Below are 71,694 nucleotides of genomic sequence, written 5' to 3'. Positions count from 1 at the left end.
GAAGGTCTTCTAGGAAGAAGCGGCTTTCGGCTGAAGCTGCTTGTGTGAGATGGCCGAAGGTTCCTCTTCATGAAGCTTCGGTATTACAAACCGACTTAAGGATAGAATGACCTTTTAGTCCATAAAGGTCTGGGTCAATGTTGTAAACTTCTATGAGGGGCATAATTGTAATTCCTCACAGGCTGTGTCCTGTGCCTATAAATAGTGAACAGTATTCCTTTACTGTTCACGGATTCTGGCAATTGTAATCGCATCTTTCGGGAACCAATCTTTGTCAAGGCAGAGGTATAATGGTACTCAATAATTCAATATATTAAATAAAAATAATTTAATTCATTTATGATTCATTTATCTTTTCATACCCTTTATTTTATGTTATCTTACATCATATATTAGAATTCAATTACGAAGACTTAACCTTCGTAATTATATTCTCATCAACCTTCGCCCATGGTTCATTATTCTCAAGGGAATATTGTTTCATGGGCGAAGGGCGTTAACATCTAACATTTTATGTTGCCTTGTTCTTGATCCATAGCATTTGAGAACAAGTCCCCAACATTGGCGCCCACCTCCGGTGAACTCACTTCCACTCTTTTTGAGCTGATGGCTTCGTTCAACGATCAAGCTGGAGCTTCTTCGGACCCGAAGCTGGTGCTCCCGATTACAGGTGGTTCGTGCTCAGAACCAGCCAATAAAAAGCAGAAGAAAGAGGCACAGAGAAGAGTACAACATGTTGGAGTGCAAGGGCCTTTTATCAAGTCAAGGTGGTCCCACATCCCAATCACTTTCTCCCAGGAGGACCTTCAGCTCAAGGATTTTCCTCAAAACGATGCTATGGTTATTTCTTGCGTTATCAAAGGGTTTCTGGTCCACAACGTCTTGGTTGATACAGGTAGTGCAGCTGATATCATATTTGCTAAGGCCTTCAGACAAATGCAAGAGCCAGAAGATAAGATTCATGATGCTACACATCCTCTCTGTGGCTTCGGAGGAAGACAGATTGTAGCGCTGGGCAAGATCACCATGTCAGTGACCTTCGGGTTCATCAACAACACTAGAACTGAGCAAGTTATATTTGACATTGTTGACATGGAATACCCTTACAATGCAATTATTGGTCGTGGTACCCTCAATGCTTTCGAAGCAATTCTTCATCCTGCTTATCTTTGCATGAAGATACCTTCGGATCAAGGACCCATCGCTATTCATGGAAGTCAGGAAGCTGCCAGAAGGGCCGAAGGAAACTGGACTGACTCAAAAGCAATCCATAACATAGATGGAGCTGAAGCTTGTGAACAGTACAAATTCAGAAGGGAGAAAGCAGCTTCAGCAGATCAGTCGAAGCCCATGCTCTTATGTGAGGACATAGCAGAGCAGAAGGTGCTGTTGGGCTCTCAATTATCCGAAGAATAGGAGAAAACCTTGATAAGGTTTTTGTTCAACAACAAAGATGTTTTTGCATGGTCAGCCAATGATCTCTGCGGAGTAAATAGGGATGTTATTGAACACTCGCTCAATGTTGACCCATCCTTCAGACCCAGAAAGCAGAGGCTTCGGAAAATGTCTGATGATAAGGCCGAAGGTGCTCGTAATAAAGTCAAAAGACTCCTCAGTGCAGGAGTTATCAGAGAAGTAAAGTACCCAGAATGGCTAGCTAACACTGTTATGGTAAAAAAGGCCAATGGCAAGTGGCGAATGTGTATCGACTTTACGGATCTCAACAAGGCCTGTCCGAAGGACGAATTCCCATTGCCAAGGATAGACTCTTTAGTTGATGCAGCAGCTTCTTCAGAGCTCATGAGTCTGCTAGACTGTTACTCAGGCTACCACCAAATCTGGATGAAGAAGGAAGATGAGCCGAAGACTAGCTTCATAACCCCAAGTGGCACATATTGCTATCTTCGGATGCCTGAGGGGCTAAAAAACGCTGGAGGAAGTTTCAGCAGAATGACTGCGAAGGTTCTCCACTCTCAGATAGGCAGAAATGTGCTAACTTATGTTGATGACATCATTGTAAAAAGCACGAAACAGGAAAATCATATTGCTGATTTGCAGGAGACCTTCGCCAGTTTCAGACAAGCTGGCTTAAAATTGAACCCAGAAAAATGTGTCTTCGGAGTGAAGAAGGGAAAATTTCTTGGATGCTTGGTATCAACAAAGGGAATTGAAGCTAATCCAAGTAAAATTGAAGCTATACTTCGAATGGAGCCACCAACTACAAAAAAGGGGGCCCAAAGATTAACAGGGAGGTTGGCATCTCTTAATAGATTTATATCCAGATCAGCAGAAAGAAATTTACCATTCTTCGAAGTGCTGAAATCAGCCGAAGTCTTTCAATGGGGACCAAGCCAACAAAAAGCCTTCGAGGAACTGAAGCAATATTTGATAGATTTAACAACATTAACTCCACCAACGCCAGGGGCTCCTTTGTTATTATATGTGGCAGCTTCGCACTCAGCGGTAAGTGCAGCACTTGTTCAGGAGAAGCTTGATGGCCAAGTCAAGAAGCAGATCCCAGTGTATTTTGTATCTGAAGTTCTTAGTATATCAAAGAAAAACTACACAGAATTAGAGAAGGTATTATATGATGTTTTGATGGCATCCAGGAAGCTTCGGCACTACTTTCAAGCATACAATATTGTTGTTCCTTCTTCGCAGTCGTTGAAGGATATTATGAGAAATAGAGAAGCTACTGGGCGGATTGGAAAATGGGCTGCAGAGCTCAATGAATTTTGCATTGATTATGTGCATAGATCTTCGATCCAGTCCCAGGCGTTAGCAGACTCCATCGCTGACTGGACGCCAGGGGCTCAGGATGAAGACACAAATAAAGATGCCGAAGTATGGACAGTGTTTTGCGATGGGTCTTGGGGAACCTTCGGGGCAGGAGCAGCTGCTGTGTTGGTTTCGCCATCCAAAGTTAAAACTTGTTATGCGGCAAAACTCGATTTCAGTTGTACAAACAATATTACCGAGTACGAAGCCCTGCTTTTGGGTCTTCGGAAGCTAAAAGCAATGGGAATCAGAAGGGCCATTCTTAAAACTGATTCCCAGGTTTTTCGGGTCATATCGACAAGAGTTGCAAGGCTAAAGATCCGAAGCTTGAAAAATATCTAGACATGGTTCGAAGAGTTGAAGCTTCCTTCGAAGGATTTTCTGTCAAAAATATCCCTCGAGGACAAAATGAACATGCTGATTTGCTAGCTAAGTCAGCAGCACAGGGGCTGCCTTTGCCTTCGGATGTGTTCTTCGAAACAATAAAGGCACCTTCAGTGGAACTCCTTGAAAGAGCAGTCCTCAATATATCTCCTGTTTATAACGAAGATTGGAGAACTGAAATCATCTCTTATCTTCAGGGTAAATTCCTTTCAGATGACGAAACTTATAACAGGAGGATAGAGGCAAGAGCTCGTCCATATGTCATGATAGAAGGGGAGTTGTACAAGCATGGAGTTTGTGCTCCGTTGCTCAAGTGTTTATCTAGAACCGAAGGCATAGAGTTGATGAAAGAAATACATGCAGGCCTGTGTGGATCTCACATTGGATCTAGGCCGTTACTTGGAAAAGTTTTCCGTCAAGGGTTTTATTGGCCGAAGGCAGCTTCGGATGCAGCGGAATTAGTTCAAAAGTGCGAAGGTTGTCAGAAATGTGCAAGAGATCAAAAACAACCTTCGTCCTTAACACAGCTCATACAACCCATCTGGCCATTGCAAAGGTGGGGCCTTGACTTGTTGGGTCCATTACCACCGGCCCAAGGGAACTTAAGATATGTTGTAGTGGCTGTGGAATATTTTTCCAAATGGATTGAGGCAAAGCCTTTAGCCACAATAACTTCGGCCACCATTCAAAAGTTTTTCTGGTAGAATATTGTTTGTCGTTTCGGGGTACCAAAGGCCATCACTGTGGATAATGAAACACAGTTCGACTCCGAAGCTTTTAGGGATTTTTGTGATCAAATTGGTACGAAGATCCATTTTGCTTCTGTCAGACATCCGGAGTCAAATGGGCTCGTTGAAAGAGCCAATGGCATTATAATGACAGGAATAATGAAGTTAATCTTCAATCAACCCAGGGGAAAGTGGCCAGATCAGTTAACCAAAGTGGTGTGGAGCCACAACACAACAACGTCAAGGTCTACAGGCTTTACTCCATTCAAGTTATTATTCGGTGACGAAGCAATAACTCCGGAGGAAGCTAAAACTGGATCAATAAGAGTAGTAGCTTCGGCAGAATCAGGTTCTGAAGATGCTTATTCTGTGGAAAAAGATGCTTTAGAAGGGATTAGGCTTCAAGCTGTGGAGAATATCAATAAATATCAAGCCGAAACAATCAAATGGCGAGATAGAAAGGTTCGGCTAAAGAATATTGAGCCAGGACATTTGGTGCTTCGGAGAGTGGCCAACCCAGACACAGTGGGCAAGTTGCAGTTGAAATGGGAGGGACCTTTCTTAGTAGCATCTTCGTCAAGACCCGGTTCATACAGATTGAAGGATATGGACGGCAATGACATTCCTAGATCTTGGAATGCGGATGAGCTTCGGCGATATTATGTGTAACTTGATGTAACTTTTTTATGTTTTTTCTTTTTCATGGCACCCTTTTCCTTTCTAAAGGGGGAGAAAGGTTTTTAATGGGGCCATCATATGTAATTACCTTTTTTAGTTCTATAAGAGCAAAATCCCCCAAAGAATGTAAATGTAAAAGCTGAGAACGCACCATCGAGTGCCGAAAAGTAAAAGGCGAAGAAGCTCCAAAATCGTTCCTAAGGGAATGCAGAGCTTACAGCGAAAAGTCAACGCTGATTCCGCCAAAAGTAAAAGGCGAAGAAGCTCCAAAGTCGTTCCTAAGGGAATGCAGAGCTTACAGCGAAAAGTCAACGCTGATTACGCCGAAAGTAAAAGGCGAAGAAGCTCCAAAGTCGTTCCTAAGGGAATGCAGAGCTGATGTGCGATTGTTTCTAAGAAAATAATGGTTGAGAGTATAGCTTCAGATATGTGTTTGGACATTCATTCGCACATCACATTACATCATAGCATTTGCATTCATAAACATTCATCCAGGCATATGTAGGATAATCATCATCATGGCATAAGTAATTGCTTCGGTATAAGAGAAGAGTTTCTTCGCGTACAAAAAGGAGAGCTTCGGAAGAAAGGGAAATGTTGTTTTCTATGCTTCGCTGTGTACGAAAAGAAGGGAAGGTGTTTTTTCGCCTTCGGCTCAAAAAAGATAATTTCGTCCACAACAAAGCACTTCACATACATTAATGGAAGGGTAAGAGCATGATACAAGGTACGAACAGAACTCATTAAAGACAAGTTTAGTTACATTTACAAAAAGTTATCTCAAAAGTTTCCTAAGTCTGTCTACAGCCTACTCCTACTTAATCTTCGGAGGATCTTAGCTTCGGCGTCATTCTTTTCAATCATTGGCTTCGGCTTCGTCATTCTACATGAATTAAATTGTTGTAAGTCAAAATTGAGCTTGAAGGAAGAGGTAAGCACAAGGTATGATTTCTTACTGGTTCAAGATGACTCCGAGCTTCGTCTCCAGCTTTTTCTCGCCCGCCTTTTGTCCATATCATTTTCACAAATCTATTGGAAATACTTCGGGCGAGATCAGGAATGTCATCTAGGATTGATGGTGATAAAGTGAAATTGGGCCTATTGACAATCTTTCCGTGATCGCAGCCAGCTTTTAGGAAGGCTGCAGCAGTGCCCCGAGAAGCTACCCAGGCACAGAAGTCACCGTGCCCAGCTATAACTTCGTCGAGCTCGTCAATTTCACCCTCAATATGTTCGAAGGTCTTTGATAAATCTTCAGCTGAGGGGGTGAATTTTTCACTGCTGGCTCCAACTGAGTGAAAAAATTTTCTTAGTCGTTGAATGCATCTGTTGCTAAATTCCAAACATTTTTCTTGAAGGCCCGCCAATAGTTTTTTCAAATCTGAATTTTGTTGAGCTTCGGCTTCAAGTTTTGTATTAAGTTCTTGCTTATCTTGTTCAAACTGCTCAGATTGGCGGAGAAGCTTCGTGTTCAGTTCTGTTATTTTTGCTTCGGCTTCCGCCAACAAACCTTCGGTTGCCTGGAGCTCAAAGTTCTTTTTCTCGATAGCATCTGATTGCTCCTTTATTTTGCTTTCTAAATTTTCAATTATAACTTCGTGTTTCTTGTCTTCAAAATCTTGCTGCATTTTCAAGGCTTTGCTCAACAGCATACTCTACACGAAAACAACCTTTGTTAGACATGTTTTTATTATTAAAAACAATAAAAGTTAAGGGAAAAGTAGTTCACCTTGAAATTGGAATAAAATAAACTACCAACGAAATGTTGTCGTCGGTAGCGGCTAATGTCCGTTTCTAGCTTCGGAAAACCGATACTCTTTGACAGAGTACCGATAACTTTGGCTCCAGTTTGGTTTCGGATACAATCTAATTTCTCATCATCAATACCTCTGAAGAGGAGTGCTCCTGGCTTGTACCCGCAAGATTTGGCATACTCTTTAAGCTCTTCTATTTCGGGTTCTGACAATTTTTCTCCAACTAAATTTTGAAACATGAAGGCTTCGTTTTCTGAAGCTTCGTCAGCAATTTCCTTCCCTTTTCCCGACGTTGCGGCCGCGGCCTCTTCGGCGGCGGTGGTAGCTTCTTCTGCAGCCATGTCTAGCAGTATTTTGTCAATGTGTTCGATTGTGCTTTCCAGGTTCAAATCTTCAGCTGAAGCAGCTTCGGCAGCCGCGACCTCCGAAGGTGTGATTTCAATATCTGTCCCTTCCTCAGCCGCTGGTGTCTTCTGAGCTGAAGCTCTTGGCGGTGTCTTGTCAATTACTTCTGTCACATCGATGATCCTCTGTCTCTTTACTTTAGTCGTTTTCTTCATTTTTTCGGGCTCCTTTTCCTTTTGAAAAAAACTTTGTCAGTTGGGGCCCCAATGGACTTAGCTTCGCAGGCAGGGATTCAGTCATTACCTTCAAAATTGCCTCCACATCAGTGGCAAAGGGTGATGCGGGGGTTTCTTCTTCGTCGGATATTTTTCGCTTCGGAGAAGATGCTTTCCTCTTCTTCGGAATTTTCTTCTTTGGTGGTTCTTTTTCATCTTCATTTAAGGCTTCAGTTATCCTTTTCCTTTTCTGGCCTCTGGCACCTTTGTTCAAATTTTCATAGTCAGGGTATTCAAAACCCAAGGCGTCCAGCACTCGATTTAGTCTTCGCTTCGGACGAGTGCCGAAGGCCGCAGTCATCAATTGATCTTCTTTTTTGGAATAGTTGCCAAGTATTTCATTACACATTACTTCAATTGTGTCCAGCCACTCTTGGCAAGGTGTTTTAAAGTATTTCTTAAACTTGAAATAGTAAGGTAAACGCACAAGTTCACCTTCTTTCTTTTCTCCCTTTAGCTTCGGCATTTCCCATTCTTTTAAACTAGGAAAAACCTTGAAAGCCAAAAACTCCTGAACCAGGTCTCTTGTACTGATATGCTCTGCAATAATTCTGAATTCATTCATTGTTTTTTGAGTTGGACCTTCCGGTGTCATGTTGCAATGGGGGCGGGTTTCTCCGAAGATTAATTCAAGTGGACTTTGCACAAGCTTCTCCTTGTCGTCATCAACCTTGACATAGAACCACTCCGACTTCCAGCCTGCTGCCCATTTGCTTCGGTAGCTGATTACAGGAAACTTTGTGGTTTTCCGGTAAGCAAAATTATAGCAACCAAAATTGTCATGCAATCCATCTTTTCTAGCCTTCGTCTGATAGTGCAGTTCGTGAACTCGACAAAAGCTGTCCGCAAACGGCTCCACCGCTTGGCTTCGGAGGGCCCAGATATAAACGCTAAGCCTAACAATAGCGTTAGGAGTCAGCTGATGAAAGTAGATACCAAACCTCTTCAGTACCTCTGCAATAATCCCATGTAGGGGGAATCTTAATCCAGCCTTTAGAAAGCTCTTGAAAATGACAATTTCATCCTTCTCTGGCTTTGGGGTAGTCTCTTCTCCCCCGAAGCGTAATAGCTTCTTCTGATTCTCATTGAAAAAGCCCGACTTTACCATTTTGGAAAGATCAGCCTTTGAAACAGTAGATTTTTCGAAGTCCAAGTGGCTGGGCTTGCTTGGCATGGCAATTCGATAATCGTCTTCGGGATCAGTTTCCTCAATATCTTCTTCTTCTGCTTCGGCAATTGCTTGTTCTGCCTGTTCTGCATCATCACTGGGGATCTTTTCCGAAGTTACCAGTCCGGACCTCTGCATCGCTTCGGAGATGGGAACAGTTTCCGAACCTTCAGCTTCACCCCCCTCACGCTCAACCCTAGCGGTAGAGCGCACTCTGGCCATTTAATTCTGAATTTGTAAAAATTTAATACTTTTTTCCTCCCAAGTTTTTTCTTCTGACGAAGCAGGATTCAAACTGGAGCTTCGTTCGATTCCGAGAGTTAAGCTTCGGCGATGGTTAAAAATTTTGGCAGCAAAACAGTGCAAGTAGCAATGAATGCTGTGGTAACTTCACACCTACTCGTCTGTTTATATAGTACTGCAGGTAAGAAGGCGAAACGCCAGGATTTTTACACCAGGCGGGCACCCGCTCGCACTCGCTGCAAGGTGGACCGCAGAGACCAAACAGTAACTCTGCAAGGTGGGACCGCTACGCGCTGGGAAACTGAATCGTTTCTCGACAACGAGCTCAGGGAAGGTGTTTTTTTGGACCTTCGGCTCCCCGAAGCTTAAGAGACTTTTTTCACGGATCAAGCTCGTTACGAAAAACGATCTAGTACCGCGAAAGGGGCTACTGTTGGGTCTATGCTTCGTCGCCGAAGGTCTTCTAGGAAGAAGCGGCTTTCGGCTGAAGCTGCTTGTGTGAGATGGCCGAAGGTTCCTCTTCATGAAGCTTCGGTATTACAAACCGACTTAAGGATAGAATGACCTTTTAGTCCATAAAGGTCTGGGTCAATGTTGTAAACTTCTATGAGGGGCATAATTGTAATTCCTCACAGGCTGTGTCCTGTGCCTATAAATAGTGAACAGTATTCCTTTACTGTTCACGGATTCTGGCAATTGTAATCGCATCTTTCGGGAACCAATCTTTGTCAAGGCAGAGGTATAATGGTACTCAATAATTCAATATATTAAATAAAAATAATTTAATTCATTTATGATTCATTTATCTTTTCATACCCTTTATTTTATGTTATCTTACATCATATATTAGAATTCAATTACGAAGACTTAACCTTCGTAATTATATTCTCATCAACCTTCGCCCATGGTTCATTATTCTCAAGGGAATATTGTTTCATGGGCGAAGGGCGTTAACATCTAACATTTTATGTTGCCTTGTTCTTGATCCATAGCATTTGAGAACAAGTCCCCAACAGGTGGTATGTATATGTAACACCTCAAAGCCCTAATTTTGGGAGTTAGTAAAACTTCTTCCATAAATTTAAAATAAATATGTTTCCTAATATGGGATTGACTAAAAAGATCATCACATCAATTAAATTGATATTTAGTGGGACTATACATTTAGGAGAAGTCCTCTAAAGATTTAAATTGTGTTTTCTAATTAAGATTTCACATCTTAAAGTATTTACTTTTTTCTAAAATAAATAAATGAGAAACATGGAATTGAACTAAAAGAAACATTATCTTGAATGGTGGATCCGCCTCAATCCATCATGTGCCGTAGAGAGCGCTACAGAGAAAGGGAATAAAGAAGGACAGGAAGACTCGACGTCGTCGTCATGGTTGATTCGTGTATATGCCGGCATTGGATCCTCGGGGGTTGTCTAGGGAGCTTCGCGGAGTCCGCTGGATGGTGCTCGTGGCCTTCTCAGGCGAGGAGAACCATCAGGCTCGCTAGGATTGCTCATCGGACTTCGTGTCCTACGGCCGATCCGCCTCAGGTTGTGGTCGTCATCGTCGTCGCTTTAATAGGCGGTAAGAAGTTGTCAACTGAGTTTTCCATCTTCAATTCATCAATTGTATGTGTGTAGCGCGCTCCAGATTAAAGAGTAGTGCGCCAGAGCATTGGTTTGAATGTTGTCGGCGAGCTACCCCACTGCGATGAGAAACCTGCTCTACTTATTAGTCCGTCGTCGTTGGTCGTCGGGTAAGGGAGGGAGGAGATGAGTCGTGGATCAGGCCAGGAACAGCTGAGATTTGATTGTAATATTTTTGAATCAATTTCTTTTGTAACAAACTCTGATGATATATATTGTAATCTTGTTATAACTTGTGAATGTTGTAACTTGTAACCATTTTGTAATAAAGAATTTCCGCTGCAAATGTTGATATGTGAGTTGTGTTTACTTAATCCTACGATCTTGACGGTAAGTCGTTTATCCGGGGTCCTAGGGACACTCGGACAGATCCTGTTAAGTTGTTTGGTGCACATGCATAGTCGTTCGAGGTCTTTGAGACAAGAATAGGTGCATGTGAGCTTGATAACTTAAGAGGTTCTGCGACAGTTATGGTCTTGATTAATTAATTAGGGAAGTTAGTGTGTGAGACCTTACCCGAAAGGGCAAGCAGGGAGGAGTTGCACAAGTATAGTGATGGCTATAATGTCTGTGATGGGTGTGATGGGATTACAGACTGTGGAAAAAACCTATACCCCCTCTGCTTGAACCGTAGCAGGTTCTCTCATGCTAGTTGAACTTTGTAAAGGCCTCCTAACGTCCCTATGCAATCACATCTAAGTAGTGTGGTATTGTGTCGGATCAGCTCATGCATGGTTTGTGCAAAGTTCTCTGAACTTTTATGCGACTTGTGGGTAAAGATGTGCCACCTCTACAGAGTGCAAAACTAATGTATCATGACTCACAAATCATAGCACATGTTTATAGTTGTCGTGATTTTTTATTTTCAATTCTAACTCGTCATAATCAGGTTGTGCCTTGTCGACCTATCCGCAACCGCAAGTGTATTTAGAAGTGTTTGGTTCCAACTAACTAAAGGTTAGGTCATGTCAATGATAATTATAGACGTCAAATATAGTCTGATTAAAAAACTAATTACATAGATGAAGTCTAAAAGATGAGATAAATTTATTAAACCTAACTAAACCTATATTTAACACTCATAATCGATATTTAAAAATTTAACGTGATACAAACTAAACTTCAGAGAACTAAACACTCCCTCAAGCCTTGTCCATTTGTCCAGAATTCCACCCAGAAATCATTTCAGTTGATCAAAACTTATATAAATTACACAAGCAATTCAACTAGATATATGTTTGGTTTTATAGGACTAAACTTTAGTTTCTAAGGACATGTTTGAAAGTGAAGTATTTTCATTATTTTTGAGAATACTGTAGTAATTGAGATACTTGATATTTTTTCAATACAGTGTTTGGTAGACTCTTTAAAAACTTTGTTTTCAAACTACAGTTTTGACTATGACGTAGTAATTTCACAGTTTTGGAAACTTAGCTCCAGACCAAAGTTTTCAATAGTGGTAAAACTGTGGGCACGTTTTGGTATTTCAAAACTGTAGTAATAAAAAATTGTAGCTTACTAATACTTTATTTCTAAACAGAGCCTAATTTGTCAAACACAATTTTTAACCAATGTGTTTGCTAATTTAGAGGGTATTTGGTTTAGGATTTAGGACACAATTTTTTTGATTTTTAGGGACTAATTTTTGTCCCTCTATTTTATTTCATTTTAGTCCCTAAATTGCTAAATACTTTATTTCTATTTTAGTTTTCGTATTTTGCAAAAAAAAACTAAAATAAAATAAAATTGAGGGACTAAAAATGAGTCTCTAGAAACCAAACACCCCTTAGACTATCTATAGTAGATTTCTTATCACTTTCTCTATTTTAAATTTCTCTATATAAACAATGTTAAATAGTACTCTGCTCTTTTTTATTTGTCGCGTTTCAGTTAAAAAATAAAGTAGGCGGTGTCGGCGTTTTGAGACAGGGGGGTCCCAAAGCCGACGAGTGAGTGTGCTGCGTGCCCCAGCCCAGATGGGTCGAGCGCGTGGGCGAGCGCGAAGGGGGGAGAGGCGAGGTGGCCGGAGTCGAGCGTGAGAGAGGTGGAAGTCCCGCGGCCTTCGTGTTCGTCCCGCGCCCAGGTCGGGTGCGCTTGCAGTAGGGGGGTTACAAGCGTCCACGCGGGTGAGGGAAGCGAGCGGCCCCAAGAGAGCGCCTGTCCCGTCCTCGGTCCCGCGCGGCCAACCTTCTCTAAGAAGGCCCTGGTCCTCCCTTTTATAGTCGTAAGGAGAGGATCCAGGTGTACAATGGGGGGTGTAGCAGAGTGCTACGTGTCTAGCGGAGAGAGAGCTAGCGCCCTAGGTACATGCCAATGTGGCAGCCGGAGAGGTCTTGGCACCTTGCTGGCGTGATGTCGTGGCTGTCGGAGGTGCGACGGAGCCTGGCGGAGGGACAGCTGTTGGAGCGGTCGAGTCCTTGCTGACGTCGCCCTGCTTCCGTAAGAGAGCTGGGGGCCGTCGTCGTCACAGAGCTTGTGGAGCGCCATCATTGCCCATCCGGCGGAGCTGGCCGGATGGGACGCCGGTCTTGTTCTCCGTGACCCGAGTCGATTCGGGGTAGGACGATGATGACGCTTCCTGTTGACGTGGCGGGTCTGTGCCCTAGGCGGGGTGACGTGGGGGCTCCTCCGAAGCCGAGGTTGAGTCTGTCTTCTGTCGCCGAGGCCGAGTCCGAGCCATGGGGTCGGGCGAGGCGGAGGTCGTTCGGCCGAGGCCAGGGCGGAGTCCGAGCCCTGGGGTCGGGCGAGGCGGAGTTTCGTCGTCTTCCGGGTCTTAGCCCGAGTCTGAGCCCTGGGGTCGGGCGGAGCGGAGTTCGCCGTCTTCCGGGTCTTAGCCCGAGTCCGAGCCCTGGGGTCGGGCGGAGCGGAGTTCGCCGTCTTCCGGGTCTTAGCCCGAGTCCGAGCCCTGGGGTCGGGCGGAGCGGAGTTCGTCGTCTTCCGGGTCTTAGCCCGAGTCCGAGCCCTGGGGTCGGGCGGAGCGGAGTTCGCCGTGGCACCTTTGGCAAGGCCTGACTGTCTGTCTGACTCACTCTGTCGAGTGGCACCGCAGTCGGAGTGGCGCAGGCGACGCTGTCCTTCTGTCAGACTGGTCAGTGAAGCGGTGGAGTGACGGCGGTCACGTCGGCTCTGCCGGGGGGGCGCGTGTCAGGATAAAGGTGTCAGGCCACCTTTACGTTAAATGCTCCTGCAACTCGGTCGGTCGGTGTGGCGATTTAGTCAGGGTTGCTTCTGAGCGAAGCCAAGGCCTCGGGCGAGCCGGTGATGTGTCCGCCGTAAAAAGGGGGGCCTCGGGCGAGACGGAAGTCCCTCGAGGTCGGCTGCCCTTGGCCGAGGCTAGGCTCGGGTGAAGCGTGACCGAGTCACTCGTGTGGACTGATCCCTGACTTAATCGTACCCATCAGGCCTTTGCAGCTTTATGCTGATGGGGGTTACCAGCTGAGAATTAGGCGTCTTGAGGGTACCCCTAATTATGGTCCCCGACAGTAGCCCCCGAGCCTCGAAGGGAGTGTTAGCACTCGCTTGGAGGCTTTCGTCGCACTTTTTTGCAAGGGGACCAGCCTTTCTCGGTTGCATTTTGTTCCGGTGGGTGCGCGCGAGCGCACCCGCCGGGTGTAGCCCCCGAGGCCTCGGAGGAGTGGTTACACTCCTTCGAGGTCTTAATACCTTGCGTAATGCTTCGGCTGGTCTGGTCGTTCCCTCATGCGAACTGGCCGTAGCCCGGGTGCACGGTCGGGGCCCAAGCTCTCGGGCTGGTATGTTGACGCTGTCAACGGTTTGGCCGGAGCCGGTTTTTGCGAGAGCAGCCCCCGAGCCTCTGCACAGGGCGAGAGGACGATCAGGGACAGACTCGACTTTTTACATACGCCCCTACGTCGCCTTTCCGCAAGGAGGAGGGGGGGAGTGCGCCATGTTACCCTCGATGGGCACCGAACATGGTGTCTCCGGTGAGCTGCAAGCGGGTAATCCGAGTGGGCGTCCGTGCCCCGTTCGTTGGGGTCGGCTAGGGGCCCAGAGGCACGCCCAAAAGTACCTGCGGGTGATTTGCCGGACCCGGTCCCCTGGCGACGGGGTCCGAGGGCTCGATGCCTCCCTCCGATGGGATTCCGTTACAAGATCGTTCCCGCTGGTCTCGGAAATGTCCTAGGGTACCTCGGGAGCGCAGCCCGAGCCTCGGTTATGTATCGAACGTACCCCTGGTCATCCCTCGCTCGGTGTCTGAGGCGACTGTGAACCCTTCGGGGGCCAGCCTTCGAACCCCTGATCAGTAATGGGCGCGGAGCCCGAGTAGCCTGAGGCGGCCATGGAGCCCTTCGGGGGGCTGGCCTTCGAACCCCTGATCAGTAGTGGGTGTCGGGCCCACGCGATCTGAGGCGACTGTTGAACCCTTCGGAGGGCCAGTCTTCGAACCCCTGATCAGTAGGGGGGCTCGGAGCCCGGTTCCTTCGCGGAAAAGGATCCTTTTCGGGGTATCCCCCTTTCCCGGTCCCTGTCGCAAGAGATAGAGAAAGAGAAAAAAGGAAAGGGATACGAAATCGAACGACATGGCGTACCTCCTTTTGACGCGGTTATTACGGCGAAGGCGAAGCGTCGCGCGCTTCTCCCGCCAGAGGCGCCGCGTGTCCTGCCGCGGAGTTAATGCGACGGGGCGAGTGGTTGGCGGGGTGGCTGTTACGCGTGCGCGAGCCGTTTGAGGAACGGCTGTACCGCTTCGCGCTTTTCGAATCCCGCGTCCGGTCCAGGCGGTGTGCTGGAAACGGCTTCGCCCTGGCCTTCATATACTTGAGAGGGGGTCCGGTGACGGTTCTTCGCTCTGCTCCCTTTGAAAGGGAATTAGGCTTACACCTAGTTCCTAAATAATTTTGGTGGTTGAATTGTCCAACACAAATATTGGACTGACTAGTTTGCTCTAGTGTATAAGTTATACAGGTGCAAAAGGTTCACATCTAGCCAATAAAAAGACCAAGTGTTGGATTCAATAGAGGAGTAAAGGGGCAACCGAGGGCACCCCTGGTCTGGCGCACCGGACTGTCCGGTGTGCCACCGGACAGTGCACAGTACCTGTCCGGTGCACCAGGGGACTCAGACTCAAACTCTTCACCTTCGGGAATTCCAGGGGCGACTCGGCTAAAATTCACCGGACTGTCCGGTGTACACCGGACAGTGTCCGGTGCGCCAAAGGAGGTCGGCCTCAGGAACTCGCCAGCCTCGGGTTCGCGCGGCAGCCGCTCCGCTATAATTCACCGGACTGTCCGGTGTGCACCGGACTGTCCGGTGTGCCAGCGGAGCAACGGCTCCCTGCGGCGCCAACGGCTCCCTGCGGTGCATTAAATGCGCGCGCAGCGCGCGCAGTCGTCAGACTCGCCCATACCGGTGCACCGGACATCAAACAGTGCATGTCCGGTGTGCACCGGACACCCAGGCGGGCCCACAAGTCAGAAGCTCAAACGGTCAGAATCCAACGGCAGTGATGACGTGGCAGGGGCACCGGACTGTCCGGTGTGCACCGGACTGTCCGGTGCGCCATCGAGCAGAAGCCTCCAGCCAACGGTCAAGTTTGGTGGTTGGGGCTATAAATACCCCAACCACCCCACCATTCATTGCATCCAAGTTTTCCCACTTCTCAACCACTTACAAGAGCTAGGCATTCAATTCTAGACACATTCAAAGAGATCAAATCCTCTCCAATTCCACACAAAACCCTAGTGACTAGAGAGAGTGATTTGCCGTGTTCTTTTGAGCTCTTGCGCTTGGATCGCATTCTTTCTTTCTCTTGTGCTCTTGTGATCAACACTCAATTGTAACCAAGGCAAGAGGCACCGATTGTGTGGTGGCCCTTGCGGGGAAGTTTTGTTCCCGGTTGATTGAGAAGAAGGAAAGCTCACTCGGTCGGAGGGACCGTTTGAGAGAGGGAAGGGTTGAAAGAGACCCGGCCTTTGTGGCCTCCTCAACGGGGAGTAGGTTTGCAAGAACCGAACCTCGGTAAAACAAATCCGCGTGTCACTCTCTTTATTTGCTTGCGATTTGGTTTGTGCCCTCTCTTGTGGACTCATTTATTATTACTAACGCTAACCCCGGCTTGTAGTTGTGTTTATATTTGTAAATTTCAGTTTCGCCCTATTCACCCCCCCTCTAGGCGACTATCAATTGGTATCAGAGCCCGGTGCTTCATTAGAGCCTAACCGCTCGAAGTGATGTCGGGAGATCACGCCAAGAAGGAGATGGAGACCGGCGAAAAGCCCACTACAAGCTACGGGAGCACTTCATCGGAAGAGTCCCGCACCAAAAGGAGGGAGAAGAAGAAGAACTCCTCCAACAAAGGGAAGGAGAAGAAATCTTCTTCTCACCACAAAGAGAAGAAGGAAAAATCTTCTTCCCACAAGCCGCATCGGAAAGGCGATAAGCACAAGAGGATGAGAAAGGTGGTCTACTACGAGACCGACACTTCATCAACCTCTACCTCCGACTCCGATGCGCCCTCCGTCACTTCTAAGCGCCAAGAGCGCAAGAAGTATAGTAAGATCCCCCTACGCTACCCTCGCATTTCCAAACATACATCTTTACTTTCCGTCCCATTAGGCAAACCACCAACTTTTGATGGTGAAGATTACGCTAGGTGGAGCAATTTAATGCGATTTCATCTAATCTCGCTCCACAAAAGCATATGGGATGTTGTTGAGTTTGGTGCGCAGGTACCATCCGTAGGGGATGAAAACTATGATGAGGATGAGGTGGTCCAAATCGAGCACTTCAACTCACAAGCCACAACAATTCTCCTCGCCTCACTAAGTAAAGAGGAATATAACAAAGTACAAGGGTTGAAGAACGCCAAGGAGGTTTGGGATGTACTCAAAACCGCGCACGAGGGAGACGAGCTCACCAAGATCACCAAGCGGGAAACGATCGAGGGGGAGCTCGGTCGGTTCCGGCTTCACAAAGGGGAGGAGCCACAACACATGTACAACCGGCTCAAGACTTTGGTAAACCAAGTGCGCAACCTCGGGAGCAAGAAGTGGGACGACCACGAAGTGGTAAATGTTATTTTAAGATCTCTCATTTTTCTAAATCCCACTCAAGTTCAATTGATTCGTGGTAATCCTAGATATACTAAAATGACCCCCGAGGAAGTTATCGGGCATTTTGTAAGTTTTGAGTGCATGATAGAAGGCTCGAGGAAAATCAACGAGCTTGGCGAGCCATCCAAAGCTCAACCCGTTGCATTCAAGGCGACGGAAGAAAAGAAGGAGGAGTCTACACCAAGTCGACAACCAATAGACGCCTCCAAACTTGACAATGAGGAGATGGCACTCGTCATCAAGAGCTTCCGCCAAATCCTCAAACAAAGGAGGGGGAAAGACTACAAGTCCCGCTCCAAGAAGGTTTGCTACAAATGTGGTAAGCCCGGTCATTTTATTGCTAAATGTCCTATGTCTAGTGACAGTGACCGAGGCGACGACAAGAAGGGGAGAAGAAAGGAGAAGAAAAGGTACTACAGGAAGAAGGGCGGCGATGCCCATGTTTGTCGCGAGTGGGACTCCGACGAGAGCTCAAGCGACTCCTCCGACGACGAGGACGCCGCCAACATCGCCGTCACCAAGGGACTCCTCTTCCCCAACGTCGGCCACAAGTGCCTCATGGCAAAGGACGGCAAGAAGAAGAAGGTTAAATCCAACTCCTCCACTAAATATGAATCGTCTAGTGATGATAATGCTAGTGATGAGGAGGATAATTTGCGTATTCTTTTTGCCAATCTTAACATGGAGCAAAAAGAAAAACTAAATGAATTGATTAGTGCTATTCATGAAAAGGATGACCTTTTGGACTCCCAAGAGGATTGTCTAATTAAAGAAAACAAGAAACATGTTAAGGTTAAAAAGGCTTATGCTCTAGAATTAGAAAAATGTGAAAAATTGTCTAGTGAGCTAAGCACTAGCCGTGAGATGATTGACAACCTTAGAAATGAAAATGCTATTTTAAATGCTAAGGTTGATTCACATGTTCGTAATGTTTCAATTCCAAATCTTAGAGATAATCACATTGACTTGCTTGCTAAGATTGATGAATTGAATGCATCTCTTGCTAGCCTTAGATTAGAGAATGAAAATTTAATTGCTAAGGCTAAAAATTTTGATGTTTGCAATGCTACTATTTCCGACCTTAGAACTAAGAATGAAATGTTGCATGCTAAGGTTGTAGAACTTAAATCTTGCAAACCCTCTACATCTAATGTTGAGCATGTTTCTATTTGCACTAGATGTAAAGATATTGATGTTAATGCTATTCTTGATCATATGACTTTAATTAAACAACAAAATGATCATATAGCAAAATTAGATGCTAAAATTGCCGAGCACAACCTAGAAAATGAGAAATTTAAATTTGCTCGTAGCATGCTTTATAATGGGAGACGCCCTAGCATTAAGGATGGCATTGGCTTCCAAAGGGGAGACAATGTCAAACTTAATGCTCCTCCAAAGAACTTATCTAACTTTGTTAAGGGCAAGGCTCCCATGCCTCAGGATAACGAGGGTTACATTTTGTACCCTGCCGGCTATCCTGAGAGCAAAATTAGAAAGATTCATTCTAGGAAGTCTCACTCTGGCCCTAATCATGCTTTTATGTATAAGGGTGAGACATCTAGCTCTAGGCAACCAACCCGTGCCAAGTTGCCTAGAAAGAAAACTCCTATTGCATCAAATGATCATGCCATTTCATTTAAAACGTTTGATGCATCTTATGTGCTTACTAGCAAATCCGGCAAGGTAGTTGCCAAATTTGTTGGGGGCAAACACAAGGGTTCCAAGACTTGTGTTTGGGTACCCAAAGTTCTTGTATCTAATGCCAAAGGACCCAAGACCGTTTGGGTACCTAAAGTCAAGAACTAAAATTGTTTTGTAGGTTTATGCATCCGGGGGCTCAAGTTGGATACTCGATAGCGGGTGCACAAACCACATGACAGGGGAGAAAAGGATGTTCTCCTCATATGAGAAAAACCAAGATCCCCAACGAGCTATCACATTCGGGGATGGAAATCAAGGTTTGGTCAAAGGATTGGGTAAAATTGCTATATCTCCTGACCATTCTATTTCCAATGTTTTTCTTGTTGATTCCTTAGACTACAACTTGCTTTCTGTTTCCCAATTATGTCAAATGGGCTACAACTGTCTTTTTACTGATACAGGTGTCACTGTCTTTAGAAGAAGTGATGATTCAATAGCATTTAAGGGTGTGTTAGAGGGTCAGCTATACTTAGTGGATTTTGATAGAGCTGAACTCGACACATGCTTAATTGCTAAGACTAACATGGGTTGGCTCTGGCACCGCCGACTAGCCCATGTTGGGATGAAGAATCTTCATAAGCTTCTAAAGGGAGAGCACATTTTAGGATTAACAAATGTTCATTTTGAGAAAGACAGGATTTGTAGCGCATGCCAGGCAGGGAAGCAAGTTGGAGTCCATCATCCACATAAGAACATCATGACTACCGACAGGCCGCTTGAGCTACTCCACATGGATCTATTCGGCCCGATTGCTTACATAAGCATCGGCGGGAGTAAGTATTGTCTTGTAATAGTGGATGATTATTCTCGCTTCACTTGGGTATTCTTTTTACAGGAAAAATCTCAAACCCAAGAGACCTTAAAGGGATTCTTGAGACGGGCTCAAAATGAGTTCGGCCTAAGGATCAAGAAAATAAGAAGCGACAATGGGACGGAGTTCAAGAATTCTCAAATTGAAGGCTTCCTTGAGGAGGAGGGCATCAAGCATGAGTTCTCTTCTCCCTACACTCCACAACAAAATGGTGTAGTGGAGAGGAAGAATCGAACTCTATTGGACATGGCAAGAACCATGCTTGATGAGTACAAGACACCGGACCGGTTTTGGGCCGAAGCGGTCAACACCGCCTGCTACGCCATCAACCGGTTATATCTTCACCGAATCCTCAAGAAGACATCATATGAACTCCTAACCGGTAAAAAGCCCAACATTTCATATTTTAGAGTTTTTGGTAGCAAATGCTTCATTCTTATTAAAAGAGGTAGAAAATCTAAATTTGCTCCTAAAACTGTAGAAGGCTTTTTACTTGGTTATGACTCAAACACAAGGGCATATAGGGTCTTTAACAAGTCCACTGGACTAGTTGAAGTCTCTTGTGACGTTGTGTTTGATGAAACTAACGGCTCTCAAGTAGAGCAAGTTGATCTTGATGAGATAGGTGAAGAACAGGCTCCATGCATCGCGCTAAGGAACATGTCCATCGGGGATGTGTGTCCTAAGGAATCCGAAGAGCCTCCAAGTACACAAGATCAACCATCCTCCTCCATGCAAGCATCTCCACCAACTCAAAATGAGAATGAGGCTCAAGATGATGAAGAACAAAATCAAGAAGATGAGTCACCTAAAGATGATGGCAATGATCAAGGGGGAGATGAAAATAATCAAGAAAAGGAGGATGAGGAAGAACCAAGACCGCCACACCCAAGAGTCCACCAAGCAATCCAACGAGATCACCCCATCGACACCATCCTCGGCGACATTCATAAGGGGGTAACCACTAGATCTCGTGTTGCTCATTTTTGTGAACATTACTCGTTTGTTTCCTCTATTGAGCCACATAGGGTAGAGGAAGCACTTCAAGATTCGGATTGGGTGGTGGCGATGCAAGAGGAGCTCAACAATTTCACAAGGAACGAGGTATGGCATTTAGTTCCACGTCCTAACCAAAATGTTGTAGGAACCAAATGGGTCTTCCGCAACAAGCAAGATGAGCATGGTGTGGTGACAAGGAACAAAGCTCGACTCGTGGCCAAAGGATATTCACAAGTCGAAGGTTTGGATTTCGGTGAAACCTATGCACCCGTAGCTAGGCTTGAGTCAATTCGCATATTATTAGCCTATGCTACTTACCATGGCTTTAAGCTTTATCAAATGGACGTGAAAAGTGCCTTCCTCAACGGACCGATCAAGGAAGAGGTCTATGTTGAGCAACCTCCCGGCTTTGAAGACAGTGAGTATCCTAACCATGTTTATAGGCTCTCTAAGGCGCTTTATGGGCTCAAGCAAGCCCCAAGAGCATGGTATGAATGCCTTAGAGATTTCCTTATTGCTAATGGCTTCAAAGTCGGAAAAGCCGATCCTACACTCTTTACTAAAATTCTTAAAAATGACTTGTTTGTATGCCAAATTTATGTTGATGATATTATATTTGGGTCTACTAACGAGTCTACATGTGAAGAGTTTAGTAGGATCATGACACAGAAATTCGAGATGTCAATGATGGGGGAGTTGAAGTATTTTCTGGGATTCCAAGTCAAGCAACTCCAAGAGGGCACCTTCATTAGCCAAACGAAGTACACTCAAGACATTCTAACCAAGTTTGGGATGAAGGATGCCAAACCCATCAAGACACCCATGGGAACTAATGGGCATCTCGACCTCGACACGGGAGGTAAGTCCGTGGATCAAAAGGTATACCGGTCGATGATTGGTTCATTGCTTTATTTATGTGCATCTCGACCGGACATTGTGCTTTCCGTTTGCATGTGTGCAAGATTTCAATCCGACCCTAAGGAATCACACCTTACGGCCGTAAAACGAATCTTGAGATATTTGGCTTATACTCCTAAGTTTGGGCTTTGGTACCCTCGGGGATCCACATTTGATTTGATTGGTTATTTGGATGCCGATTGGGCGGGGTGCAAAATTAATAGGAAGAGCACATCAGGGACTTGCCAGTTCTTGGGAAGATCCTTGGTGTCTTGGGCTTCAAAGAAGCAAAATTCGGTCGCTCTTTCCACCGCCAAAGCCGAGTACATTGCCGCAGGACATTGTTGCGCGCAATTGCTTTGGATGAGGCAAACCCTGCGGGACTACGGTTACAAATTAACCAAAGTCCCTTTGCTATGTGATAATGAGAGTGCAATCAAAATGGCCGACAATCCCGTCGAGCACAGCCGCACTAAGCACATAGCCATTCGGTATCATTTTCTTAGGGATCACCAACAAAAGGGAGATATCGAGATTTCTTACATTAATACTAAAGATCAATTAGCCGATATCTTTACCAAGCCACTTGATGAACAATCTTTTACCAGACTTAGGCATGAGCTCAATATTCTTGATTCTAGAAATTTCTTTTGCTAAGCTTGCACACATAGCTCATTTGAATACCTTTGATCATATCTCCTTTATATGGTATGACTAATGTGTTTTCAAGTCTATTTCAAACCAAGTCATAGGTATATTGAAAGGGAATTGGAGTCTTCGGCGAAAACAAAGGCTTCCACTCCGTAACTCATGCTTTGCCATCACTCCGAGCAACTCTCTATTCCTTGGGGAGAAATGAGCATCAAAGAAAAGGACTTCATCCTTGGGGGAGAGAGTAAAAGCTCAAAAGCAAAAGGATCGAACTTCATCTTTGGTATAATCTTAACTCGTTACTTATGACCAAAGGGGAAGAAATTACTTCGAGGGCTCTAATGATTCCGTTTTTGGCGATTCATGCCAAAAAGGGGGAGAAATGAGCCCAAAGCAAAAGGACCGCACCACCACCACCAAATTCAAAAACTTAGTGCTTTCCAAAAGTCTTTATCATTTGGTATCCTATTGTGTTCAAAAGGGGGAGAAAGTAGTATTTCAAAAATGGTATATCAAAACCCTCTTGAACACTAAGAGGTGGATCTCTTTTAGGGGGAGTTTTGTTTAGTCAAAGGAAAAGCATTTGAAACAGGGGGAGGAAATTTCAAATCTTGAAAATGCTTTGCAAACTCTTATTCATGTACCTTTGACTATTTACAAAAGATCTTTGAAATGGATTTACAAAAAGAATTTGCAAAAGCAAAACATGTGGTGCAAACGTGGTCCAAAATGTTATATAAGAAAGAAACATTCCTTGCATATCTTGTAAGTAGTTATATTGGCTCAATTCCAAGTAACCTTTGCACTTACATTATGTAAACTAGTTCAATTATGCACTTCTATATTTGCTTTGGTTTGTGTTGGCATCAATCACCAAAAAGGGGGAGATTGAAAGGGAATTAGGCTTACACCTAGTTCCTAAATAATTTTGGTGGTTGAATTGTCCAACACAAATATTGGACTGACTAGTTTGCTCTAGTGTATAAGTTATACAGGTGCAAAAGGTTCACATCTAGCCAATAAAAAGACCAAGTGTTGGATTCAATAGAGGAGTAAAGGGGCAACCGAGGGCACCCCTGGTCTGGCGCACCGGACTGTCCGGTGTGCCACCGGACAGTGCACAGTACCTGTCCGGTGCACCAGGGGACTCAGACTCAAACTCTTCACCTTCGGGAATTCCAGGGGCGACTCGGCTAAAATTCACCGGACTGTCCGGTGTACACCGGACAGTGTCCGGTGCGCCAAAGGAGGTCGGCCTCAGGAACTCGCCAGCCTCGGGTTCGCGCGGCAGCCGCTCCGCTATAATTCACCGGACTGTCCGGTGTGCACCGGACTGTCCGGTGTGCCAGCGGAGCAACGGCTCCCTGCGGCGCCAACGGCTCCCTGCGGTGCATTAAATGCGCGCGCAGCGCGCGCAGTCGTCAGACTCGCCCATACCGGTGCACCGGACATCAAACAGTGCATGTCCGGTGTGCACCGGACACCCAGGCGGGCCCACAAGTCAGAAGCTCAAACGGTCAGAATCCAACGGCAGTGATGACGTGGCAGGGGCACCGGACTGTCCGGTGTGCACCGGACTGTCCGGTGCGCCATCGAGCAGAAGCCTCCAGCCAACGGTCAAGTTTGGTGGTTGGGGCTATAAATACCCCAACCACCCCACCATTCATTGCATCCAAGTTTTCCCACTTCTCAACCACTTACAAGAGCTAGGCATTCAATTCTAGACACATTCAAAGAGATCAAATCCTCTCCAATTCCACACAAAACCCTAGTGACTAGAGAGAGTGATTTGCCGTGTTCTTTTGAGCTCTTGCGCTTGGATCGCATTCTTTCTTTCTCTTGTGCTCTTGTGATCAACACTCAATTGTAACCAAGGCAAGAGGCACCGATTGTGTGGTGGCCCTTGCGGGGAAGTTTTGTTCCCGGTTGATTGAGAAGAAGGAAAGCTCACTCGGTCGGAGGGACCGTTTGAGAGAGGGAAGGGTTGAAAGAGACCCGGCCTTTGTGGCCTCCTCAACGGGGAGTAGGTTTGCAAGAACCGAACCTCGGTAAAACAAATCCGCGTGTCACTCTCTTTATTTGCTTGCGATTTGGTTTGTGCCCTCTCTTGTGGACTCATTTATTATTACTAACGCTAACCCCGGCTTGTAGTTGTGTTTATATTTGTAAATTTCAGTTTCGCCCTATTCACCCCCCCTCTAGGCGACTATCACCCTTCTTTTCCCTTTAGGTTTTCGCAACCCGGGAAACTTTAGTCGGAGAAGAGAGAAACCGCTCTCCCTGCCCCCCGCGCCGCCATCTTCTCCATTTTGGTGATGGCGGATCGAGTGACCATAATCCCCCCGCGCGATCCGTGGCCCTTCTCCACGGTGACAGCGAGTGATCTGGAGGAGCTGGTCGGCGAAGGTTTGCTCCGCCCCCTCACCGACAAGCAGCGGCCAGAGTGGATTCCTCCCGTGGGCAGAGCCGCTCCGTCCCCACCGCCGGGGTATGTCGTGAGCTTCGTCTCCTTCCATGAGCGGGGATTTGGTGTGCCGACGGGCCGCTTTATGCGGGCCATCCTATTCCACTACGGGGTGGAGTTGCACAACCTCTCCCCCAACTCCATCTCGCAGGCCGCTATCTTCGTAGCGGTATGCGAAGGATACTTGGGGATCGCTCCTCATTGGGATTTGTGGACTCATCTCTTCCTCGCCGAGCCTTTCGCCTTGTCGACGGGGGAGAGGAGGATCCGTGCCGCAGTGCGGGCCGGCGGCTGCATTCTCTTGTTGAGGCAGTCGCGGGCGCTGCAGTACATTCCGGCCATTCTTGCGTCTTCGAACAAGGGGTGGCAGCGCCGGTGGTTCTACCTCCGGAATGACGGTGAGTTGCTCCCACCGTTTTCCCAGCGAGTGGTTACGGCTGCCACCGACGCCTGGCGCCACGGGACCCCGCACGAGAGGCAGAAGAATCTCGAACCCCTTCTCCAAGCCCTGAAGGAGTTGCGGGAGGGGGGACTTACCGCTGCGGGAGTGATCGCCGCTATCCACCGTCGGAGGGTGCTTCCATTGGCGGAGCGGCGGCTGCCGCTCTGGGAGATGACCCCGGAGGCTGACTGGGAGGGCTCACGAATGTCCCCTGATCCTCTCCCCTTCAACGCCCTCCAATGGCGGGTGTCGGCTGCGATGGGGAAGCCGGACCCCCACGCATACTCCCAGCTTCGGATGCGCCCCGACCAGGGGTGTGTGACTTTGGTGAGTGTTCGCTCCTTCCTTCTTCGTATATCGGGTCGCCCCGGGTCCTTATGATCGGGTTCCTTTCTCCCCTCCTTTTAGGATGTGGGGTGGCACAAACCCTCCCAGCCACGGGTCCCGGAGGACGCGGTGGACCGTGCAGCGCGGCGGGTCGCCGCGGAGGAGAAGAAGAAAAAGAAGGACGCGGAGAAGGCCCGGGCCCGCGAGCGGAGGCGGGCTCGGGACGCCTTGGAGAAGCGCCGTCACCAGCAGGAGAGGGACGGACTCCCGAGGGAGCCGTCGCCGGAGACGCCCGACGACGATGATGACGATGATGATGATGAAGAGGATGACATGGCCGCCCGTCTCGGCCTCAGCCCCAGCTTGGGGTGTGGCCAGGAGCCGTCGAGCCAGCCCCCGAGCGGGCCGACTTCGTCAGCCCCCGAAGTCGGCGCGTCGGGCTCCCGACCCGAGGCACGGGGGCGAACCGAGAGGTCACCTGACCCCTCAACCGGAGGAGCTGAGGCAGCTCCGGTGGTCCAGGCCAAGGCGTCTGTTCCCCAGGGACCGCCGCTCGTGTCGGTGGCGCATGGGGGTGACCCTCAAGTCGTCGCGGCCGTGCCCGGGAAATCCGCTTCCCGGGCGCCCCAAGCAAGGGTGGTGCCGAAGGTGCCGGCGGAGCGGACCTCGGCGGCTGTTTCGGGAGCCGGGATCCAAGAAGGCTCCCCCCAGGCGCGGTGGATCATGGCCCGAAGTGGGTGAGTATCTCGGAATGTCTTCGTCTTGGCTTCCCATTCATATGTCTCGGTCGTGATCTTTCTTTCCTCCTCTCTTTTTTTTATATCCAGCAAGCGAAGTCATGGCCAGACCGACCTGGCACCCCGGAAGGCCCTCAAGACGGCGCCGAACTGTGTGGCCAGCGCCATTCCACCGACCCTTTCGCGGGGTACTTCACCACCGGGGGCTCGGGCGTCGCCAATCTCTGAGGAGCGGGCTCCCGAGGCCGGCTCTTCAGCCGAGGCGGCTATCGTGGTTGAGGAGGCGGCTGACGCCCACGCGGCCCTGAGTTCGCCTGTCGTGCCGGTCATGCCGGCGCCTGCCACCGCCGAGGTTGCCGCCGTCCCTGTCGAAGGGCGTCCAGTTGCCGCCAGCGTCGGGATGGCTGATGTGTCGGCGCCCAAGACTTCAGAAGAGGTGGGCGTGGACGCGCAATCCGTCCAGCCGGGCGGCAGCCTCATCGCTGTGCGGCGGAGCCCCGAGGCCCGGCGCCCGTTGCTCCGATTCCAGACCCGCGGGGCCTCGGACCCCGTCTTCGTTCTCGATGATGAGCAGGAGGACCAGTCCTGGGGTGAGCTCCGCGAGTGCGCAGAGGCTACGGTGGGGTCGCTCCGGTCGTCGCTGGAGGTTTTCTGCAGAGACGTCCCCAAAATCCTCCAGGTAACGGTTTCGGGCATACCTTTTTTCCTTCTGTGGGCGAGACACCCGTCGTGACGCCCTGTTTCCTTTCCCCAGGATCTGTCGGACCGGAGCGCCGCCAAGTCGTCGTTCATCCGCCGCGAGGTTGATGTCTGGGGCTCGCTGCGATCCCTGAGGTCCTCGCTCGCCGGGGCTACCGCGCGCCTTTCCCAGCAGGATGCCAAGGTGGCGGACCTCCAGCTGCTCTGCGCCGACCTGAGAGCCGAGGCGGCTGCAGCGCGTGCGGAGGCGCAACGGCAGCGATCGGAGCTCGCCCAGGTCGTCGAGGAACGGGACCGATCTCAGGGTCGGGCTGCCGAGGCCGAAAGCCGTGCCGAGACCCTTGTGGCTGACTTAGCCGCGGCCCAGGTCGCGGCCTCGGAGCATCGTGCCCGAGCCGGAGGTACGTCTTGGTCCTCCCTGGTTCTCTTTCTTGTCCGTTTCCTTTGCTTGTGCTTGAGGTATTTCTCCTGGTTGCTTGCAGAGCTTGAGTCCGCCCTTGACGAGTCCGCCAAGGCGCTTGCTGAGGCGCTTGCCGGAGCTGCCGAGCAGAGGGGTGCGGACCTTGCGGCTATGTCCGAGGCCGTCTCGGACTTTTATCGTGTCCTCGGCTCCGGCGACGTCCCTTCAGGAAGCTCCCCTCAGAGCCGCCTTCGAGCCTTGGGTGATCACGCGCGCGGCAGAGTCCGCGAAGCGTTACACCACGGCGTCAGGCGGGCCTTCGCCGTGCTTGCTTCCCACTACGTTGTGGACCTGGAGCGGGTTAGTGAGGGGTACTGTCTTCCTGACGAAGACGATGCTGCCCTAGCGGAGGTCCAACGGCTCGACGCGGTCGCCGCGGGTCCGAGCGCGGTGCTGGCGACCACCTTTGAGGCGGAGATCCTTCCCCCTGCGACGTTACCGGAGGCCGAGATGGACCCCACCGACGGTGGGGATGGAGCTGAGGGCACGGCTCCTTCCCAAGGCGGCGCCTAATTCTTGTTTGAACAGTTTCTTGTTGGATGTGCGTCTCACCGCGGCTGTTGAGGCCTGGACACTTTGTCTTTCTTGCATGGAGTCGTACTCTCCTTTCTTTCCATCTGCATGTTCGTCCTGGCTTTTCAATAATAGGGTGGCTTCTCGAGTCGGGCCATTCTTCGTGGCAGGTGATGAGTGAGGTATCCCTAACCCGGAGGCACAGGAGCTCCTCGGCTCAGTCGGCCTTGCCATTTACATGTACCCGCGTTCGCTCCTCGAGACCCTGCTTCTGACATAGCCGGGAGAACGTAGCCGGGAGGACGCAAGAGGCCCCTTTTTTGATTGAAAATTTTTGACACGGAGAAGTATGCCCGATCTTGACGCAGAGGGGTTCCCCCTTTTTAGCCCCCGAGGGAGGGTCGGGCTCTGCCAAGGCGAGGCCGACCCTTCCTTGATGACCGAGGCACAGAGGCTGTCTGACGGATCGGGCTCCGGCCCGGATATCCAGCGAGTGTTTGGCGACATCCCTCGGTATGCCGGGCATGTCCGAGGGACTCCGCGCAAGGACGTCGGCGTTTGCGCGGAGAAAGTCGACAAGCACTGCTTCCTATTTGGGGTCGAGGCCGGAACCGATCCGGATCTGCTTGGTGGTGTCGCCACTGGGGTCAAGAGGGACGGCCTTAACCGTCTCTGCTGGCTCGAAGTTGCCGGCATGGCGCTTTACGTCTGGCACCTCCTTGGAGAGGTTCTCCAGGTCTGCGATGAGGGCCTCGGACTCGGCGAGGGCCTCGGCGTACTCCACGCACTCCACGTCGCATTCGAACGCGTGTTTGTACGTGGGGCCGACGGTGATGACCCCGTTGGGGCCCGGCATCTTGAGCTTCAGGTAGGTGTAGTTGGGGACGGCCATGAACTTCGCGTAACATGGCCTCCCTAGTACGGCGTGGTAGGTTCCTCGGAACCTGACCACCTCGAACGTCACGGTCTCCCTTCGGAAGTTGGAGGGCGTCCCGAAGCAGACGGGGAGGTCGAGTCGCCCGAGGGGCTGGACGCGCTTCCCAGGGATGATCCCGTGGAAGGGCGCAGCGCCTGCTCGGACGGAGGACAGATCGATGCGCAGGAGCTTGAGGGTCTCGGCGTAGATGATGTTGAGGCAGCTGCCCCCGTCCATCAGGACCTTGGTAAGCCTGACATTGCCGACAACGGGGTCGACGACGAGCGGGTATTTCCCCGGGCTCGGCACATGGTCGGGGTGGTCGGCCTGGTCGAAGGTGATGGGCTTGTCGGACCAGTCTAGGTAGACTGGCGCCGCCACCTTCACCGAGCAGACCTCCCGGCGCTCTTGCTTGCGATGCCGAGCCGAGGCATTCGCCGCATGCCCTCCATAGATCATGAAGCAGTCGCGGACCTCGAGGAACTCTCCTGCTTGGTGATCTTCGTTCTTGTCGTCGTCGCGGGCCCTGCCACCCTCGGCGGGTGGCCCGGCCCTGTGGAAGTGACGCCGAAGCATAATGCACTCCTCGAGGGTGTGCTTGACGGGCCCCTGATGGTAGGGGCACGGCTCCTTGAGCATCTTGTCGAAGAGGTTCGCACCTCCAGGGGGCTTCCGAGGGTTCTTGTACTCGGCGGCGGCGACAAGGTCCGCGTCAGCGGCGTCGCGTTTCGATTGCGACTTCTTCTTGCCTTTCTTCTTGGCGTCGCGCGGAGCAGACGCCTCGGGAGCCTCTTCCGACGGGCGGCCCTGGGGCTGCTTGTCCTTTCGGAAGATAGCCTCGACCGCCTCCTGGCCAGAGGCGAACTTGGTGGCGATGTCCATCAGCTCGCTCGCCCTGGTGGGGGTCTTGCGACCTAGCTTGCTCACCAGGTCGCGACAAGTGGTGCCGGCGAGGAACGCGCCTGATGACATCCGAGTCGGTGATGTTGGGCAGCTCGGTGCGCTGCTTCGAGAATCGCCGGATGTAGTCCCGGAGCGACTCCCCCGGCTGTTGCCGGCAGCTTCGAAGGTCCCAAAAATTCCCGGGGCGCACGTATGTGCCCTGGAAATTCCCAGCGAAGGCTTGGACCAAGTCGTCCCAGTTGGAGATCTGCCCCGGAGGCAGGTGCTCCAACCAGGCGCGAGCAGTGTCGGAGAGGAACAGGGGGAGGTTACGGATGATGAGGTTGTCGTCGTCCGTCCCACCCAGTTGGCAGGCAAGGCGGTAGTCCGCGAGCCACAGTTCCGGTCTCGTTTCCCCCGAGTACTTCGTGATAGTAGTCGGGGGTCGGAACCGGGTCGGGAATGGCGCCCGTCGGATGGCCCGACTGAAGGCCTGCGGACCGGGTGGTTCGGGCGAGGGACTCCGATCCTCCCCGCTGTCGTAGCGCCCCCCACGCCTGGGGTGGTAGCCTCGGCGCACCCTTTCGTCGAGGTGGGCCCGACGGTCGCGTCGATGGTGCTCGTTGCCGAGGTGGCCCGGGGCCGCAGGCGCGGTGTTGCGCGTGCGCCCGGTGTAGACCGAGGCTTCCCGCATGAATCGGGAAGTCGCGGCATGAGGTTCCGAGGGATATCCTTGCCTTCGGGAGGCAGTGCTCTCGGCCCGTCGGGCCGCAGCGCCTTCCAGGAGATTCTTGAGCTCTCCCTGGATTCGCCGACCCTCGGTGGTTGATGGCTCCGGCATCGCGCGGAGGAGCATCGCTGCGGCTGCCAGGTTCTGACCAACGCCGCTGGATGCGGGCGGCGGCCTGACCCTGACATCGTTGGCGACGCGGTGCTGGGGACCTTGGGGCAGGTGACGTATTTCTCCAGCCAGGGGTTGGTCCGCCCATACCTGCCCGACGTCCAGACGGATCGGCTCAAGCGCTCCTGTTCCCTCGTTGAGCCTGGCCTGCGCCTCGCGGACTTGCTCGAGTTGTGGGTCGTAACCCCCCGCCGGAGCGGGGACCACAGCTAGCTCCCGTGGGATGTCGGCGCGAGGCACCGGCCTAGGAAGATCACCGTCCTCCGGCATGCCGAGACGGTTGCCTTCGGAGGGATCCCCTAGCTCGATGTGGAAACATTCGCGGCTTGGGCCGCAGCTCTCGTCGCCAAGGCTGCGGCTTCCGTCGGAACAGTCGGATAGGCAGTAGTCACATGCGGTCATGAAGTCCCGCATGGCACTGGGGTTGCCAAGTCCGGAGAAATCCCAACAGACGCTGGGGTCGTCATCTTCCTCGGACCCAGAGGGCCCGTAGGTCGAGACGTCCGTCAGCCGGTCCTAAGGCGACCGTATACGAAACCCCAGTGGGGTTGCACTCGCCTCAATGAGAGCGCCCGCCAAAGCGAGGTCGTTTGGCGGGTTGAGGCCGAGTCGAAATGACGTAAGATGGGAGTTAGTCGGTACCTTTTGGTCGACGAGGAGCGACGTAGTCGCATCGGGGACTGGTTGCACCGTCATCTCAGGTACGAGGGCGACGTCCTGCAGGCTTTCCGCGAGCGCGCCGGTGTCGTCTTCTTGCTCGGGGTCAGCGTGTCGCGGGGGGACGGCGCTTGCCTTCGTCTTGAACGCGAGGTCGACGTCCGGTGTGCCTTCCGTCGGGGCGTCGGGGGCGTCGATTCGCTCGACGGCCAACGAAGCGCGGCCTCCCGCTTGGCCTTGATGGCCCCGCCTCCTCCTCCGTTGGCGGGGGAGAGAACGGAGCGAGCTCGAATGTTGTTCTTCCACCACGCGGGGAAGGTGTCGTCGATTCCGCCGCCGGCGAGCGGGTTGTCGGCCGCCATTGTCGTTGTCGCGCGACGGTGGAAGAAGTATCATGTCGTAGCTGCCGTCGAAGGACATGAACTCAAGAGTCCCGAAACGAAGCACCGCCCCGGGCCGGAGAGGTTGCTGGAGATTGCCCATCTGGAGCTTGACGGGGAGCTGTTCGTCAGCACGCAGTAGGCCCCTACCCGGCGCGCCAACTGTCGGCGTTTTGAGACAGGGGGGTCCCAAAGCCGACGAGTGAGTGTGTTGCGTGCCCCAGCCCAGATGGGTCGAGCGCGTGGGCGAGCGCGAAGGGGGGAGAGGCGAGGTGGCCGGAGTCGAGCGTGAGAGAGGTGGAAGTCCCGCGGCCTTCGTGTTCGTCCCGCGCCCAGGTCGGGTGCGCTTGCAGTAGGGGGGTTACAAGCGTCCACGCGGGTGAGGGAAGCGAGCGGCCCCAAGAGAGCGCCTGTCCCGTCCTCGGTCCCGCGTGGCCAACCTTCTCTAAGAAGGCCCTGGTCCTCCCTTTTATAGTCGTAAGGAGAGGATCCAGGTGTACAATGGGGGGTGTAGCAGAGTGCTACGTGTCTAGCGGAGAGAGAGCTAGCGCCCTAGGTACATGCCAATGTGGCAGCCGGAGAGGTCTTGGCACCTTGCTGGCGTGATGTCGTGGCTGTCGGAGGTGCGACGGAGCCTGGCGGAGGGACAACTGTTGGAGCGGTCGAGTCCTTGCTGACGTCGCCCTGCTTCCGTAAGAGAGCTGGGGGCCGCCGTCGTCACAGAGCTTGTGGAGCGCCATCATTGCCCATCCGGCGGAGCTGGCCGGATGGGACGCCGGTCTTGTTCTCCGTGACCCGAGTCGATTCGGGGTAGGACGATGATGACGCTTCCTGTTGACGTGGCGGGTCTGTGCCCTAGGCGGGGTGACGTGGGGGCTCCTCCGAAGCCGAGGTTGAGTCTGTCTTCTGTCGCCGAGGCCGAGTCCGAGCCATGGGGTCGGGCGAGGCGGAGGTCGTTCGGCCGAGGCCAGGGCGGAGTCCGAGCCCTGGGGTCGGGCGAGGCGGAGTTTCGTCGTCTTCCGGGTCTTAGCCCGAGTCCGAGCCCTGGGGTCGGGCGGAGCGGAGTTCGCCGTCTTCCGGGTCTTAGCCCGAGTCCGAGCCCTGGGGTCGGGCGGAGCGGAGTTCGCCGTCTTCCGGGTCTTAGCCCGAGTCCGAGCCCTGGGGTCGGGCGGAGCGGAGTTCGCCGTCTTCCGGGTCTTAGCCCGAGTCCGAGCCCTGGGGTCGGGCGGAGCGGAGTTCGCCGTCTTCCGGGTCTTAGCCCGAGTCCGAGCCCTGGGGTCGGGCGGAGCGGAGTTCGTCGTCTTCCGGGTCTTAGCCCGAGTCCGAGCCCTGGGGTCGGGCGGAGCGGAGTTCGCCGTGGCACCTTTGGCAAGGCCTGACTGTCTGTCTGACTCACTCTGTCGAGTGGCACCGCAGTCGGAGTGGCGCAGGCGACGCTGTCCTTCTGTCAGACTGGTCAGTGAAGCGGTGGAGTGACGGCGGTCACGTCGGCTCTGCCGGGGGGGCGCGTGTCAGGATAAAGGTGTCAGGCCACCTTTACGTTAAATGCTCCTGCAACTCGGTCGGTCGGTGTGGCGATTTAGTCAGAGTTGCTTCTGAGCGAAGCCAAGGCCTCGGGCGAGCCGGTGATGTGTCCGCCGTAAAAAGGGGGGCCTCGGGCGAGACGGAAGTCCCTCGAGGTCGGCTGCCCTTGGCCGAGGCTAGGCTCGGGTGAAGCGTGACCGAGTCACTCGTGTGGACTGATCTCTGACTTAATCGTACCCATCAGGCCTTTGCAGCTTTATGTTGATGGGGGTTACCAGCTGAGAATTAGGCGTCTTGAGGGTACCCCTAATTATGGTCCCCGACAGGCGGCGACAAATATTTAGACAGTTCCGCGTTCTCTATTTTAGACTTATGTCTCTGTTCCGTTCGATAGGATCACGACGCTTCTCGTTTGTGGCGTGTACCCGTCTCTTTGATCAGTTATCTAAGGTGCGTTTGGTTGAAGAGTCAATTAGAATGTAGCAGTTCCATTCTAATTTTTGAGAATGAAGTCGTTCTATTCTCCATTTGGCAAGCAGAACGGAGCCACTCTATTTTTTTTATTTGGTTGAAGAGTATAATAGAGCGGAGCTGCTATATTCTTTGTTTGGTTGGAGAGCCATATGAGTGTAGAGAAGAGAAGAGGAAAGAGAGCGCTCGCATTCGACCATTTTGGTGGAGCGGGAGCACTCCAACTATTTATGGTAAATTTCCGTATGGAGACTCTAGGAGACGCTCCGCTTCTATTTTGTTGGAACCAAACATCTAAAAAAACTATAATGAAGTCGTTCTATTCTTCTCCACTACTCAACTAAACACACTCTTGGGTGCATTTGGTTGGGGAGCCAACTGGGATGGAGCGGCTCCATTCCATTTCTAAGAATTGAGCATTTCATTCTGTGTTTGGCAAGCAGAACGGAATCACTCAATTTTTTGTCTGGTTGAAGAGTATAATAGTGCGGAGTCGCTCCGTTTATTGTTTGGTTGGAGAGTCATATGACTGTTGAGTGGAGGAGATGGATGAGAGCATTCGCGTCCGCGAGAGCGCTCGCATCCGGTCGTTTTGGTGGAGCGAGATCATCCAAAATATTTGCTATTTATAGACTTCAGGAGTCGCTCCGCTTTCCTTCGTGATAATCAAACATAAAAAATACTAGTCGGTTGCCCGTGCGTTGCGACGGCTTACAACAATACCCATGTAACCTATCCACAAAAAAATCAATATTTTTTATTGATTGTCTCCGCTCTCTGTATAATATTTTTTTGATTTGGCTAACTGTTGTTATTATTTACTCCATCCAATGTGTCTTGGTACAACACGACCAATGAAGTGAGCGATTAGAATGAGTTCACAAAAACTGACTAAACGAATAAAGATTATAGAATGACATAATTCACCATACAGAGACCAAATAAGAGAAAGTCTATGAGCTCAAGTTTCTAAAATAAGTCACATGAATTCAAACTTATAAAGAAATAGATCAAATTATGGAGTAATTGCAAAAGTCAGGCATCAATAAAAACTGAATGCGCTCCATATAAATTATGCTACTTCGTAGCAATTACTAATGTTTAAAACCAACAAATAACCTTTCATTTTACTGTTAGTGTGACAAATCATTGTTGCTACATCCAATTCAGCAATCTCAAACACTATAGAGTCTATTGTGTCAATGTGGTCTCAGAAACGACATAATGCTTGCAAGAGCCAAGAACGTCGTGCCGTGCTTGGCTGTAGCCTCAGCCCGTAGTGCTGGTCCGGCCCGACACAATTATATATTTTATTTTATTTTACAAAAAAACATATATACATATATATAATTTATATTCAATATTACAAATATTTGAGCATGATGTTCTATTGGTTAGACAACTTTACCTAGTGTTTCCCGCCTTTCTTCCATCAGGGCATGAGTTCGAATCCCACCTCCTGCACCGTTTTTTAACATTTTACGCTGATTTAATCAAATGGGCCGACGGGCTGACCCGGCACAGTCAACAGGCCGACATGACGTGCCTGGGCCAGAGTTATGGTCCACACGTGTCTAGCCCGACGACATGCTAACGGGCTAGCCCAACACAGTCAGCAGGCCGTCATGACATGCCTGTGCCAGAGTTGTGGCCCGCGCGCGTCTGGTCCTTGTCGGGCCGCCGTTTGGCCATGTATAAACGTGCATCGGATTAATTTGAAATAACTGTAAGGGGTCATTTGTAAAAATATGACGCATGACGACGTTGAAACTAGTACTTTAAGTATAGTATAGATATAGAATAGATAGATATAGAAAAATGAAACCGTTCCATACTTCCATTCCCCTCCGTCAGGCCTCAGCCAAACACACCCTAAATAATACGTTCTCATACTACTCTACTCTATTTGTTTAGGCTGGGTTTAGGTTTGCTGACGGCTTTCTCCACTATAGGGGAAGATTTTCTTGGAAATGGTTTTATTGCTATCACTATTTGAAAAAAAGAATTGATCTATCCTTTATTTAGTCAAAGTCCACGTTTTCACTTTTCAGTTTTCACCCATCCCTTCCCAGTTCTGTCCCTCTCGAACCCTAACTCCAAAAACCCTCGCTCTCCTCTCATGGCCGCCGCCGCAGCTGACGACGCAGCCGAGGTGGAGCGGCTTTACGAGCTCGGCGAGCGCCTCTCCTCCGCCAATGACAAGTCCGAGGTGCCTCGAATCCCTCCCGTAGTTTGTTAAGGCTGGTCTGCGTTCAGGCTAGGGTTTTGGGTGACGTGGAGTTTTCGGTTTCGGAATTGCAGCATGCGGCGGACTACGAGGCGATTATTGCAGCGGTGAAGGGACAGAGTGCCAAGGCGAAGCAGCTCGCAGCGCAGCTTATCCCCAGGTTCTTCCGGAGCTTCCCTGCACTCGGCACGCGCGCCATGTCAGCCATGTTCGATCTCGTCGATATGGAGGAGCTCGCGGTATATGCCTGTATCTCTCTAGATTCCCCTGCCCGTTGGCAGAGCGGTATGTTTGGGCATTATTCTGTGTAACTACCTGTTGAGAGCAAACCCACTAGCAGTTTATGCTATAGATTGGTCCACTGTTTTTGAGCGAACCAAAAATAACTGAATTGGGTTTCCTTTGTGTTTAGGCAGCTCCATTTTGGAAATTAAATTTAAAAAAAAACCAGAGTCATTTGCTTATTGTACTGTACATTGTATTATTTTTCTGCCATTTATTACTCTATTCCTATGAGACGAACACTTATAATACCTCTGGAGTACATGCACAGAGAGTATAATCTGTCATTTGAAATTGTCTTACTCTACCAAATCTATTCGTGACCAGCAAAGCGACTATCCTGCCAATGTATTTTTGATAATTGATACTTGAACCATGCCATTTGTAATACTAATACAAGCTTTGCTAGAGATAGTAAAATCTAGGCCCGAACAATTTGGGAAATGAAAAATGCGTTATATACATGGGTTATATTAGTGGGGACATCATAAGGAACGGTGAATGGGTGATGTCCACTTGTTTCACTGTTGATCATAGGAGGCCTAACACTTACAATGCTGTATAAAAATTGCAATCTATCATCTTGTGGTTGTGATACATCGGTTATCTGTTTCATGTTTGTCCTTAATTACTTCACACAACGTTTTTTCAAGAGCTTAAACAGTTGTTTCCGAAGATTTTATTTCACACCTATTGAATAACTGTATGTACGGCTGTACCATGACTTTGAGTGTGGACAACATAGAGAAGTGTACCATGACTTTGAGTGTGGACAACATAGAGAAGTACACTGCAAGTGTGGTAATGGGTAGGGCACATGTTGATCTTTACCATGCTTGAGCACAAAGGAAGGAGAGGACATATATAAGATAACTAGGGTTCGTAAGAGGAAAACAAGGGACAACAACCAAGTTAAGTGCATTAAGGATGAAACATAGTATCTCTTGGTGAAGGAGGTTGAGGTTAGGCATAGATGGTGAGAGTGTTTTGACAAATTGTTCCATAGAGAGAAATGGGACACAACCTTTTAGTTGGATGACTCTTCTGATGATACTAGTAGACGCTTTATGTGTAGGATCCAAGAATTTGAGGTTAGGGAGGCATTGAAAAGGATGAAAGGGCGTAAGATGATGGGCCTTGATGGTATCCCAATTGTGGTATGGAGATGCCTCAGGGACATAGCTATAGTATGACTAACCAAGTTGTTCAACCATATCTTTTGGTTGAACTGCAGATGGGGTAATACACCATTGGTGAATGCGGCAGGGTCCCTTTCACCAGGTCATGGGTTCAAACCCTGGCCCTGCACAAAATATCCCTTCGTTGTTCCTCATCCGCTGTCGGGCTACGACTCGGCTGTGATCCACTCTCGGGCTTGGGTGGGCCTTTGCAGAGTGGGCATCTTGAATCGGCCTGTTAGTGATGGGAGGATAGGGTTCAGGGGTTTCTTGGTGGGGACTGTTGTCGCGTCCTTCTATTAATGAAATACCGCGAGGGTGGTCTTACCCTCCCTGGCCTAGTATTTTTATCTTTTGGTCGAACCGGATGCCTGATGAGTGGAGAAGTATATTGGTACTGATCTATAAGAATAAAGGAGATATTCAAAGTTGTACTAATTACCCGGGAATTAAGTTGATGCGCCATAATATGAAGATGAGAAAGAGTTACCGAGCATCATCTAAGAGGAATAATGAGGACATCTCTGAACCAATTTGGTTTCATGTTTGGAAGATCAACCATGGCAGCCATTTGCTTAATAAGACAAGTGTCGGAGTTGTATAGGAAACAAAAGAAGGATCTACACATGGTTTTTATTGACTTGGAGAAGGCTTATGACAAAATACCAAGGAATGTTATGTGGTGGGCTTTGGATAAACATAAGGCCTGTTTGGTTCGCTGCCTAACTTCCCACATTTTGCTTAACTTTTTCTGCCTAAGGTTAGTTCTTCGATTTGGTTGACTAACCTTAGGCAAGTTGTGGCGCGGTTAGCCATGAACCAAAAATCCCCAATGCCCCATAAAGTTCCAACGTAGTACGTTAGACTCATTAAGGACATGTACAACAATGTCATGGCAAGTGTTCGTACAAGTGATGGGGACATAGACGACTTCTCGATTAGAATAGAACTGCATCAAGAATCAATTTTGAGCCCTTACCTTTTTTTGCCTTGGCGATTGATAAAATCACAAGGAACATACATGGGATATCTCTTGATGTATGCTTTTTGCGGACGACGTAGTGGTAGATGAAAGTCAGGCATGAGTAAATAGGAAACAAGAGTTGTGGCGGGAGACCCTAGAATCCAAAGGTTTTAGATTCAGTTGAAGTAAAACAAAATAAATGAGATGTGATTTTGACACTACACCTAAGGAATGAGATGTTAGTTTGGAAGGTCAAGTAGTGCCTAGGAAGGACACCTTTAGGTATTTAGGATCAATGTTACAGAGAGACAAGGATATTGATGAAGATGTTAGCCCCTGTTTGGCACAACTTATTTCGTAGTTTCTTCACAAATTTAAGCAGAAGTAGTACAAAACTGGGCGCTTTTGCAACAACTTACTAGTTCAGTTGCTTCTCAGAGTGAACTAAAAGAGACAATAAGCAGAAGCTGTATTTCACCAGCTTCTCAGAAAAGCTGTTTTTTCAACGAGCACCAGCTATGCCAAAAAGGACCATAGAATCAAAGCATGTGGATGAAGGGCCGTCAAGCAAGGTTATTAAGGCGTTAAGGCGAGACATGGCGACCTACCCCCTTCCAAACGCCTAGGCGAGTTAGGTGTGCGGCGAGGCGACGCCATACGAGCATGGGCACTCGAGTCAAAGAGGTGGTACCTGTCGGCTTGTCACTGTGAGTTGAAGCCGACGTGGAGGGACCGAGGGAGGGAGGTGGAAGAAGCGCAGGCCAGGAAGGAGCGGCTACCACAGGGGGAGAAGAAGTTCAGACCGGCGGGCGGAGATCAGAGATGGAGATGCAGGCTAGCCGACGGAGCTCGGAGATGCAGTGCAGGCCGGCGGGCGGCGCTCGAAGATGCGCTCAGCTCTTCCCCGCGCAATATTTTATTTCCCGCTCGTCTGCCGCTTCCGCTCAGCTCTTTCCCGCTCGTCTGCCGCTTCCGTGCGAGCGTACAGACGCTGCATCCGCCTTGCTTGGCCAGACGCCATGCCGACGCCTTCCTAGCTGCGGGCGCTGCGGCCATGACGCCGCGGTCTGCATAGCGCCGCGACGCCAAGGCGACGCCTTGAGAACCTTGGCGTCAAGCATCAGACATTCTATATGACGTCCACAAAAGCTAAAAGGCAAGTTTTATTGGACGATGATTAGACCTGCTATGTTGTATGGTGCAGAATGTTGGTCTACAAGACGACATGTTCAACAGATAAGTGTTGTAAAAATGTGTATGTTGTGTTGGATTTATGGCCATACAAGAAGGGATCGAGTCTGGAATGATAATATACGTGATGGGCTAGGGGTAGCACCAATTGAAGAAAAGCTTGGTGAACATTTGTTCAGATGGTTTGGACATGTCCAACGGAGACCTCCAAAGATGCCAGTGCGTAGTGGGATCATAAGGCACGATGACAATGAGAAGAGAGAAAGACCGAAGTTGACATGGGAAGAGGCGGTAAAACGAGACTTGAAAGGATGTGATATACCCAAAGATTTAGCCTTGAATAGGAGTGCATGGAAAACAACTATCCATGTGGCTGAACCTTGACTTGTTGGTTCTGTTGGGGTTTTAACTCTAGTCTACCCCAACTTGCTTGAGATAAAAGGCTTTGTTATTGTTTTTGTTGTTATATAACCGTTCAAAAATAGTTATGCCGTTCTTTGATTTTATTAGTGTTCCTTATATTTGTTTAAGAGAAGAACTAACATGCTGTTTTTTTTGATGCTATATGTTCCTACAGATCAGAATACAAGCTATTCGTGGCTTTCCACTTCTTGGCAAAGATACTGAATTTGTGTCAAAAATTGCAGATGTTTTGGGTCAGCTCCTTACAAGCGGTATGGACTTCTATAGTTCTATATTACTTTGCTGCAATGGTTATTGCATAAACACATCTGATTTCTCCCCCTACATTTCAGAGGAAAATGTTGAGCGTGATGCTGTTCATAAAGCGCTCATGTCCCTTATACGGCAAGATGTTAAAAGTAAGATTCCAATGCCATCATGGATTGTTAATGATTTTATGATTCGAATAGCTAACACTGAATATATGTGAATGTTCCTATGTTAGTGGCAATTATTTAGGTAAACTGTCTTGTGATTAAAGATACTACAAGTATTAACCTCAAGGCAGTGAACCTACAACATATAGGCTTAATTTTGCGGGTTCCTTAACTACAAGGAAGTGAACCAATGTTGTTTATTTTTTTTATAAAGTATAAAGTTCTAGATATTTACCCATTGTCCTTCAGATATTTCTTCTGCTTATTCTTTGTTCAGTTAATGACGTTGAAGCGAGGCACATATACATCACAACTGTTTTCTGTCTTTTAAATTTCAGATATTCCTGTGTTATATGTAACCATTGTTCAAATCTACAGAGCTTTTATGTGTTTCTAAATAATAGGGGTTGAAACGGATGATAGTATTGAGGCCCACATGGACTATATATAGAGCACATAGGGGACGCAATGGCAACATCCTAGACTAGGAGATTACAGCAATATCCTTGACTATTATACCCTAACACTCCCTCACAAATGCAACATGAATGCAATGTCGTTGTGTTTGGACTTTGGAGAGTTGACACTATGCACTAGACTTGAAAAATAAAAATAATATATGGAAAATTGAAGATGTCGTCGAAGCATGCAGTTCTTGAACAATGTTGATGTAAAACCTCCAGAAGAGGGTATTGCCTTCATAACACGTACTTAGGCAAATACCTCAAATCTTCACAAACAGTACTTCACCCTTCAACTATGAACCTTGCTTTGGAAACTTCAACCAGGGAGAATAAAGAGAGGTGCCAAATCAAGCAGAAGGAACAAAGAGTCACTGAAGACAACATGCAGTAGGATAGAATGGTGATGACAACAAATAAACGGCCATTGATCATGACGTGTAGAAAAATGGCCACAAAAGAGACCAAGAAGGCATAGTCTCATCAATGATGATGATGGATAGCTAAATTGACAGGACTCAGCTAACCATAAAACAAATAAAAATTGGTTGGTCTGGCAATAAATTTGTGGACACATCATGGCATGGTCGAACTGGAGAAGTTCAACTGGACTTGGATGGACACACATGCAATTGATAATTTAGGATATATGCCTCAACTATAGCAGCAACAAAACAAATTGGTGATAGCGACCGCAGAAGATTGGAAGCATGACAATAATACCAGCACATGACAGCATGATGCTAAACTGCAGATCAGGCCAGCTGTACCTCTGTTCTCCAAAATAAACAGCAGCTTCACAAAAATGCAGCAAAACTAGGACCTCTGATACCAAGAGGGGATGTTAGCTGGATCGAGAAACCTAGAGCTATGTAATACACATATCTTTAAGTTGTAATATCTGCCTTTTTGTTGGCTATTAGTTTAGCGTCTATGCCAATCCGTCACAAAAGTTTCTAATTTAACTGCACATGCATTTCAGAAGTTTTGAAGTTTGAACATGCCTTCGTTTGTTTGGGATTTTTTTTTTTGAAATGCACACTATGCTTGTATTGTATGAATTCTCCTTTTCAGTTCATTTTTAGATGTCATTGGTTCCTTCTGTTAATTGGTACCTTATATTGGCCAGATTCATTACAACCTTTATTTAAGCATGTGGAGCAAGGATCAGAGATTCGTGAGAAGATTATTTGTTTTCTTCGAGACAAGGTACATAGCTGAATGTAGGGATTACATGTTCTGTTGATGATAATTTGTAGTGTGCTAGATCAAGAATGTGGTTGTGTGTTTTTTTGGATTCAGGTCTTTCCTCTTAAAGCAGAGCTGCTGAAACCTCAAGCAGAAATGGAGAGATTTATAACGGATTTGATAAAGAAAGTATGTTGTCTGTTTTCAGTTTTTGACCATATGATTGTTTACATCTTTCAATTCTCTAGTTATGTTATGTGTTGAGCTTGAACAAATGACATTATTCAGAGTGTGCAAGATGTAACTGGTTCAGAATTCGAACTATTCATGGGGTTCTTGCGAAGCTTGAGCATATTTGGGGATTCTGCTCCTAGAGAGTCCTTTCAAGAACTAATTGAAATTATTCAAGCACAGGCTGATCTGAATTCACAATTCAACGTAAGTATATTATGTGAACAGTATTGGAAACAAATTTACTGTATGATGATATGCAAAAGAACAGATTAATTCTGTAGAAACTGCACTAGTTTCAATTTTTTTTTGTTACTTGGATGTTTATAGAAGCATATTGGAAATGTATGAGGATAAGTTCGCACAAACCTTTTTCCGTAGTACAGAAATTAAGCTTTGTTTTGTGTTCTTGATTTGTGATAAACTGTGCTTTTTTCTCATCATTCTCATTCATCTTTCCAGGTTTCTGACATTGACCACATTGAGAGGTGGATTTCATGCATGTATATGGCTCTTCCGATCTTCATGGTATCACTAAATATATTAACAACAATGATGAATCGCTTAAGTTGTTGGTGAATATCATATTGTAATTTGGATTACATGATCTGCAGAGAGGAGCATCAGCAAGCAAGTTCCTCAATTACTTCGTTAAACAAATTGTTCCAGCATTTGAGAAGGTAATCATTTCCCCTGTGCTTTGCCTCTCTTATATTCATATGAAGTGCAAAAGGCATTTCCTTGAACAGCATGGCGACAGGGCAATGCATAACATTTTTTTTCTATTGATTTAATATTTTCATGCTGAACAAAGAATGCTTTAGTTTGTGTCTTTATTGTTTGGTCTGGCTGCAGAATCATCATGAAGTCGATAGTTTTTGTTTGACTCTTCAGTTTATATTTGCTATATCGCTGTCTAAGTCAACTTTTATCCAGTGAATGGTTTCCTCGATGTAGCTAACAGATATATTAATAATTTGTTTATGAAGTGAAATATGTTCAATGCTAAATTGGTTACCCTCTTAACGAAAGCTCACATGGGATAAATTAACAAAAAAGGAGCTGCACTATACAGTAGTTATGAAGGTTTATGCTCTCTTTTTGTTATAACAGTTTGGCACTTCAGTCAAACTCTACCCATGTCATGCGTGAACTGGAAATCTATATTCTGCATAAACTGGAACTGTTTTTTTGGGAACTAAGTTATCTTTTTTCCATGCTATGCATATTTTAGATTCCTGAAGAAAAGAAACTGGATTTGCTAAAGACTATTGCTTCAAGTTCACCATATGCTGCAGCACAAGATTCACGTCAGCTGCTTCCATCTGTTGTTCAGTTACTCAAGGTTAGACACTTCTTAATTCTGATATGTTTTAAGGCCTGAGCACAATTTTTCTAGGTTTTCATTTTTCATCGAAAGATGAGGTTTAATGACTTCTCTTGATAACAGATTGTTTAGCATTGATATTTTTTATACATACTTTTGAGCATTCTGTTACTGTTTGAGTTGCAGAAGTATATGCCTGGGAAGAAGGTGGAAGATATCAACCATAATTATGTTGAGTGCTTGCTATACACTTTTCATCATTTGGCTCACAAGGTTAGGTTTGGTCATCAGCTATTAATCATACCGTTTCTTCATGGAATGCCCTTTTTTAAGTGCTGACCAAATCTGTCAACAAGGAGTGCTTTCTCCAAGTTAAGTGCTTAACAGTGGCAGTGATTTTTTATTCCTTTGTACGACCTTATAATTCTAGAATGGAGTTTTGAGTGAGACATTTGTGTGGTTACACAAATTTGTACTCCGTGCCAAATTGCAAGCCATTTTGTTTTTTTAGGTTCATAGTTTTTGCTACGTACCTAGATATACAATATATCTAGATACATAAAGAAGACTTTTTTTAAAAAGCTATAACAACTTACAATTTGGAATATACGGAGTAATAAGTAGTATGATTCTCTTTGAGACGAGTTGAAGCCAGATTTATTTTCATTATCTAAAAAGTGCTGACCAAATCTGCATTTCAGACTCCAAACACAACGAACAGTCTATGTGGTTACAAGATTGTTACTGGGCAACCATCAGATAGACTTGGAGAGGACTTCTCAGAGCATTACAAAGATTTCACAGAGAGGTAGCTTACAATTCTTCACCTTGGACTTGGATGTGCTTCCATTGTTGCAGTAGCTAATCTATATGTTCTATTTTGTTTTGTGTGGATTTGTTTAAAAGCACTAGCTGAGTGAGCAAGTCTAGTTCTTAGTTCATTTAGGCTGACCTCCCATTTCCTCATAACGTATTCAATCCTTTTTGGCTTCATCGCCCATTAATTGTGGTGACTTGTCTACATTAGGGTTTGATTGGATGTCGATATTAACTTGTAATTGAGATGGGTTCCAAATTCCAATGCCAAATTGGACTAGTTTTGAAAATGTGCTATAATACCAAATCCGTTGTTTTGATGTTGATGGAATTGCTACCTGGAAACTGGAATCCAGACAGGAGAGGTGGTAAATACCAATCCATGAGACATACATATCGTCCAAATCCGTTGTTTTGATGTTGATGGAATTGCTACCTGGAAACTGGAATCCAGACAGGAGAGGTGGTAAATACCAATCCATGAGACATACATATCGTCAAATTGAGGATTGACCCATCTCCTTTTTCACCACGCCCACAACCCAACCACCTTGCTCTGCGTATCCAATCGACATCACCAGATGCACCCTCAAGCCTCAACCCAACACTCGAGCTTCTTGTTTGGCCATGGCGTAGGCGAGGAGGGGTGTAGATTGGGAGAACGTCGAAGGCATGGAACGTCGCTAGATGGAGGAGTGCGCAGAGGGAGAATGGGTGCATGCCACCAACAGTTGCTAACCCATAGTGATGTGTGCTTGCTCCATCACTTCCGTGCTGCTGCGAGAGCTAGGGCTAGGCATATGCATAATGCATGATGCACCGTCATTGGAGCGGACAGAGGGGGAGAAGGGGAGGGGAAGCCTGCCATGGAATGTTGGCGGAGGTGGCCAGGGTCATTAGAGATTTGGTTTTGGCCTGAGAGGCAAGGTCGAAAGAAATTGTTGGAAATCTTAATCCGCATTTAGGGTGGCTTGTGTTGCAGATATTAGAAAAGGAGTTACATGGGCTAGGCCAAGATCCATAACACTTAAACTGCACAAGAATCTAACACCCTCGTAGTCGAAACTCTAGTCGTGGCAGATGTTGAGACTGGACCGGAACTCTGAGAACAATGATGATGGAAGACCCTTGGTGAAGATGTCGACAAACTAGAAGCTTGTCGGGCCGTGATGGACGCAGGTGTCCCTGACAACAACACACTCTCGAATGAAGTGAATGTCGATCTTGATATGTTTCGTGCGCTAATGCTGGATGGGATTGACAGGGAGCGACGCTGACATTGTCACAATAGACTCGGGTAGTAGGGTATTCCTAGTGAGTGGGCTATGAAGCTCCTGGAGAAGCTTGCGTAGCCAGCTCGCTTCAACCATTCCATTAGCAACAACACGATACTTAGCTTTAGCACTGGAGCAGTGGAGCGGGAGACCACAAGATGACGCTTCAAGGATCAAGAGATGAGATAGGCCCCAAGAAACACCACGTAGCCGGAGGTAGACCGACGAGTGTTTGGGCACCCGACCCAGTCGACATCGGTGTAGACGATCAACTCATGGGTGGAGTGCCGAAGGTGGAGGTCAGGTCGACAGTTCCAAAAGGTACCAAAAGGATCTGCTTGACCGCACCCAAGTGCGGCTCACAGGAATCATGCATATAAAGACAGACCTACTAGACGACATACACGATGTCTGGCATGCTAAAGTGAGATACTGAAGAGCACCAGTTAGGCTGCAGTAGGCAGTTGGGTCACTGAAAGAACTGTTGCGAGAGCATGACCTGCGTGTCCATTGGGGTCACACAGGGCTTGCAGTTCGGCATGTCAGCCTGCTCGGGGATGTCCAGGGTGATTAGTCGCTGTTAGAGGTGTTAAGGCCCATAAGGCCCATATATTATTGTCTGCCTATATATATGCTACAGTACCCGAGGGGGCTATTATCTCACATAATCAAGGTTAGTGACATGGTATTAGAGCAGGTCACGAAGATGATACCCCTGATTAAAAACAACATGAGAGTCATCATTGTTAGTACAAGTATCAGCAACAGGATCGTCATCAGGACTGGCCGTGGGAGTAGAGCGAGGACGACGAATGTAAGTCTGAGTGACAGGTGGTTTGGAAGAGTAAGACTGGGATGGTGTGGAAGTGGAAGGTGGTGTGATGGGAATAAGGACGGGGTAGAAACAATAGGTCGTGATACTGATGAAGTTTCAGAAATGGGAGGAAGGCTCATGAAGGAGGTAGACTCTGTGGAATAAAAAGAAGAATGAGTGGAAGATATGTAAAAGAAGGGACAATTTTCATTGAAGCTCACATCTCGAGAAATACGCATGCGACGAGAAGATGAATCATAACATCGATAGCCTTTATGTTCAGGGCTGTATCCTAGAAAAACACATTCAACAGATTGAGCAGTCAATTTAGTACGTTCACGAGGTGATAATAGTACATAACACGTACATCCAAAAACTCGAAGGTGGTCATAACCTGGAGGAGTTCCGAAAAGAACTGCACCAGGTGTTTTGCCAGAGAGTTTGGATGACGGTTGTCTATTGATGAGGTAAACCGCAGTAGAATCTGCTTCACCCCAAAAATCTGAAGAGACAAAAGAAGATATCAACAAAGTGCGAGCAGTTTCTATAATGTGACGATGTTTGCGTTCAACTATACCGTTCTGTGCATGAGCACCAGGGCAATAAAGCTGAGCAAGAGTACCCTCTGAAGTAAAAAACTGGCGGAAATTATCAGATAAATATTCACCACCAGAATCAGAACGAAAGGTTTTAATGTGAGTGGAAAATTGAGTGTGAATCATACGAGCAAAGGTTTTATAACTAGAAATCAGCTCAAAGCGGCGTTTCATAAAATAAATCCAAGTGTAGCGAGAATGATCATCAATAAAAATGACATAATATTTATATCCACCTTTTGACACAAAAGGTGCAGGACCCCAAATATCAGAGTGAACCAAATCAAAGGGTTCAACAGAATGAGAATCACTAGTAAAATATGGAAGTTGTATTTGTTTTCCAAGACGACAACCCTTACAATGAAAATCAGACTCAACCGAAGTATGACATAAGCAACCTGACTTTATTAGAGTAGACAATCTAGATCCACACAAATGACCTAGACGATGATGCCACTGGGCAAAAGACGCAACAGAAGCAAGGGTAGCTGAAAGCACATGCGCTTGAGATGTAGCCAAGGAAGGAAGTCGCAGAGTCCAAGATGTAGAGGCGAGGAGTAGCTCTACGGCGACGGCCAGTCCCAATCACTTCCCTTGTGCGAAGGTCCTGTACAAAACAAGATGAGTCATCAAATCCGACAAAGCAATTATGATCCGTAATTTGGCCTACTGAAAGAAGGTCCATAGATAGCTCAGGAACAAAGAAAATATTAGGTACTGTAAAGTGTGGATCTGAAAGAGAACCCTTATGAGTAATGTGGCATACAGTACCATCAGCTGTGTGCACTGAAGCACCATCTGTGACAGGTGTAGTAGAAGCCAACTTTGACTGATCAGATGTGACATGAAAGGAAGCGCCTGAATCAAGTACCCAGGCCGACTCTGAAGTACAGGCGGATGAAGTGGCAGCAACAACAACTGAGCCTCTATTAGATGGTCCTGGACCACGACCACGAGCAGCACGTCGGGCACGGAAATCAGTCAACTTATCAGGGAACTTGACAAAGCAAAGCTCAGATCGATGATTGGTCTTGCCACAATGATCACAAGGCTTAAAAATATTCTTAGGTTTCTGGGCAGCAGCCAACACACTGTGAGGATTACCACCAGTAGAGGACAGAGAATTAAGACGAGTCTCTTTAGCAAGTAAATCAGACAACGCCTTAGCCATTGTGAGAGTGTTAGAACCCTGAAGTAAACGAGCACGAAGAGAATCAAACTCGGCCCGAACACCCATAACAAATCTGTAAGTGAAGAACTTCTCAATAAACTTATGAGCTGGACACGGATCAGCAGTACAAGCTGGCACCATAGATGTCAAAGCACTCATCAGACGATCAAAGGCTGAGTAGTACTCATCAATGCTCATATCATTTTGCTCAATAACATGTGTCTGCTGCATGAGAGTGTGTAATAGAGCACCACTGTCCTGAACAAAACGCTCCTTCAAATGAGACCAGATGGCTTTAGCAGTTTTAAATTTAGACAAACTCATAATTATAGACGGTTTAACATTGTTCACCATAGCAGCCATCACTTTACCATCATTAAGCTGCCATGTTTTGGTATCAGTAGCATTGCGACGATCATCCGCAAGTATGGGTGCCGCATCAGTCAAATGAAAGAGTAATCCATGTCCTCTGAGTGCAGTCTCAACACAGAAAGCCCACTCCGGATAATTTTGTCCATCAAGAGTGATGTTGACCACAATAGCATTTGTCGTCATATTTAATTCAATGAAAAACAGGAAGAACAGGAGACCGGAAACCAAACAAACCAGAGGAACCGCAGCTGACAGCAGCCCGAGTTGGACGAGTTGACGAAGGTCTTGGTCGCGGAAGCCGAGTTGGACAGTCTGCCCACAATGGCAGCCACCGGCGCACGACGCAGATGGCGACGAGTCAGGGCGCAGGAGACGATGACGCAGATTCGGATCCGCAGACTGTTTGCGGCGTGCAGCAGGCAGACGACAGCCGGTCGCAGCATTGCCGGGGACGACGACTGAGGACGGCAGCCGGGCGCAGCACTGCCGGGGACAACGGCCGAGGACGGCAGCCGGGCGCAGCACTGGTGGGGATGGAATACAGAGCCGGGCGCAGATGGAAGACAGAGCCGGGCGCAGCACTGGCGGGCGCGTCCTGACGCAGCAGGCATGGCGGACAGCGGCGGACAGATCCGCCCGCGGCAGCGCGGCCTGGCGCAGCAGGCGCGACAGACAGTGGCTGGGGCAGATCCGCCCGCGGCTGAGGCACACCGGCGGCTAGGAAGGAGCAAGATCCGCGACGGCGGACAGACAACAGCCCGAATCCGCGAGGACGGACGCGGATCGAGACAAGATCCGCGACAGCGGACGAGCAGCGGCTGGGAACTGCGCGGCTGAGGCACAACTGCGGCCAGGAATGAGCAAGATCCGCGATGGCGGACGGACAACAGCCGGGGTCCGCGAGGACGGCCGCAGATCGGGACGATGGCGGCGCAGATGAGCCTGTAGGCGAGAGGAAGATGGAGGGAGGGCCACGACGGCGGCGGAGGAAGACGGCGACAGCGGCGAAGGAGACCGCGACGGCGGCCGGGAGCTGAAAAAAAAATCTAGGAAACCCTAATCGTGACCTGCTCTGTTTATGTGAGATAATAGCCCCCTCGAGTACTGTAGCATATATATAGGCAGACAATAATATATGAGCCTTAACAAGAGGAAGAGGCCATTGAAGCGACGCTCGACGGCAATCTCCATAAATTGAAGGGGGCCCAAATCCTTTATGGTGAACCCATGCTGATGAGTGGTGATGATTTTGTGCAGAGGTCTGAAGAGGATGCAATGAGCACGATGTCATCAACATATAAGAGTAGGTACATGGTGTCACTACCACACCGATAGATGAACAGAGATGTGTTCGACTTGACCTCAACAAAACCATTGGATAACAAATATGTGGCAAAGCGGTTGTACCAAACGCCAGGGCTTTGCTTTAGACCATAGAGGGACGTGAGCTCACATACCATATCAGGGCGAACATGATCAACAGAGCTAGCAGGCTGACTGTAGCAGGCAGTCTCAGTGCGTCTCATGAAGAAAGGCATTCTTGACATCCACATGATGAACTGGTTAAGAACGGGAGAGGGCCAAAGTGAGGTTGACAAGGATGGTAGCGGGCTTCATGATGGTATTGAACGTCTCATCCTAGACAACACTAGGACATTGAGTAAAGTTCTGGAGAACCCAATGGGCCTTGTATTGGCCTAGAGAGCCATACAATTTTCTCTTATGTGTCTAGACCCACTTCCAGTCACCACATTGCCGTTTGAGGGACAGATCCCAAGTGTGATTGGCAAGTAGCCTGCTACTCTTCCTCCACAGTGCAGCACCATTGAGGATCGACAAGGGCGCTATGGATGGAAGACGACATGGGGGAGATTGATGGTGAGGAGGTCGCAGAGAGGACGAGGCGATCAATAGGGCGAATAACCTTAGCGGCTTGGTGATTCACCATCAGGTGGATGTGGAGAGGGTCACGATGAAGCAGGGGGTGATACATCGCTGGCTCAACACAGGAGCGGGCCAGTGTACCCACTCGACACATCGCTGATAGACATGCCACATGTTGTGTGTTGTGGCAAGGAGCCAACACAGGTGAGGGCACTGGAGAGGGCCTAGCGGTGGGGGCGATGTCAAAGGAGGCACCACCGGGGTTGAAGGTGGGGCCAGGGGCCCTAGGGGCATAGTATGGGTTGACGGGGTGGCTCATGGGTCGGCGTGGGGCGACGGTGCAGACCCGAGGTAGTCTGGGGGCGCATGAGTCATGAGAGGCCACTAACTAAAATGGTGTAGGGGAGCCTTCATGCAGAAAAACAAACACGACTGACCAGAGGGTGCCATAGAGTCAAGATCATGAAGAAATTTCAACTCGTGAAGGGAGGCAGTTGTGGGCTAGGAGGTAGTCGAGCAGGGGAAATTTGTCTCGACGAAGAGACGATGAGTGGTGAGGTCAAGACAACGGTTTTCTTTGTGGTCAGGGAGGTACCCGAGGAAGACAACGAGTAGAGCAAGGTGCAAGCTTATGGGGAGCAGTGGCGAGGACGAAGGTGATGATATAGCGGAAGCAGGATGCTGGGAGGTGGACACAGGCAGTTATAGGGTGTATAGGGACCTAGAGCTATCATAGCGTGCGAGAAGACTCCCGATAGCGAGATCTTTCATGGACAAGCCAAAAAGGATCAAACTCAATTGAACAAGAATTATCGGTGGTAAATTGGCGAGCAAATAAAAGATTTTGAATGATATGTGGGGCAACAAGAACATTACAAGATGCAAGGGCCTGGTCACAACCGAATCACCGATAGAGGTGACCGTGAGAATGTTCTCGTTGCCCACAATGATAGGAGTGGACGAGAGAGGTGGATAGGAAGAAGTATGCTAGCGTCCGGGGTGGTGTGGTAGGAGGCACTGGAATCAGCCACCCAGTCGGTGACATCAGGTGGAATCATGGTCATCATGCTGAAGGAGCTAGTAGAGACTGTTGATCCCACCCCACTCAGCCACATGTTCTAGGACAGAGCAGAGTGGGGTGGCAGAGGCAGAAGCGGTAGACGAGAGAGGTGGATAGGAAGAAGTATGCTAGCGTCCGGGGTGGTGTGGTAGGAGGCACTGGAATCAGCCACCCAGTCGGTGACATCAGGTGGAATCATGGTCATCATGCTGAAGGAGCTAGTAGAGACTGTTGATCCCACCCCACTCAGCCACATGTTCTAGGATAGAGCAGAGTGGGGTGGCAGAGGCAGAAGCGGTGGCTGAGGTGCTAGTGGCGTAGGGGTAGGGTGGACGAGGTGATACTCTAGATCGGTTAGCATCAGGTGAGCTGGCTGCGGTGGAGGGAGACACTGGGAATGGGGATGCAGCCGTCCATGGGTTGTAGATGGAGAGCCAATGAGCGTCCCCTTGGCCACCCCACCACCACGTCCCCTTGGCCACCCCACCACCACGACCGCCCTTCCACTGATGGCGACTGCCAGACCAGACCTCGCACCTGGACCTAGGCAGGTGCAGAGGATGAACATGGATAGAGACGGGAGGGACAGATGATCATGACGACGAGCCTCCCAAGGTAGGAGTAGAAGAGGGTGGACACTAGCGGCCCCCAGGGGTGGAGCTGTAGAGGGCGGTAGTGGTGTCGGAGCGAGAGGGCGGCCCCTTGGTGAGCTACTTGAGGACGAGGTTGTTGCAGACCTTGTGGGGCGACGAGACTAGGACCGAGCGAGTGATTCAAGTGCGGAGGTGATCATAGCGCTTGTTGAGGTCGCACAGGAGGTTGAGGACGAGCGTGTGATCAGAGATGGGTTCCCTGAGGCCACAGAGGGAGGCTGCCATGTCCTTCATTTGATTGCAATACTCGGTGACAACGAGTCCCCCCAGAAGAATGTCCACAAGGCAGTGTCGAGGTGGAGAGCACGAGCCTCATGGTTGCCAACAAACTCTCGATGACAACCCAAGCCTAATAGGTAGTGCCACCACCACGCTCGCGAACGTCCTGCAGCTCAATGGTGTCTATCTCGAGGATCCACGAGAGGACCACACTATCCATTCGCCGCCAAGATGGGATAGTGAGGGAGGCGGTGTCGGTGAGTACATGGTCGTCCAGGGCGCAGCGCTTGAGGGTGAGGAGGACGAGATCGCGCCAACAGGCCTAGTTGAAGCCGGCCGAGGATGATGAGAACCAGAGTGTCGATGTTTTGGACACCCGCCGCCTGCACGTGGAGGTTGGCAATGACTGTGGCCTTAGCCGAGCAGGTGATGCGCAACTTTGGCCAACTGCTGGGTGAGGGCATCTGCCGCAATGTGTTCGTGCTCTCAAGCAGCGGCAACAACCGCTTTGGCAGTGGTGAGGTCACAACTAAGGTGGAGTGAGCGGCGGCGACATCGGAGGGCTGGAGCGTGATGGGAAGCGACGCGAGGCCTAGGTTAGCTAGGCCAAGGCCGTGTCCGATGGTGCCCATGCCATAGAGGGCCATAGCAGGGGGAGCGACTAGGCGCCAGTCGTAGGGTTGGCCAGCTTCCCAACCACGAGAGGAAAGGCGGGGCAGGGCGGAGGCCGGCTGGCCGGGAAGGCGCGGGCGCAGCCACTGCAGCCCAGTGGTGGGAGAGGGGAGGAGAAGGCACGCCGACCATGGGGAGGCGCAGCCAACGGTGGCGGCAGTAGCGGCTAGGAGATGGCAGTGGCAGTGGAAGGGCGATAGGTGACGAGTGTGATTTGAGGACTGCAGCTGTGGCTATAATTAGGACAGAGGAGGCGGATGGATAAGGTTGGATTGGGAGATGGGCTAGATTCATGAGAGAATATATATGTTGAGCTCTTGCTTTTGATCCTTCGGGGTATTAAAAACAAGGCAACACAAGTAAGAATTATTAAAGCTTCTCCCCTTGATAGCTTCTTCTGAAATCTATCAAGGGGAGAAGGTAAAAGGTAAAGAAGAAGCTCTGACAATTCTTTACTCATCGAAGGACAAAATAAAAAAGACACTTATTCAACACCTTCTCTTCTAGAATCATTTTTTATCCTTGCAATGCAACAACAATTACAAACATACCTTCTACCTCCGTAATGGGAAAGGTATCTTCGGAGGCCCCAAATGCATGACACTGTTCCTCTATTTATAGTCGCGGGGTACAACTTCGTAAGAAATTACAAACATACCCACAAACCTATACAATTGGACTAATGGATACACAAGGGGTAATGCAGTCATTTCTCTTCACTTGCCCCGCTGATCGGGTCTCTTGGATTTCTCACCACCTTCTCTGCTTTGATCTTTGTTATGTGTTGGTCGAAGCTTCCTTCGGCACATACCTTCGTGGCTGGTGCTTCAAAGCTTCTTTCTGGTTTTTAAGCTTCTCTGAAGGAGCTTCTCCTTTATGGTTTTTAAGCTTCTCCAAAGGAGGTTCTCCTTTGCATAGTACCTGACATGTATTCAATGTTAAAGGGGTTTTGAGGATCTTTGGCGATAGAGGCCCCCAACAATATGTATATTAGTATAGACATAAAATGCCTAGAAGATAATATATGTATATTACTCTATACATAAAACGCCTAGGCTCTAGGTGGTGGGTCACTGCCTAGAGAGCGCCTAATATAACCTTGGATATTAATCTTTCCTCAGTTCTATTCCTCTGTGGGAGGATTGTACGAAGTACACCAAAGCTGTGTTCATATCAGATTCGCATGTGTTGATATGAAATAAAACAATTTTGTGAGCAATGATGTGTGAGTTTAGTGCAGTTTTCTATTGAAAATTCTTCATTCAACCTGACTTTTTTTTTCATTCAACGGTGTATTTTATCCTCCAAAATTTCATTTTTGCAAGTTTCTTACTGTTTGAAGTACACAGGTTAACTGGAACAGAAGAGACGGTACGAGCAGCCTCCAAGCGACTAACTCAGGGGATGGCAGATTTCAACAAGGCAATATCTTCAGCAAAAACTGACGAGGAAAAGACTAAAATTGTTAGTTTTTGTGATTTAGTAGACTCCACAATATCATGACTCAACAATCTTTTCAGTGGGATAACATTCTGGATAATTGCATTTTTTTTTTTGCAGAAAGGCGATCAGCAAACTTCAACAAGGACAATGAGGTCATATAACAATATATTGGCAATGACACAGGTGATTTCTTTATTTACTAAGTATGAACTTTGGTAGGGTCAGACCCTTTTTCGAGTCCCTTAATTCCCTCCAGTGTATTTTAAACTAGCTCTGGTTGGCAGTAGAACATGTTTCCATGATTATTATAATCACTAGATTCTGGGTGCCAGACTGCCAGCAGTTCTTATGACATTGGAGGCAGTGCAGATATTGTATGGTGCTTTGTGGACATGAAAAATAAATATTTTAATTCACTGCTCACTGCTCAGTATGAGGAAATTTTGTCCATATGATAAATAAAGCTGGGAATAAAACAAGGATAGACCTAGTGTTGGTGGCTCCCACATGAGTTGGGGGTCTAGGGAAGGAATATCTGAGGTAACTGCATTTTTGCATAGAGGTTGTGTCGAACCTAGGACCTTCAGCTCAGTAGAAAGGCTTCTCATCACCGCGACAGACCTATCCTTAATAAATAAAGCTGGGAATAAGGGAAATCATAGAAAGCATAACAACAAGTCCTTACATGGCACCCCCTCCGTCCCAAAATAGTAGTCGTTTTAGCTCTAGATTTTTATGTCCACGTTCATATGGATGATTATGAACCTAGACATATATATAGAACACATACATTAATTGTATGAATATAGTAAAAAGGTAGAACAGATTTTAATTTAGGACGGATGGAGTACATGATTAAATATGCATATGTTCATATAGAATAGAAGAATCACACACCTAAATGTCAATGTTTAGGAAGGAGTACTTTTCATGTATTTTTTATCAATATCACGAGGACATAAAATACTGTCTATTTGGCCAAGCTATAAGGCTGTGGCTAGCAGATCGTGCGTGCATGTGGTCGTGCAAAACATTGTTTTGCACTGCAGACAGAACTGTTCACAGATTGGAGTTTAAAATAAGGAGATGTGATAGGAGGTGAGCTGCTGGAGATAGCCTAAGGTATCGATTGTATATGGTCCAAATAGACGTAATCTGTAGCTGTCTGAAGTATGTGTTCTAGCTATGCAAACTTTGATACTAAATTATGCAAACCTCGATGTGCATATATAATGCCTAAAGGACTGAACTAATTTCTCTGGTTTACACTGCCGATAGCTTGATGTCTATTTGTATCGGTCAGAAGCAATGTTTAAAAAGCACTAAGCACGACTGCACGAGGCAGGCAATCAGGCTCTACCGAGCCTAGGAGTTTCTAGGTGCATGTATTCTTAGTTGATTAATTAATGGCTTGTGAGGATCTATGACATTCAAAACAAGAATTTGATATTATCATGAATATGTGAGTTCCATTATCATAGTTCATCATCCGCTATCTTCAGTTTGCTTAACTTTCATACATACAGGCCTAAGCTACTTTTAAATGACAAATACCTTTTGGTACAGAGCCAGAACAATTTTTTTGACATGTCTTGTACTTACAATTTAACATTTTCTAACAATATCAATGATGTTTCTTTCAGTCATTGCATTCAAAATCCCCTTTATTTATCGGTGATAAGAAAATCACTCTGTCATGGATGGAGCAGCCCAACAAAGCAGCAGCTACGAAAGCAGGGTGGGATGCCTGCTATCCAATACTTCAAATTTTCATGTAGTCCCTAGAACATTTCATTTTACTCATTTTTGGTTTGCAAATCATTCAGGGGGAAGAGGTCACAACCTAGTACAAATGGGAATGACCCTGCAAACAAGAAGGGGAGAGGAGGAATGCAAAACCAGCTAGTGAACAGAGCTTTTGAAGGACTGTCTCATGTTGGAAGAGGCAGTGGAAGAGGGCGGGGCAGGGGTGGCCGAGGAAGAGGAAGAGGATGGAGTGGGTACCACTGAGATGACCTGGAAATTCTGTTCAAACCTGACAAGGGATGAGCTTTCTGCTTCCACCAGAGAGTAAACTCCAAGGTCGATGTTTTATTGGTGTGCATTACTGCAACGCGTTGAAATGGATCAAGGCACACAACAGCAGAAATGCGTACACAGAGAAAGGATGCTAAGAAATGTCTGCAAGTTTGTGCATCTTTCTTATTCATTTACCATCTCATCGTGTTCTTTGCCACCCTAACCGTCGTGTCACTTGCGTTGGCTGGCTGTTTGATGAACTGGGCAGTTCGATATCTTTGTTCTTTATTTTATTTTACAGTGTTTGAAGAGACGACCAAGCTTGTGCTGACTTTGTTTGAGTTCGTTTTATGTTTCGTCCTTGTACTGACACAGATGTATTAGTGATGTTTAACTTTTATGTAACGATTGATCTAGCTGTAATATAAGTTAAGCATTTAAGTAAGCATTTAATAAGCTATTTATGTGAGTAGCAGCAACCGCTTATCAAGGCATGACCTTTATTGGCCATATTACAGCATTGCACTTAAGTTGGGTCTAGTTTATTAACCATAAATTGCGAAACATTCACCGTCGGTAAGCATTTAATAAGCTCTCTATATTTAAAAGCAAAAGCGACGTCAATACTCTCCGTTGTCCGTCCTCAATGCAGTTACTCATGCGCTCGATTTCGTCGCGCGCCTTCTCTTATATATGACTCACCTCATCCTTTCCCCATGACTCATCTCAGCCCTGTTCTCATCCGGGAAAGCATAGCAGCGTCGGAACTCGGAAGCTGGTGAAGGCGACCTTTGTGAGTTCAACCTCATGATTCCCACGTGTCAGCTCTGTTCCTCATCTGGCCAGCGGCAAGACGGCACGGAGGAAGTCGGAGAAGGCGACCTATGTGCTCATCCTCCTGCCCAACGGACCATCCCGCCGCTCCTCTCCTCGGCTGCCCCTTCTCTCTGCTCACGGCTTAAGAAGAGTTGCGCTGCCGCCTCGCGTTATCGCAAAGGTATGTTCTGTTCAATTCACGTTAGCAGAATGATAAAGATTTCAATTACAAAGTGCAGTTAGAACAATGGGCACACCATCTACGCTAGTGCTAGACAATAATAGTTCAGCGCATGTGCTGCATTCCTTCTCTTTTAGGACAAGGGCAATATAATTATTCTCTACTAATCACGGCTGAGACTGGCGATGAGATATAAAAATGAAAAGAAATATTTGGTGTCAATCAATACAAATTTAACAAATCATGATTTCCATTTGAGAAAAATAACTGAATCAGATCATCCATTAGCAGGGAACCAATGAACATCCTGATCAACACTAATGTGTCTGGTTCAGCTATAAACTATGAAAAAAACTGTTTTTGAGTTGTCTGCTTTGAAAAAAAAAATATATTGGGAGTTGTCTATTATAAAAAAGTTGAAAGTCGTTTGATTCAAACTGCTATGAGTTATCTATTCTGAACAAACTACATATTGTTTACACACACTTTGTTTAATTATATCTCTTAATTAATGTATCTAATTATTCTAACTGGTAATCATTTTTACTCCCAATTTATTATCTATTTTTCATATCTCTTCGTTCATATATTAAATTAATAAACCAATTATATGATTTTTATTTTTAATACTTTTAATTATTTTTATTTTTTATTATAATAATTAGTTATTTTTAATCTTATTTTAATTTCTATTTTTCATATCTATTTATTATTATATTGAACTTAATAAGCAGCAAAAAGTTGGTTCCAAGCCGCTTTGAAATTTATGCCATAAAAAGTTGCCTTTTCAAAATAGTAGCAAAAAATTGAACCCTTTAGTTCAGCATTCAAAGTAGAAGCATTTTCAAAAAACTAAACCAAACACACCAGACCATGCATGTTTAGGCTGTCTCTAGCAGATCGTGCATGTTAGAGGCAAATATTGTCGAAGATCCTCAAAATCCCTTCTTTTCAGATTGGCAAAGTGTGTTTTAGACAAGTTATTAAGGAAAGACGAAGCCAACCTTGTGCTGAAGCAGATAGTAAGCCCCCATTTGGCACGACTCCGGCTTCTCTAAAAATGACTCTGACTTTGGCTTCTCTTCAAAAACAGCTCCTCTATTGGAGCCGGTGTTTTTTTAACAAATCGTTTGACAAAACGACTCCTCTTGATGCAATAGAAGGGGAGTGAGAGGAGGAGCCGCTAAGAGCCAATTATTTTTGGCTCTGGTTCATCGGTGCTCTTTGTTGGGAGCTCTTTTTTTGAGACCGTTTGGGAGGGCTCCTCCAAGAGCCGGAGCCCTCCCAAACAGGCCCCAAATCAGAAAGGGACAGTGTTAGGGACCTATTTTGCCGAAGGTTCTCATAAAATCTTCACTTCAGCATAAACAAATGTGTTTAAGGTATACGACTAACAATGAACGAAGCTAACCTTCGGCCAGGACACTGCCAAGAAAAACCAAAGTGGCGTAAAGAGAAGCTTCGGCCAAGTCTGTGAACGACGAAGGTGCGAGCCGAAGCCGCTAACTTCGGCACGGGTGAGACTTCGGATGCGAAGATACCAAGTTCAAGACTTGTGCAACAGGAAAGAAGGAGAAAAGTTATCAATGTCCCTGCGTCATTTGTAAAATATATGTGTAGACTTTATAGGCATGTTTATAATTTTCCACGAAGTTGTTCATCTTACCTATAAATAAATGAATAGTGCACTGCATAAATTCACCTTTTGAGGGTCATTGCTTCGTATCGCTTAGCCTTCAAAGAACCTGTGTGCCACCTTGTGTTAAGGAGTCGAAGTATGTTTGTAAACTCATTTGATATAAAGGAAGATGGAATGAAAATGCCAAGGCATATGAGATTAGTTTCACACTCTGTTGTATATTGTCAATTCATTCCATATTGTTCTGTTCATATCTCCTCTTTGAAGACCTTCATCTTTCGTATTAACACTTTGAAGAAGTGTTAAACACAAGGACAAAGGTTTACATATTGAACTTGTGTTGCCTTGATTTTCAATACCTTCATGGGATTGAAATCAAATACCAAACATTGGCGCCCACCTCTGGTGATTCCACGACCACATCAACCTGAATCACAATGGGGAGCATGGCAGGCCATCAAGCTTCGTCACCATCCCTAGAGGGCGCCCACCTCTGGTGATTCCACGACCACAACAACCTGAATCACGACGGGGAGCATGGCAGGCCATCAAGCTTCGTCACCATCCCTAGAGAAGCTTGTGCTCCCCATCACTGGGGGCTCGAGCTTTGAACCCATCAACAAAAAGCAAAAGAAAGAGGCCCAAAAAAGGGTGCAACATGTAGGCGTCCAACGACCCTACATCAAGTCCAAGTGGTCTCATATTACCATTACCTTTTCTCAAGAAGATATACGTCTCAAGGATTATCCACATAAGGATGCCATGGTTATCTATTGTGTCATCAAAAGCTTCATAGTACACAATATTTTGGTCAACACATAAAGCACAACAGGTATTATATTTGCCAAGGCTTTCAAGCAAATACAAGAGCCCAAAGATAAGAATTCAGGAATCAACTTTTCCCCTTTGCGGCTTTGAAGCACAAAAAGTAATGTCATTAGGAAAGCTGGCTATGCCCATCACCTTTAGTTTTGTTAATAATATAAGGACAGAAGAAGTCATGTTTAAGATTGTTGATATGGAGTTCCCATAGAACGCTATCATTGGAAGAGGAACTCCCAACATATTCAAAGCAATTCTGCATTCAGCTTACCTCTGTATGAAGATACAAAGCAACCAAGGGGTCATATCAGTTTATGGTAACCAAGAAGCAGCAAGAAGGGCAGAAGGGACCTTGCAAGAACCAAAGGTTGTCTACAACATAGACAAAGACAAAGTGAAAGTTAGGAATCTAAAAAGCCAATGAAAGAAAAAGCATCTTCGACAGATCAACCAAAGTCGTTACTTCTCTGTGATGATGTTGTAGAGTAGAGGGTTTTCTTTGGCAATCAACGAACTTCGGAGCAAGAATCTAATATCTAAAGGTTTTTGTTGCACAACAAGGATGTCTTTGCTTGGTCAGCAAATGATTTGTGCAGAGTGGATAGAAGCATAATAGAGCATGCTCTAAATGTGGATCCAAGTGCCAGACCACGTAAGCAAAAGCTTCGTAAGATGTCTAAAGACAAGGTCGAAGGTGCAAAGGCCGAAGTTAAGAGATTGCTTACTTCAAAAGTCATAAGAGAAGTTGCATACCTAGAATGGTTGGCCAACACAATTATGGTCAAGAAAACCAATGGCAAATGGAGGGTGTGTATTGACTTCACAGACCTCAAGAAAGCATGTCCGAAGGACGAATTCCCACTACAAAGAATTGATTCTCTAGTAGATGCAGCTGCCGTTTTAGAGCTCATGAGTTTGTTGGATTGTTACTCAAGGTACCATCAAATTTAGATGAAGAAGGAAGATGAGCCGAAAACTAGTTTTATAACCCCCAGTGGTACATACTGCTATCTTTGGATGCCCGAGGGGCTCAGGAATGCTATTCGAAGCTTTAGCAGAATGACATCCAAAGTGCCGAGTTTGTAGCTGGGTAGGAATGTTTTGACTTATGTTGATGACATCATTGTGAGAAGTACGAAGCAACAATATCATATTTTAGATCTTCATGGAACCTTCACTAACTTCCGAAGGGCAGGCCTGAAGTTGAACCCTGAGAAGTGTGTCTTCGGAGTTAAAAAGAGGAAGTTCCTGGGTTGCCTTGTGTCAACAAAGGGAATATAAGCAAACCCGCACAAAATCGAAGCAATACTTCGAATGGAGCCACCAAAATCAAGAAAAGGGGCTCAGAGGGTAGCAGGAAGACTAGCTTCTCTAAACATATTCATATCGAGATCTATAGAACAAAGTTTGTCAATCTTTGAGGTCCTGAAATCAGCAGAGGACTTTCAGTGGGGACCTTCTCATCATCAAGCCTTCGAAGAGTTAAAAGATTATTTGATAAAGCTAACAACACTCTCTCCACCTTCGCTACGGGCTCCTCTGTTGCTTTATGCATCAGCTTTGTAGTCAACCGTGAGTGCTACTTTGGTTTAAGAGGTAGTGGACAAAGGTGTAAAAATGTAGATGCCTGTCTACTTCGTATCCGAAGTATTGAGCCCATCTAAAAGGAACTATACAAAGATGGAAAAAGTCCTATATGTAGTTGAGAGCACCTAGAGGGGCGGGATGAATAGGTGATCCTGTAAAAACTTGAAACTTAAAGCCACAAACTTGATTAAGTGTTAGAACAATAAAATCAAGTGGCTAAGGAGAGCTCTTGTGAACCACAATTGACACAGTGAGAACAAGCACAAGAGACACAGAGATTTATCCCGTGGTTCAGCCAAGTACAATACTTGCCTAGTCCACGTTGTGGCGTCCCAATGGACGAGAGTTGCACTCAACTCCTTTCAAGTGATCCAATGATCAACTTGAATACCACGGTGTTCTTCTTTGTTTACTCTTTCCCATTTGCGAGGAATCTCCACAACTTGGAGCCTCTCGCCCTTACAATGAGATGATCACAAAGAAGCACAGATGTAAGAGTGGAAAGAGCAACACACACAAGCCTCAAAGCACAAGCACAAACACGCACACAAGTCACAACTTGAGCTCTAAGATCACACACGGAGTTCTCAACTCAAGAGGAGCTCAAATTGCTATCACAACGAATCAAATGCGCTAGAGAGATGTCTTGGTGCTAAGAGATGATCAAAGAATGCTTGGTGTGCTCCTTCATGCGCCTAGGGGTCCCTTTTATAGCCCCAAGGCAGCTAGGAGTCGTTGAGAGCAATCCAGGAAGACAATTCTTGCCTTCTGTCGATTGGTGCACTGGACAGTCCGGTGCAGATTTCTTTCCTGTTCTGGCGCAGCCGACCGTTGACGATTTGAAGCCGTTGGCGCACCGGACACTGTCCGGTGCACACTGGACAGTCCGGTGCTCCCATCAGACCGTTGGCCCGGCCACGCGTCACGCGCGGATTGCGCGGCCGACCGTTGGCTCACCGGACAGTCCGGTGATTTATAGCCGTACGCTGTTGACTTGATTCCCGAGAGCGGCGACTTCTCCGCAGCCGACTCACCGGACAGTCTGGTGCACCACCGGCCAGTCCGGTGATTTATGCCAACACAACAAAAAGCAACATATAGAAGTGCAACATCAATGCAAATGAGAACAAGAAATTGTTTTGATTCAAATTTGGCATATTTGGATCATTCTTTGCCACCACTTGGTTTATTTTTGCAAATCAAACTCAATTTCCTATCTCTAAGTCACATTCACTTGTTGAGGCATAGAGAAAGGTATTCCAAGAGAAATTGATCAAAGATTCAAAAACTCCCCCTTTTCCCATAATCAAACATTCTCCCCACAAGAGACCAACTTTTGACAAGAAGAGACATTAAGAGCTTCACTCCGGCAACAACTTTCTTTTCCTGAGACATCCCTTCGGAAATCCTCCTAAAAAGTGCTTTTTGGTCCGAAGCTTAAAATCTAGGGAGGCAGTCAAATATTTGTGGACAGAGAGCTATTTGAGCAGGCAAAGCAAATGGCAAGAAAGCGTGCCAAATAAACTTGTGGTGAGCCCTTATTTATACACCCAGTATGTCGAAAACTGGAGGGTCCCGCTTGTCAATGACTGTTGCTATTCTAGCAAAAGGAAGGTGTTTTTTCGGACCTTCGGCTCATAGCCTTCGTCCATATCGCAATATAAATTTATCTTTACAATAAATTAATATTGCGAGGGGCTACTGTTGGGGGCCTTCGGCTTCCGAAGGTCCTCAAAAACATGATTTGACAATGTTTTCCAAGAGAAATATGTGAACAGGTACCTTCGAAGTCAGATTGCGGGTATACAAGAGCATGGTTAAGACGAAGCTTGACTGGGACGGAAGGCGATCACGACGAAGGATAAGATGATCACGAAGCTATGTGCAGAAAAGCTTCGGCATAACGGCAGAAAAGGGGAACCGACTTAAAGATGAAAAGCCAAATTAGACCTCGAAGAATTACTATAGAGTTATTGATAAATGTAATGGGCATTAATGTAATTTTGCATGGGCTGCGACCCGTGCCTATAAATAGGTGAACAGTATTCCTGTACTGTTCACGCTGACTTGGCATTTGCTTTTGCGTCACGCCTGTACACATTCCTTCAAGCCGAAGGTACATTTGTAATTTATCATTGTTTACACAAGTGACATAAGTAAAAAATGAAGTAATAACAACGTCTGAAGAGATTATGTTATTTTCTGTATTTTGTGTATGAATGTATTTTATCTTTTATTATGATCATGAAGGTATGTCCTTCATGACCTTCGTCCGAAATTCATTATATCCGAAGGGAAATAATGCTCCGAAGGACGAAGGTCTTTTGATATTTAACATTTTATGTTGCCTTGTTCTTAATTCATAGCATTTGAGAACAAGTACCAAAACGGGATCAATCTTGGCCCTTAACTTCTCCCCCTTTGGCATCAAGCACCAAAACGGGATCAATCTTGGCCCTTTTAACCTCATTGCCTCACCAAAATTGTCAATTAAGAGCAAAAGGCAATAAGAGACATGGAGATGAACTTGGAGTAAGTCACCCTCTCATCGGAGTGCAGTGGAAGTCTTGTATGGTCCAAGTCCACCTTTCCCTTTCAATACACCTTTGAGACTAATTTAAGAACACTCAAGCACATGGTTAGTCTCAAGGGATCAAGTTGTAGCACAACTCCCCCTAAATATGTGCATCACTCACACATGGACTTTTAAGGTCCGGGGTTGCTTTGTACAACTTGATCACCATAATTAAGCAACAAAATGCATAAAGAAACATGATCAAAGGCATAAAACACATGTATGCTATAAATCAATCCAAGTTCCGCGAATCTAAGACATTTAGCTCACTACGTAGCCTGCAAAAGGTCTTCTCATCTAAAGGCTTGGTAAAGATATCGGCTAGCTGGTTCTCGGTGCTAACATAAAACACTTCGATATCTCCCTTTTGCTGGTGGTCTCTCAAAAAGTGATGCTGGATGTCTATGTGCTTAGTGCGGCTGTGTTCAACAGGATTATCCGCCATGCGGATAGCACTCTCATTATCACATAGGAGTGGGACTTTGCTCAGATTGTAGCCAAAGTCCCAGAGGGTTTGCCTCATCCAAAGAAGTTGTGCGCAACACTATCCTGCGGCAACATACTCGGCCTCAGCGGTGGATAGGGCAACGGAAGTTTGTTTCTTAGAACTCCAAGACACCAGGGACCTTCCTAAGAATTGGCACGTCCCTGATGTACTCTTTCTATCAACCTTACATCCAGCATAATCGGAGTCTGAATATCCAATTAAGTCAAAGGTAGACCCTTTTGGATACCAGATCCCGAAGCAAGGCGTAGCGACTAAATATCTAAGAATTCGCTTCACGGCCACTAAGTGACACTCCCTTGGATCGGATTGAAATCTAGCACACATGCATACACTAAGCATAATATCCGATCTACTAGCACATAAGTAAAGCAAGTGTAACGCCCTGAATTTGGGGGTAGAATTTTTTCTTCTTTTCTCTCACCAAATTCAGGCGTTACTCTTTCCTTTTTCCCTTTTCTTCTCGCTAAGCCTTGATCTTTTCCAAAGTCACAGCGGGTTTTGGCTTTAGACCTCGTGTAAAGCAAAACCTTAAAACACTTTATTTTGTGTGATGCACCATGCCGAACCATGCATACTTTTTGATTGATTAAAAATGTGAATGCTTTCATCTAGAGGAAATTAGAAATTAGAAAAAAAGGAAAAGCCTTTTTTTCTTTTCTCTTCCCCCCTTCTCCCCTTTCGGCCCAACCGCCCCCCTTCGGCCGGCCCAGCTGGCGGCCCAGCCGCCCCCCTCCCCCCCTTCCCACGTGGGCCCCGCGCCGGCCCAGCCGCGCGCCCCCTCTCCCCCCTTTGGGCCCAGTCGGCCCAACCGTTCCCCCCCTCTCTTTTTTTTCTTTTTTCCAAAAATCCCCTCCCTCTCCCTCTCTCTCTCTCTCCCTCACCCTCACCCTAACTCTAGCGCCGCCGCCGCCTCTCCCCTGCCCTAGCGCCGCCGCCACCCCTCCCCGGCGCCGCCGCCGCGCCGTCCCCCTCCGGTGAGGCTCCCCCCTCCTCCTCCCTCCTCTCCTCCCTCTCCCTCCTCCCTCTCCTCCCTCCGGCGCCCTCCCCCGCGCCCGGCCGGCCCGGCCTCGCCCTCGCCCGCCCCGGCCCCGGCCCCGGCCACCCTGGCCGCCCGCGCCCCCGACCCCGCCCGGCTCGGCCTCGCCCGCGCCGCCTCTCCCCCGACCCCGACCCCGCCCGCGCCCGGCCAGCTCCACGCCCGGCCGCCCGCCTCGGCCAGCTCCACGCCCGGCCGCCCGCCTCGGCCTAGCACCGGCGTCCCCCGCCCCCCGGCTCGGCCGCCTCGCCCGCTCGGCCCCGCCCCCGGCCGTTCGGCTCGGCCGCTCCAGCGAGCCCCGTCCCGCGCCCGCCCCCTCCGGCGAGCCCGCCCCCCTCGTCCGCCCGCCCCCTCCGGCGAGCTCCCCCCTGGTTCAACCGCCCCCCGGTTCAACCGCCCCCCGGTTCAACCGCCCCGGCCCCGGTTCGGCCGCCCGCGCCGCCCCTTCCCCGCGCTCGGCCCAAACGCCCCGCCCCGGCCTCGGCTCGGCCGCCCGCGCCCCGACCCCGACCCAACCGCCCGCGCCCCCGCGCCCGGCCTCGGTCGTGCCCCCGTCCTACCCGTGCTTCGCCCCGCCCGTGCGCCGTGTTTGCCCGCTCGCCCCGCCGTGCCTTGCTCGCGTCGTGTCGGCCCTCGGCGTGGCCTCGAGCTCGGCCCAGCGTGCCCTCGGCGCGCGGCATCGAGCTCGGCCAGCGCACGGCCCCGACGCGTGCGCGACTCGTTCGCGGCACGTTAAGTGTGGTTTTGCGTGTGCGCGTGCTCACGCAGCGTTCTGGCATAGCTCGTCGTGCTCGCGACGCGACGCATAGCGTCCTGTCACGCTCGCGACATGATCGTCTACCCCCTAGCCCCGTCTACCCCCCGTATCCTATCTGCGCTAATCACGTTGTTTATATTAATAAGATAGGAGTCTTAATTTGGAAATTGGTTACGTTAGTTAATTTGTATAGCTAATCGTCTATCTTATTCAATGTTAATCTACTAAAAGTGGTCACGTTTACATTAGTGCATGTAGCTAATTCTTTTGTTAGAACCAATTGGAACTAGAACACGTGACGTCTAGTTATTCACCAACCCGTAGTGCGTCTCGGGCATAAGCTTTAACTCTCGCGAGACCTTTTCTCATTTCTTTCTAACCATGGTAAACTCATTATTGTATGTGATATTTTATGCATGTCTAATCTACTGATTCTCTTGTATGGTGTAATGTTGGTTTCCTAATTTCAATGGATGGATGTATGTATGCTTGCAATCGCTTAGAGAACAATCCGGTTGGAGAGCCCGAAGAACTCGCAGGAGAAGCCCCTGAGCAGCAGTCGGTTGGTGGAGGCAAGTGTCCTTTGACCTATCTTTGTCCTATTCATTCTTTAATTCACCTCCCGCATTACACATTTATACTTAAGGATTGACTAGCTTTTGTTATCCATGTCCTTGTTTACCTATTTGGGTCGGATTATTATTATTTAGCTCTATGGTATTGCTCAAACTCTAATCAATGAACATGATGAGATTGTATATGATACGCTGTTTTCCCTTCTCTTATTATGATGTTGTACTTGTGGTCTTCAAGGGGGCTCGAGCGGTTTCTCGAGTGCCTCTCCGTAAGGACCTGTTCTATGGATGACCGCCCGGGAAAACAGTGCAACCATGAGGGTGGAGTGGGACGCCCTTAGCTGAATAATTAGAGGAACCGGGGTGTAGTTCGCTTAGCCGTTGTGCCATCAATGGGGCTCGGTGTATGCGGCTCGCTCTGCCAAGGTTGATTTGTCCCTTGGGGAGGAGTGCGGTACATTTAGGAAACCTAACGGGCGGCTACAGCCCCGAGGATTCTTTGTAAAGGCTACGTAGTGATGCCCTGCTGGACCACCTAGGTAGTGGTCAATGGGGAGTAGCTCTCTCCGAGCAGAAAGGGGATCACGGCTTGTGGGTAAAGTGCACAACCTCTGCAGAGTGTTTGAAAACTGATATATCAGCCGTGCTCGCGGTTATGAGCGGCCAAGGGAGCTCCAGTGATTAGTGGTACTTGATCAGAGACATTTTGGTTTACAGGTGGCTATGAGATCGATGGTTTTGGTTATGTCTATGGTGCTGGTAAGTGGTATTCTTTCTGTTTGGAAAGGGTACATCGGGCTAATAACTTGGGTTAATGCTAAAACCTGGCTTTCTATTAGTAAATAATAATCTGACCAACTAAAAGCAACTGCTTGACTTACCCCCACATAAAGCTAGTCCACTACAGCCAAACATGATACTTGCTGAGTACGTTGATGTGTACTCACCCTTGCTCTACACACCAAACCCCCCCCCCATCCCCAGGTTGTCAGCATTGCAACCACTGCTCAGGCGAAGATGAAGCTGTGGAAGGAGACTTCTAGGAGTTCCAAGACTACGACGAGTTCTAGGTGTGGGTTAGCGGCAACCCCCAGTTGGCTGCCTGTGAAGGCCGCGGTTATCTACGTTTCGTTTTCGCACTTTGATTTATTGTAAGGACTATATGGACATCTCAGACGTATGATGTAATCGACTATTATTTCCCTTTTAATACTATTTTGAGCACTGTGTGATGATGTCCATGTTATGTAACTGCTGTGTACGTGAATAACTGATCCTGGCACGTACATGGTTCGCATTCGGTTTGCCTTCTAAAACTGGGTGTGATATAAGCTGGTATCAAAGTCGTGCTGACTGTAGGACCGCTAACCTAGAGTAGAATGGTCGTTCTAAGGGCTATAGACCTCTGTCCCTGCCTTGACTTTGGTACCCCTTCAAAAGTTGGTCATACCGACCAAACCTATGTTCTACTGTATATTATACCTTACTGAAAATTATGTTTTATTCTAATACTTCATTTATTTATGATTCATTATTTGCTGGTCATATTAATTCTGTTCTTACTCTTTTGCTTGCGGTGTCTTTTATAGATGGCTCGACTTAGACACACTGCACGAAAGTCCGTCATCCCCTTCTTACCCTCCCGCCTTGCGGAGCGTCCGCTTTGCCGTCCCGTGGCCGGTCAGTCCAGCCACTTGGAGAGACTGCACCACCGCCTGCATGAGGAGCAGGAACGTCGACGACAGGAGCAGCAGGGCTCTTCTTTCTCGCTCCAGCAGGAGATAGAGTCCGTGAGGAGCTGCTCCCCTGTGCTTCCTCTGGAGGCGCCCCCTGCACCGCCACTGGGCACCCCAGCCTCTGGAGTAGCTGCTGGAGGAGACCCAGACGGCGGAGATGGCGACGACAGCCCGAGCCATGACACCGACTTCCCTGCTGACCATGAGCCGGAAGGATGGGTTGCTCGACCCATCACTCGCGACGCTGCTCGCGGGTGTCACTTCCATGATGCGCTCGACACCCTGCTACGTCGGGCACTTGACCGGCGTACTTGGTCCATCGAGTATCGCTGTGTGGTCTACCAGCATAGTTGCGGGGTCTACCCGGACCGCTGGGAGGCGACCTGCTTGGTGCGCCGTCCGAAGAACAGTCTCCAGGGTGCAGAGGCCTGCTCAGAGCACTATTCCATCTCTGAGCGGGACTCAGCTGAGGCGGCCATGCAAGATGTCGCACGGCGTGCGCTTTCGCACTATTGCTCGGTTCTCGGTGGGGTAGCTGACGGTCTCGACCTGAAGTATTACCCCCGCCGTCCATCTGGCAGCACAGGAGGCGTGATTGTTTCACCTGCTGGTGAGGACAATCCTAGGTTGAGCAGCACAGTCAACCTAGCCGCCGTGCTAAACACGGAGTTGGACCATGCATTAGACGAGCTGAGTAGGGCTCGTGCTGAGATCGCCCTGCTGCGGGCTGAGCGCGCGGAACGTCGTCACTTGGATGATGGTTCCCCCGCCCCCGTTGGGACTCAGCACCCGTACCGCTCACCTCGGCGTGGACGCCAGTCTTATGGCAATCCCGACTGCAAGACCAAGATAAATCTAGAACCATAGATCGTTAGAGTTGGATCTTGTAATTAATACAAAATATATACGTAGAAGCTACAGTCTTAGCGTTAGTCTCGCTTTTAGTTAGTCTTAGTTAGACAGGGTAGTTTGCTATATCCTGTGCATTTGTGTTTGTCATGATGAACTATGTTTGGTTTGGATTTTTGTAATGACTGTCACCAGAGTGTGGGTACCCCCTGCATTTTGGTTTACACATTATGTTAATGGAGTTAGTTATATAGTTGGGAAACCTTTTATTCCACTTTCCTCTTAATCTGAGAAGCTGTGTGGTCTGTGTTGGAGATCAGTGAAGATGCTCAACTGTTCAGTGCTGTTGAAGAATTCTATACTCTTTTCTTATGCTGCAAGATTTGCAAGATCAGTTCTGATGTGTGGTTGCATTCTGCAGATGTCAGAGAACAGGCGCAGAGGAGGAAGGCGTGCTCAGCAGGAGCGAGCCGCTCCGCAGGATGAGGTGCCCCAGCAGCAGCACCTGCCGCCCCCGCCCCCGATGTCGATCGAGCAGATGTTTCTGATGCAGACTCAGGCAGTTCAAGCCATCGGTCAGACTCTGGCCGCCATTCAGCAGCAGCAGCAGCAGCAGGCCCCACCTCAACCTCAGATGCCTCAGATGCCCAGAGACAAGCGTGCTGAATTCATGAGAGGTCATCCTCCAACATTTGCTCACTCTTCTGACCCCATGGATGCTGAAGATTGGCTGCGCACTGTGGAGCGGGAGTTGCATACCGCTCAGTGCGATGACAGAGATAAAGTTCTGTATGGTCCCCGTCTGTTGAGAGGAGCAGCCCAATCATGGTGGGAGTCTTATCTCGCCACCCATGCCAACCCCGATGCCATCACTTGGGAAGAGTTCAGAGGTAGCTTTCGTCAGTACCATGTGCCTGCAGGTCTGATGACAGTGAAGAAGGAGTTCTTGGCCCTTAAGCAAGGGTCATCATCTGTCAGTGAGTACCGAGACAGGTTTCTGCAGTTGTCTCGCTATGCTCCTGAAGATGTCAACACCGACGCCAAGCGACAGTACCGTTTCTTGAGAGGCTTGGTTGACCCTCTGCACTATCAGCTGATGAATCACACCTTCCCGACATTCCAGCACCTGATTGATAGAGCAATTATGACAGAAAGAAAGCGTAGGGAGATGGAGGATCGTAAGCGCAAGATCGGTGGACCCCAGCCTGGAAGCAGCAGCCGCCCTCGTTTCTCAGGCAATCAACCTCAGCAGTTCAGGCAGAACCAGCGCCCACCTCAGCAGCATCAGCAGTTCCAAAGGCAGTACCCTCAGCACCAGTATCAGAACCGTCAGAACAATCAGTCAGGAGGTCAGTTTCAGAGGCAGAATCAGCAGGCACCTCGTCTTCCTGCCCCAGCAAGCCAGCAGAACAGTCAGGCAGCACCAGCTCAGGTTGGAAACAGAGCATGTTTCCACTGTGGAGAGCAAGCCCATTGGGTGATGCAATATCCGAAGAAGGCAGCCCAGCAGCAGTCAGGCCCCAATGCCCCAGCAAAGCAGAATGTGTCTCAGCCTGGAGCAGGCAATCGCCCTCAGCCGCGCTATAATCATGGAAGACTGAACCACTTGGAGGCTGAAGCAGTTCAGGAGACTCCCGACATGATAGTAGGTATGTTCCCAGTCGACTCCCATATTGCAGAAGTGTTATTTGATACTGGAGCAACGCATTCTTTCATTACTGCATCATGGGTAGAAGCACATAATCTTCCAATTACTACCATGTCAACCCCCATTCAAATTGACTCAGCCGGTGGTAGAATTCGAGCTGATAGCATTTGTTTGAATGTAAGTGTGGAAATAAGGGGGATAGCGTTTCCCGCTAACCTTATAGTAATGGGTACTCAGGGAATAGATGTCATCCTAGGGATGAATTGGCTAGATAAGTATCAGGCAGTTATCAGTTGTGATAAGAGGACAATCAAGTTGGTGTCCCCACTAGGAGAGGAAGTGGTGACCGAGTTAGTCCCGCCTGAGCCGAAGAGAGGAAGTTGTTATCAGATGGCTGTCGATAGCAGTGAAGCAGACCCAATTGAGAGTATCAGGGTTGTGTCTGAGTTCTCAGATGTGTTTCCAAAGGACTTACCGGGTATGCCACCAGAGCGGAAAGTTGAGTTTGCCATAGAGCTTCTTCCTGGAACCGCCCCTATCTTTAAGAGAGCTTACAGAATATCTGGGCCAGAGTTGGTTGAGC

The 71,694-nt window shown here is 48.1% G+C and overlaps 1 protein-coding gene across 1 annotated transcript; it reads left to right on the top strand.

Annotated features, from left to right (window-relative positions):
• The first annotated feature begins 35,570 nt into the window (after positions 1 to 35,570).
• LOC100382203 (uncharacterized) lies at positions 35,571 to 56,829 on the top strand. Its single transcript, NM_001174962.1, has 16 exons — positions 35,571 to 35,710; positions 35,803 to 35,967; positions 39,921 to 40,017; positions 40,099 to 40,164; positions 41,773 to 41,852; positions 41,946 to 42,020; positions 42,120 to 42,269; positions 42,525 to 42,590; positions 42,677 to 42,742; positions 43,297 to 43,407; positions 43,576 to 43,662; positions 44,091 to 44,197; positions 54,270 to 54,384; positions 54,481 to 54,546; positions 56,007 to 56,101; positions 56,190 to 56,829. Exons 1-16 carry the CDS (start codon positions 35,621 to 35,623, stop codon positions 56,371 to 56,373), a joined length of 1,620 nt encoding a protein of 539 aa, NP_001168433.1. The 5' UTR covers positions 35,571 to 35,620; the 3' UTR covers positions 56,374 to 56,829.
• The last annotated feature ends 14,865 nt before the right edge of the window (positions 56,830 to 71,694 follow it).

This window comes from Zea mays, chromosome 4 (genome assembly GCF_902167145.1).
Source record: "Zea mays cultivar B73 chromosome 4, Zm-B73-REFERENCE-NAM-5.0, whole genome shotgun sequence".
In the NCBI taxonomy this organism is placed as follows: domain Eukaryota; kingdom Viridiplantae; phylum Streptophyta; class Magnoliopsida; order Poales; family Poaceae; genus Zea; species Zea mays.
This window is presented reverse-complemented; position numbering and strand designations above follow the sequence as displayed.

Bases quoted from the DNA above. Each gene is read 5' to 3' on its own strand.
- LOC100382203 (NM_001174962.1), top strand. From the start codon at position 35,621: ATGGCCGCCGCCGCAGCTGACGACGCAGCCGAGGTGGAGCGGCTTTAC. The intron at 42,591-42,676 runs GTATCACTAAAT...CATGATCTGCAG, and splicing joins TGGCTCTTCCGATCTTCATG to AGAGGAGCATCAGCAAGCAA. The intron at 43,663-44,090 runs GTTAGGTTTGGT...TCTGCATTTCAG, and splicing joins TTCATCATTTGGCTCACAAG to ACTCCAAACACAACGAACAG.